Source organism: Ranitomeya imitator, chromosome 5 (genome assembly GCF_032444005.1).
Source record: "Ranitomeya imitator isolate aRanImi1 chromosome 5, aRanImi1.pri, whole genome shotgun sequence".
Taxonomy (NCBI): domain Eukaryota; kingdom Metazoa; phylum Chordata; class Amphibia; order Anura; family Dendrobatidae; genus Ranitomeya; species Ranitomeya imitator.
The window spans coordinates 449,905,332-449,976,677 of NC_091286.1; the positions used below are offsets into that span (position 1 = coordinate 449,905,332).

At 46.3% G+C, this 71,346-nt stretch overlaps 4 protein-coding genes across 4 annotated transcripts; 2 read left to right on the plus strand and 2 right to left on the minus strand.

The window, feature by feature from the left end:
- Positions 1-5,962: 5,962 nt before the first annotated feature.
- LOC138638153 (protein NCBP2AS2-like) lies at positions 5,963-6,397 on the minus strand. The gene has a single exon (XM_069727224.1). The coding sequence runs from the start codon at positions 6,395-6,397 to the stop codon at positions 6,077-6,079; it is 321 nt and encodes a 106-aa protein (XP_069583325.1). The 3' UTR covers positions 5,963-6,076.
- A 30-nt stretch (positions 6,398-6,427) lies between these two features.
- LOC138638152 (nuclear cap-binding protein subunit 2) lies at positions 6,428-29,904 on the plus strand. The gene is made up of 4 exons (XM_069727222.1): positions 6,428-6,760; positions 7,802-7,983; positions 9,363-9,501; positions 29,460-29,904. Exons 1-4 carry the CDS (start codon positions 6,506-6,508, stop codon positions 29,529-29,531), a joined length of 648 nt encoding a protein of 215 aa, XP_069583323.1. The 5' UTR covers positions 6,428-6,505; the 3' UTR covers positions 29,532-29,904.
- Positions 29,905-43,232: 13,328 nt separating this feature from the next.
- On the minus strand, positions 43,233-43,861 carry LOC138638155 (protein NCBP2AS2-like). The gene is made up of 2 exons (XM_069727226.1): positions 43,796-43,861; positions 43,233-43,721 (listed from the first exon to the last, which is right to left on the minus strand). Exon 2 carries the CDS (start codon positions 43,687-43,689, stop codon positions 43,369-43,371), a length of 321 nt encoding a protein of 106 aa, XP_069583327.1. The 5' UTR covers positions 43,690-43,721; positions 43,796-43,861; the 3' UTR covers positions 43,233-43,368.
- LOC138638154 (nuclear cap-binding protein subunit 2-like) lies at positions 43,783-60,194 on the plus strand. The gene is made up of 4 exons (XM_069727225.1): positions 43,783-44,052; positions 46,028-46,209; positions 59,455-59,593; positions 59,930-60,194. The coding sequence occupies exons 1-4, from the start codon at positions 43,798-43,800 to the stop codon at positions 59,999-60,001; spliced, it is 648 nt and encodes a 215-aa protein (XP_069583326.1). The 5' UTR covers positions 43,783-43,797; the 3' UTR covers positions 60,002-60,194.
- The last annotated feature ends 11,152 nt before the right edge of the window (positions 60,195-71,346 follow it).

A 71,346-nucleotide genomic window follows, 5' to 3' on the forward strand; every position in this document is an offset into this window, starting at 1 on the left:
GGATTTTGATTTCCAAATGAAATGCAAAATTTACTTTAACTCTGAAAACACCTTGGACCACTGAGCAACAGTCCAGTTCTTTTGCTCCTTGGCCCAGGTAAGATGCTTCTGGTGTTGTCTGTTACTCATGAGTGGCTTGACACAAGGAATGCGACACTTGTAGCCCATGTCCTGGATACGTCTGTGTGTGGTGGCTCTTGCAGCAATGACTCCAGCAGCAGGCCACTCCTGATGAATCTCCCCCAAATTTTTGAAAGGCCTTTTAACAATCCTTTCAAGTCTGCGGTTCTCCAGGGTGCCTGTGCACCTTTTTCTACCACACTTTTTCCTTCCACTCAACTTTCCATTAATATGCTTGGATACAGCACTAACAGCCGGCTTCTTTAGCAGTTACCTTTTGTGGCTTTCCCTCCATGTGGAGTGTGTCAATCACTGCCTTGTAGACATCTGTCAAGTTAGCAATCTTCCCCATGATTGTGGAGCCTACTTAACCCTTATCCGGCTGAATAGGTACAATTGTAACTATTCCGTTTTAAAATTGCAATAACTTTTTTTTGAAAAGACGTAGAGGGCTGAAATTTCGTGACATCTCTACATTTTTGGTCCAGAATATATTGGCCAAATTTCAATAAAATATCTCCACCCGCTTCCGAGATAAGGGGTCGAGATCTTTTTGCATCCATAACAAGCTGCATAGGTACAAATGTACCTCATATATTTTGAATGAAGATAATGCAAGGGAAAAAGCATAAATTTTTTTTTAATGATAATGCTATTTAACTATTATAAACAAGTAAAAAACTGTTCATTTACATTATAAAAGAAAATGTAAGAAACTTTTTTTTATTGATTTTCTTTGCAAGTAATGCATGTTGGCTTTGCTACAGAGTGTTCATCGCAAATGGGTTTCACACAAACCACACAAGACTTTCTAGTCTTGCGTTGTTTTCGCCTCAGGTCTCTGCAGACATAGCAACTACCAACAACAGGGGAGGGTCCACGACTACCATGAGGTATTTTGGGGCCAGCTGCTGGCTGCGATGCTACCACAATGCATCGTCCAAGCACCATTTCTACTGCACCTCGAAGAAAATGGTTTCTCATTATCATTTTGTTTGTACTACGATCTTCAATTGCAATCATACACAGCTGATTTGCGAGATCTTTCAGGAACTTTCTTCGTTGATCCTTTGCCCTGAAGCTTGGATTGTGTTCTCTGTAGATGATGTAGGATGCTAACCCACTGACATCAATCATATTGTAGAAAAATGCCAAAGTCCAACGTGATGTTCGTCGTTTCACAGTGTACTCTCCCAACATTTTATCCATAACATCAACGCCACCTTTTGTTATGTTGTAGTATTTTATTATCTCTGGCTTGGCTGCTAGTGTCTCTTCAACTTCTCCCGTCATGTGCATAGATGATAGAAGCACGACTGATTTGTTCTTCTTTGGTACATATGAACAGACTGTTGCATCATGATTGTAGGCAAAATTTGTCGAGTATACAGGCCTTTCTTTGGCAGGCTGCATGTTGTTAGGTAGGAACCTTTTGTTTTTTCTCACTGTACCAACTAGTGTCATGTTCCAGGAGTTCAATACCTTAGCTAGTTCCATGGTTGTAAAGAAGTTATCGGTGGTGACATTTCTTCCATAGCCTTTATACGAGCTCACTAGGTCCAATACTGTTCGTTCTCCAATGTTCACTTGTCGAGGACCATCAGTTGGTTTCCCAGTGTAGAGCTGACCTTGTAAAGGGTAGGCATTTGATGAGTCACAAGCCCAGAAAATCTTTATGCCATATTTAGCTGGTTTTGAAGGTATATACTGGGTAAATTTAGTATGACCTCTAAATGGAAATAATTGCTCGTCGACGGTGATACAATGATATGGCTTGTAGGCTCTCTCCAGATTACTGTTCAGCATTGTCCAGATGTCCCGTATTGGTGCAGCTTTATCTGTTTGCACACGTTCTGCACGTGTATTTTCGTTGTCAAACCTGATAAATCTGAGTATCATCTTGAAGCGGTCACGAGACATGGCTGCACGTATAAGAGGCAGAGCAGCAACATTCCACATTTCCTCCAGATTCTCTTTGTTGGCTCTGTGCACACCAGCAGCAATCAGTATGCCCAAAAATGCATGAAGTTCAGTTTCAGTAAATTGCTTGAATGTTTTTTGTGGTGGCCGTTTGGAAGAATCAGGAAAACGTTGTACCAGTTCGTTGTTGTAAGCATCACAAACTCTCTTGGCCTTTCGATTCGTTTCCCGTAATATGATGTCACACATCTCGGGAGTCATGATGGACTTGAATAGCTCTTTTGCTGTATATAGGTTGCTGATTGCTGCAGGGCCACCTCTTTGTCGTAGGACATTACGAGATTTTGTTTGTGCATTTGGCAGTGGATTACTGCACCATTGAGTTTCATCCTTAGCAGTCCAAATGTCGCCTGCACTTTGAGGCACAGAATCATCCTCAACACTTTCGTCTGATTCGTATTCATTTTCATGCTCTATGACCGTTTCTTGTTCAATGTCTGAATCTTCTTCAGTAACATCCACTTGTGGTACATAGTTTTCATCATCAGATGGAACATATGGTTCATCCTCATGCTCAGAATCAGATTCTTCTAGCATTCGCATTATTTCGTCAGACGTAAATCTGTAAATATGAAAAAATGTAAAATAAATAATTTTCCGAAATACTACATTATTGGCTTTTCACAAAATTATACTAACCTGCAAACACGTTTTCTTGGATTATGGCGGAAACTAGATCCAGCATTACTATCACTCATGATGACTTGCTAGATGAATTTTGGCTTCGTATTTTGTGCTGAATATAAATAAAACATCGTAAAACAATATGTAGATACTAATTATTATCCATTTTTCGTATAAAAATTATACCTATAATGATAAGTTTCATACAAAATATATGTAAGCCAAGTCCAGGCTGAAAGACAATTTGACTGTTCTGTCCCCACATAATGAGAATAAAGGTATAACTGGCTGTTAGATGCTGTGAGACTTTCCTACCTTCGTTTCCAAGAAATTGAAGACTTCACAAGCCTAGAAATGTGTGCTCACAGCAATGAGATGAACAGCAAAATGGCTAATGAGAGGAGGGAGGCAGGAAGACAAGTAGAAGCCACTCCCAGTTTGAATTAACTTAATTGACAGCAACATAAGTGACCAGTAACAACACTGAACAATAGATATCAGCATAACATTTGTAGCTGAATGAACTTTAGTTTCTGAAACCAAGTAAAGTCTTCCCACAGTGGAGGTATATGTGAAGGTACAATTGTACCTATGCAGCCTGTTAAGGTTGTAAAATTATGCAGCCTGACAAGGGTTAAACAGACTAAGGGACCTTTTTAAATGCTTAAGAAGCCTTTGCAGGTGTTTTTTGTTAATTATTATAGTTTACTGAGATAATGTCTTTTGGGTTTACATTGGCTGTATACCATAATCATCAACATGAACAGAAATAAACACTTGAAATAGATCACTCTGTTTGTAATGACACTATAAACGAGTTTCACTTTTTGTATATAGATATGTATTAGTATGAGTTTCTTTGCAGTTTGCAACAATTTCCTATACAATTAAACTGGATTTAGACACATACTAACCAAACAAATATAAGGACACCTTCAGAGGTCTTGTGGAGTCCTTGCAACGGATTCATAATTTGCATTTTTTTAAGTCAATATTTTTTTTTAATAAAGATATTTGTTGAGCTGTTTTTGTGCACAATTCTTCAAAATTAAGCACATGGTTTATTAATATTGCACAAAATAAATGGTGCTCTTTATTTTAGTCTTTAATCTGTTTTGAAACTTTTTAAAGTAAAAAGTTGCATGTTCTGCCAAAACATTAGCACTAGAGATGAGCTAATCCGAACTTCTCCCGGAAGTCCGTGTTTATGTTCATAGTACAATGGGAAGTCCAGGAGGAGATCGAAAAATACACACAAAGTTTTCAAGCTCCAAAGTTCGGGTTCTTATTGTTTACGATGACATGCAGGACCAGGTTCAAGTTCAGCTTCAGTTCTGTCATCCAAACTGAACATTGGGAGTAAAATTTGGGTCAGGTACCAGAACTCGAACTTCCATGGGTCTACTCATTCCTAGTAACAACATTTGGACCAAAATTTCAGACTACACTCTGTGGGAGCTGATGGAGTGGGAGATTTGGGACTGGAATACGTTTCACAATTATTGGATTAACTAAAAATGGTTCCAGGACGTTTCTAACATCATCATACGGCCTAGGTCCTGTACAATAAAAGAAGATCTTTGAGGACACTACTCCAATAACCACAGTAAGTGAAGGTAATGACAACCATGGAAAACACTGTGAGGGATCAAGGGACTGTTCACAAGATACAATAATATTTAAAAATAAGCGCTCACGGTATTCTCCATTAGAGAGGTCACAACTTCCCAATCGCTGGGGATCAGAGCACTTGGACTCTCAGTGATCTTGAGAAATAGAAATGCCCTTCTTGAGTGGAGTGGTGGTTGATCATGTGCACTGCCACTACATTCATTCTTATGGGAGTGCTGAAAACCAGCTGAGCGCAGCACTATGAAAGAAATAATACTGATCCCACTTCACTCTCAGGCCAATCTTTTCCAGGTCTCTTGAAGTCTCTGTACTTCCACGTTCCTACAGACAAAGAATTGCAAGCAGTCAGCAAATCCCTGGGGCAGTATTGCTGAGCTTCTCTGTGGCATTTGTTTGGCGCTGCTGATGAGGCATAGTATGCAACACTACGGTATGTGTGCTCGTCTTGCTAGAGAATATTATGTATGCTGCTTGATATTTGATTGGCACTAAGGATAATATGCGCACTGCAGCAGAGTTAGTGATGTCGCCCACATCACCATGAAGAGGTTAGAAATAGTGATGAGCGAATATACTCGTTGCTCCAGATTTCCCGAGCATACTTGGGTGACCTCCGAGTATTTTTTAGTGCTCAGAGATTTCGTTTTCATCGCCGCAGCTGAATGATTTACATCTGTTAGCCAGGCTAAGTACATGTGGGGATTCCCTAGCAACCAGGCAACCCCCACATGTACTTATGCTGGCTAACAGATGTAAATCATTCAGCTGCGGAAAGAAAACCGAAATCTCCGAGCACTAACAAATACTCGGAGGACACCCGGGCGTACTCAGGAAATCTGGAGTAACGAGTATATTTGCTCATCACTAGTTAGAAAGCCTCTACTGGTGGCAGTGAGAACGGTATTTCCAGGCAGCAAATGATTCCAGCATCGTGTCCTCTAATGAGACAAAAAAGTAACTTGATTTACAATACACCCCCCCCAAGCTCCAATGCCTACCATGAAAAACATTCAGTAAATATGTGCTGTAGGATAATTCCCAAATTGCTACATCAAAAGGTAAAGAGAATAGGTGCGGTTCTTCCCAATACATAAGAAAGATTACTTCATTCTACAAAATGACAAAGTATCTCCAGGTAACATTAGGGTGGGCCGAGGCCCCTTAGTCCAACACCAGAGATTCACACGGCGCATTCTGGGCCGATCGTCCTGGAAACCTTCATTATAAACACGTTGTGGTTTTTCCTGGTAGAAAACAGCAGCGAATATATAAAACGGCAGAAAATTTTATTTTATGTACAATTTCAGTAGATTCTCATTCCTGCAGGCTGCGACCCGCTGCTTAGCCACTAGGGGGCACCAGACTGTATGGGGATATTTTGGGGTACCATTAGTGGGGGACACAGCCGGTACCATTAGTGGGGGGGGGGGCACGGCAGGTACCATTAGTGGGGGGGCACGGCCGGTACCATTAGTGGGGGGGGCACGGCAGGTACCATTAGTGGGGGAGGGGCACGGCTGGTACCAATAGCGGGGGGGGGGGCACGGCCGGTACCATTAGTGGGGGGCACGGCCGGTACCATTAGTGGGGGGGGGGGGGCACGGCCGGTACCATTAGTGGGGGGGCACGGCCGGTACCATTAGTGGGGGGGGGGGGGGGCACGGCCGGTACCATTAGTGGGGGGGCACGGCCGGCACAGGCCACCAGTCTCCGCACAGCTTCACTTGCCGCTTGGCTTCTTCATTCGCCCCTTAGCTTCCGCCATGCCAGTCTTCAGCTCTCTCACAAACGTGTCCCGGATCCTCGACATCTTGCGCCCCAATTCCCCCAGGTCCCGGGGAGACGCGGACGCTTCCTGCTTCAGCTGCTGCACCGTGTGGGAGCGGAGCATGCGCTGTGCTGCGTCCTTCCCGGTCAGCTGCGCCTTTGTGACAGCGAACGCGGTGATCTGCGCGGCTCTGCGGATCGGCCGGGACTCGGAGAGTTTCTCTATCAGCTGGGGGTTGTTGAGTAAGGAGAACAGAAGCCTCCTGAGCACCATCTCTGCCGGGACGGCGCCGCCCGCACTGAATCCTGAGGCACAGAGACAGAGCCGGTTACTTCCTCACACAGTGCGCAGCCGCCGTGACAGCACGGTCCGTACTCACCTATGTCCTTGTCAGCACGCGATCAGCTGTGCGCCCTCATCAAATATGGCGGCGGTTCTTCGGCCGAAAACCCGGAAATGCTTCTTTACGGCGTCTTTTCTGATTGGTTCATGAGTGTCGCTAAACCACCAGTGTCGCTTAGCGGCTGCCGGATTGCGGGGCTGTTGGCGGAGGAGGCGCTGGGAGCAGCAATGTTCAGCGCCCTGAAGAGCGACTCGTACGTGGAGCTGAGCCAGTACCGGGACCAGCACTTCAGGGTGATTGTCTCCTGGGGTCTGCAGTGGAGCCTCGGCTCAGGCTGTGTGAGGGGACGGGTGTGTGGTAGCCCGAGTACAGTGAGCCTGGAGGCCTGTGCTGGCCCTTGTGTACTAGTGTAGTGCGCCCCCAGAGAGCTGGCAGGCGGGTGTGCGCCCCCAGAGAGCTGGCAGGTAGATGTGCGCCCCCCGAGAGCCGGAAGGCGGGTGTGCGCCCCCAGAGAGCTGGCAGGTAGGTGTGCGCCCCCAGAGAGCTGGCAGGTAGGTGTGCGCCCCCAGAGAGCTGGCAGGCGGGTGTGCGCCCCCAGAGAGCTAGCAGGCAGGCGGGTGTGCGCCCCCAGAGAGCTGGCAGGCGGGTGTGCGCCCCCAGAGAGCTGGCAGGTAGATGTGCGCCCCCCGAGAGCCGGCAGGCGGGTGTGCGCCCCCAGAGAGCTGGCAGGCAGGCGGGTGTGCGCCCCCAGAGAGCTGGCAGGCAGGCGGGTGTGCGCCCCCAGAGAGCTGGCAGGCAGGCGGGTGTGCGCCCCCAGAGAGCTGGCAGGCAGGCGGGTGTGCGCCCCCAGAGAGCTGGCAGGCAGGCGGGTGTGCGCCCCCAGAGAGCTGGCAGGCAGGCGGGTGTGCGCCCCCAGAGAGCTGGCAGGCAGGCGGGTGTGCGCCCCCAGAGAGCTGGCAGGCAGGCGGGTGTGCGCCCCCAGAGAGCTGGCAGGCAGGCGGGTGTGCGCCCCCAGAGAGCTGGCAGGCAGGCGGGTGTGCGCCCCCAGAGAGCTGGCAGGCAGGCGGGTGTGCGCCCCCAGAGAGCTGGCAGGCAGGCGGGTGTGCGCCCCCAGAGAGCTGGCAGGCAGGCGGGTGTGCGCCCCCAGAGAGCCGACAGCTCTTTTTATGCAGCGTACATGCGCTGCGCCCAACATGCTGCTGATTACTTGCATATGTGCACCTGGCCTTATTTGAGCGAGATCTTGTCACTGAAATCTTCACATCTATCCAGTTACTGAGAAGTGAGAACTTTGTTTTATCTCCATGGTTTTGTGTCCCCTTCTCTCCCCCCAGGGTAACAGAGATGATCAGGAGAGGCTCCTGAAGCAGAGCTGCACTTTATATGTTGGAAATCTGTCATTCTACACCACAGAGGAGCAAATCTACGAATTATTCAGTAAAAGCGGAGATGTGAAGAAAATCGTCATGGGCCTCGATAAGGTTAAGAAGACGGCGTGTGGGTTCTGCTTTGTAGAGTATCCTTTGAATTTGAAGGTTGACGTTTATGGAAGTTCTCAAAGAATCACTCTTCCTCCCATCATATTATACAGCGCTGCAGACAAAATTGACCTCCTGTTTCTACATAGCGCTTAGAAGGCTTCAGCTAGTCAGTTCATAAAGGGAACCTGTCACCCCGAAAATCGCGGGTGAGGTAAGCCCACCGGCATCAGGGGCTTATCTACAGCATTCTGTAATGCTGTAGATAAGCCCCCGATGTTACCTGATAAAGGAGAAAAAGACGTTATATCATACTCATCCAGGGGCGGTCCCGCTGCTGGTAAGGTCGGATGGGCGTCTCCGGTCCGCTGCGGCGCCTCCCATCTTCATTACAAGACGTCCTCTTCTGATCTTCAGCCACGGCTCCGGCGCAGGCGTACTTTGCTCTGCCCTCTTGAGGGCAGAGGATAGTACTGCAGTGCGCAGGCGCCGGAAAGGTCAGAGGGCCTGCGCACTGCAGTACTTTGCCCTCAACAGGGCTGAGCAAAGTACACCTGCGCCGGAGCCGTGGCTGAAGATCAGAAGAGGACGTCTTGTAATGAAGATAGGAGGCGCCGGAGTGGACCAGAGACGCCCATCTGACCTGACCAGCAGCGGGACCGCCCCTCGGTGAGTATAATAGAACGTTTTTTTCTCCTTTTTCAGGTAACATCGGGGGCTTATCTACAGCATTACAGAATGCTGCAGATAAGCCCCTGATGCCGGTGGGCTTACCTCACCCGCGATTTTCGGGGTGACAAGTTCCCTTTAATCACTTGAACCATGCGACTTTAGTGCATTCAGTTGAGGTATTTTCTGTTGCGCAGACTAGCGTCTCCGCGAGAGAAGTTGATATGCTGCAGTCCTGAAAGACGTGCTGCATTTCCGTAACAGCTGGTGATACACAGTTGCACATTTACGCATAGCGGACATGTGCTGTAACAGCTGATACGCAGCATCATAACCACAGCAATTCCTTAATGTGGAAAGGTAGCCTTACATTACTAATAAAGCAGAATGCCCTTGCTTGTTTTTTTTTGTTTGTTTTTTACTTGCTGGGTGTCTTTTTAAAACCACAGCATATCAATTCTTTCAGAAGTTATTGCAGTGTTTTTTAACTAAATGAATGGGGGGTAAAATGCACATAATGTACACAATGATTTTGTTTCCCATCACCATTCTGAGTTTTTGTTGCAGAAAAACATGCTGTGTGTAAACATGTCCTTTGTCTCTTTTAGGCCTTGCTGGATCATCCGACAGCTAAAATAGGTGACTTTAGTAACAATAACAATTTGTATTGCTGTTAACACAAAATCTAGTGTTCAGTCGTGATCATTTCGGGAAATGTAAAAACTTTAAGCCTTAACTCTGTGATCAGATACTACACCAGGGCAGACACTGAGCAAGCCATGAGGTTCATTAATGGTACTCGTCTAGATGACAGAATCATCAGAACAGACTGGGATGCAGGATTTAAAGAAGGTAGACAGTACGGACGTGGGAGATCGGGTGGTCAGGTGAGATTACGGTTTCTTTCAAGTAGTTTTGTTTTTTAAAAATTTGATACTGGTACAGATAAAAATACCCTTTTTCGTACTATTTGCATTAGTTTCTCCTCTAACCTCATGTGGTCAATGTCCTCACTCACTTTCTGGTGTGAGATTCTGTTGATGAGGACCTCATGTGATCGCATGGTAATCTTGGATCGGAGGAGGAACGGTGTCTCGGACCAATAGATTAATTGAAAGTGAAAATTGTCTTTAATTGAAATGTTTAGTTACAGTGGGGAAAAATAAGTATTTGATGCACTGCCGATTTTGCAACTCTTCCCAGGTACAAAGAATGGAGAGGTCTGTAATTTTTGTTGCAGGTATACTGATCTTAAACTAAAAATAAAACCCAGAAAATCACATTGTAAGATTTTTAAATAATAAAATTGCATTTTAATACACAAAATAAGTATTTGATCAACAACCAACCAGCAAGAATTCTTGCTCTCACAGACCGTTAGGTTTTTTTTCTTTAAGAAGCCTTCCTACTCTGCACCCATTACCTGTATTAATTGCACCTGTTTGAACTTGTTACTTGTATAAAAGACACCTGTCCAGACAATCACACTCCAACCTCTACCATGGCCAAGACCAAAGAGCTGTCTTAGGGTATGCGAACACGTTGCAGATTTGGCGGCGGATTTGGCCCTGCGGATCCGCAGCAGTTTTCCATGCGGTGTACAGTACCATTTAGACCTATGGGAAACCAAATCCGCAGTGCATATGCTGCGGAAAATTCAGTGCAGAAACGCAGTGGTTTATTTTTCGCAGCATGTCAATTCTTTGTGCGGATTCCGCATCGTTTTACACCTATTCCTCTATTGGAATCCGCAGGTAAAACGCAGGTTATTTTTCCCTGCGGATTCTGCAGAATCTGCGTGGGAAAAATCTGCAACATATTCACTTACCCTTAAGGACACCGGGAGCAAAATTGTAGACCTGCACAAGGCTGGGATGGGCTATAGAACATTAGGCAAGCAGGTTGGTGAGAAGGCAACAAAAGTTGGCACAATTATTAGAAAATGGAAGAAACACAATCTTCCTCTGTGTGGGGCTCCATGCAGGATCTCGTCTCATGGAGTAAGGATGATTCTGAGAAAGCTCAGGAATCAGCCCAGATCTACATGGGAGGACCTGGTCAATGACCTGAAGCGAGACTACAGTCTCCAACATTACAATTAGGCCGGCGCCACACTTAACGTATTAAAAATCGGTCCGATTCTCACCGGCAGAGAGTTGCACGATTGTTCTCCTTGTGGTCATCCGTGTGTAATCCGTTTGCAATGCGATGATGTGATTTTCTCGCATCTATATAGCTGTATGACATCCGTACACAATCCGATTTTAACATGAGCTTTTCCATACAGCAGTTCTGTCATTTACCCATCGTTTTAAAACAAAATATTCTTCAAAACACACACGCATATATATCCAGCTCTGGCAAAAATTAAAGGGAACCTGTCACCTGAATTTGGCGGGACCAGTTTTGGGTCATATGGGCGGAGTTTTCGGGTGTTTGATTCACCCTTTGCTTACCCGCTGGCTGCATGCTGGCTGCAATATTGGATTGAAGTTCATTCTCTGTCCTCCATAGTACACGCCTGCACAAGGCAAGATTGCTTTGCACAGGCGTGTACTATGGAGGACAGAGAATGAACTTCAATCCAATATTGCAGCCAGCATGCAGCCAGCGGGTAAGCAAAGGGTGAATCAAACACCCGAAAACTCCGCCCATATGACCCAAAACCAGTCCCGCCAAATTCAGGTGACAGAGTCCCTTTAAGAGACCACTGCAAAATTTTCAGTTTGTCTGATTTTTCTCTTTATAGGTATATTTTTGAGTAAAATGTAAATTATTCTTTTATTCTATAAACTACTGACATCATGTCTCCGAAGTTCCAAGCAATACATTTTGTATTTATTTTCTGAAAATGAGAAATGGTAAAAATAACAAAAAAATGCATGGCTTGCAAGACCTTAAATAATGCCAAAAAAAAAAGTTCATAATCATTTAGAAACAACAATACTAGTGTTTTAACTCGGGAAGAGTTCAGAAATCAATATTTTGTGGAATAACCATGATTTTGAATCATAGCTTTGATGCCTCTTAGCATGCTTTCCTCCAGTCTTTCACACTGCTTTTGGGTGACCTTATGCCACTCCTGGTTCAAAAATGTAAGCAGTTCTTTGTTTGATGGCTTGTTTACATTTCAGAGGTTTTCTCTGACACCCATGAGGGCACCACAGAGAGAGGGGGATCCGCCCACCAAGGACAGGAAACCTACAGATAAAAAGGCGGTACCTCTCTCCCACATCAGTTGGTTTCCTGTCCTTGATGAGAGACCTACAGACTTACCGACAGAAGAACGGGAATCCGGGACCAATCAGTACGGCTCAGGCAGCAGGGGTCCCCCTGCCTCGGCTGGTGTGGTGACCCGAGGCGCCACCGCTGGGGCTAGTGGGCCTCTAGGGTGTGCGGGGGAGGTGGCATGGAGTTCGCGGCCACCTCCCCAGGTAAGATGCCTACAGCAGCGACAACATCCAGGGGGGTCCCTCTGGTTGGGGGGGAGTGGCGCGGCTCTCCCTCCTGAGCGTCAGCCTGTTCACTGCAAAAGCCGGGGGTTCCGGCGTGCAGCGTCCCACGCATCATGCGCAGTGCCATTTTGGAACTGGCGGCGGCAGAGCATTACTGCGCAGGTGCAGATTTAAAGGGACACTGTCACCTGAATTTGGAGGGAACAATCTTCAGCCATGGAGGCGGGGTTTTGGGGTTTTTGATTCACCCTTTCCTTACCCGCTGGCTGCATGCTGGCTGCAATATTGGATTGAAGTTCATTCTCTGTCCTCCATAGTACATGCCTGCACAAGGCAAGATTACCTTGTGCAGGCATGTACTACGGAGGTCAGAGAATGAACTTCAATCCAATATTGCAGCCAGCATGCAGCCAGCGGGTAAGGAAAGGGTGAATCAAAAACCCCAAAACCCCGCCTCAATGGCTGAAGATTGTTCCCTCCAAATTCAGGTGACAGTGTCCCTTTAAATACACGGCGGGAATCACCGCCACATAAAGGGGAGAAGTTGCCCAGGTCAGGCGCTTCTGTGGGCTCAACCAGGCAACATGAGCGACCTAGAGGCATCACCCCTATCAAAATCACCACCACCAGCATTACAGCAGCAGCAAAAGCGACGGCCGCTAAAAGGACACCAAGATGTCACTGGTAAAGGACACCAAAGGTCCCTGCATAGCAAGGAGTCCAGTACGGCGTCCAGCACAAGGATGACAGGTGCAGAGCATCTCCAACCGGTATTTATGGGTACGCAAGGCGGTAAGTGATCTCTGTGAAAGTCAGTGACAGTAAGGACATATTTGTCTTTCTTACTTTAGGGGAAGAAAATCTTAGGCAAATCTAAGCATAAAATTTGCACCCTTTGTAGAGAAGACCTTCCGACTACCTGGGAGAAAAGGCTTTGTAGCATGTGTATACAGCAGACAGTATCCGAAGGGCTTCCCGGGTTCGCAGCCAACCTCAAAACCCTGATAAAAAATCAGGTGGAAGACACCTTTAGATCCCTAAAGGGTGGTAAAAAGCAGAGGAAGACTAGACACAGGTCCCCATCTCCTGGGTCTATTCTTATGGATAGTGATGATGTGGACTCGGATACATCTAACTCCTCTTCTTCATCATCCTCTTCTTCCTCTGGGGGTCACAGCTGTTTTCCTTTGGAAAACTCAGATGGCCTCATTAAAGCGGTTAGAAGCACAATGGGGCTAGTGGACCCTCCCCCAAAAAAGATCGGTACAGGATATCATGTTCGGTGGTCTTGAGCAAAAAAAAAAGAGGAGAGCATTTCCCCTTAACGAGACAATATCCGCACTAATCAAAAAAGAGTGGAAAAAACCCATAAGGAAAGCGTTAATAACGCCAAAAAGAAAGTACCTTTTTGAGGATGAATCTTGCTCCTTCTGGGAAAAAGCCCCTAAACTAGATGTCGCCATAGCTAAGGCATCAAAGAAATTTGCCCTCCCATTTGAGGACATTGGGGTCTTGAAAGATCCCATGGACAAAAAGGCGGACGCCTTTCTCAAAAGTTCCTGGGAAGCAGCTGGGGGAGGTCTAACACCGGCGGTTGCCGCCGCATGTACATCCCATTGATTAATGGTATGGTTAGACCAACTGGAAGGCCAGTTAAAAGGGAAATCATCCCAGGACTCCATATTAAACACCTTGCCGGTGATGAGGGGGGCGGCCGCTTTCTTGACAGATGCCTCTGCTGATCCAATCAGGCTGGCTGCTAGTTCAGCAGTTTTCTCTAACACGGCTAGGCGCGCCCTCTGGCTTAAGTGTTGGCCAGGGGACCTACAGACTAAATCCAAATTGTGTACCATCCCCTGTGAGGGCGAATTCTTATTTGGCCCCACCTTAGATGACATGTTAGAAAAGGCGGGGTATAAAAATAAATCTTTCCCCTCCCTGGGTTTCCCTTCCTACAGAAGGCCCTTTCGGAGCAAGAGGTTTTTCCAAAGGAAACGGGGAAAAACCAAGACAAGTGGGAGGATAAGAGAAACAAGAATAAAGGGTTTTTGTTCAATAAGAGCCCCAGTGACCACAAAAAATCTTCCCAATGAATGTTTGCCCCAGGTGGGGGGGGGAGACTGTCCCTCTTTCGGCCTGGGAGAAAATTACCAGCAGTCCATGGATCCTGAGCATAATAAAATCAGAACTAAAACTGACATTTCTCAAACCCCCTTGTCCTTCCTTTATGGTGACATCGCCAACGTCTTCAGGGGAGGAGCAACTGGCAGTAGAAAACGAGGTCATTGGACTAGTGAACAAGGGGGTTCTCCTAGAAGTTCCCCCTCAAGAAAAAGGGCAAGGATATTATTCCCCTCTGTTCCTGAGGAAAAAGCCGGATAGTCATACAGGACTATCATAAACTTGAAAAATCTAAACAAATACCTAGAGGTCCAAGCGTTCAAGATGGAAACAATAAAGACATCTATTAAAATGCTGTTTCGGGGGGCGTGGCCTGACTTCCGATGGTGCAGGTCGCATAGCGTGGGAGCTCCGGTCCCAGGACCCATAAAGCGGCACACAGCAGCACACGGACGGCGCCTTCCCTTCCAAATCTCCCCACACCTGCTCCTTACTGTTCGGTGAGTGCATGGGGAAATCTAGGGCCGGCGCAGGGGACCCCTCCAGGCGCATTGTGGACTTCTTTGCCGCCACCCCTCAGCAGCCCCAGAGATCCAAGATGGCGCCGCTATCCCCAAGATCCTCCAGAGCTGCACGCCGAGGCTCTCAGTCCTCTGCCTCTAGCTCAGCGGCGGCTGATCTCTCAGATGCCCCAGTCACAGCAGCGCTGCTCAGAGACATGCTTGGAGACCTCCGTACCTCCCTGCAGGAGGATATGCGCTCCATGATGGCGGAGCTCAGGGGGGAGGTGGAGGAATTGGGAGGCCGCACAGACCATCTTGAAAATAAAATGTCCGATCTGGTGGCTTCTCACAACGACTTATGGGAGGCTCATGATAACCTGCAGCTGCTTGTTACCAGAACCCATGCTAAAACCCTGGATCTGGAGGACAGATCTAGAAGAAATAATGTAAAACTCAGAGGCATTGCTGAAACAGTTGGTACTGATGATCTCAGAGCCTTTCTGCAAGATTTTGTCATATCTGTCCTCCCACTTTATTCCAAAAATGACATTGTGATTGACCGTATTCATCGGATCCCTAAACACTCAGGCCTTGACCCTGCGGTCCCTAGAGATGTACTAGCTCGCATCCATTTTTTTGTTATGAAAGAGGAATTTCTGCAAGCACTGAGAATGAAGCCGTCACTGCCTGAACGCTTTGCTGCCATTACTGTATTTCCTGATCTGTCTCCGGGAACTCTGGCCCTTCGCAGGGCATTTGCACCATACACCTCAATTCTGAGGGAAAAAGGTATACTTTACCGCTGGGGTTTCCCCACCAAGCTTTGCATCCGCAAAGACTGTTCAATTACCACATGCCTATCTCCGTCCCAAGCAGCCAAGACCCTGTCACAGTGGGGCTTTGACCCTCCTGCACCCTCTACTGCCTCTGCTTCCCCCAAGCCTGGAGGTCCTAACCCACGGAGGCGCCGTATTACCCCAGACTGGAAGGTCGCCTGAAGTGTCGCTCTTTTCCATATCCTGGCTGGAAGAACTTATTTCTTCCTTTTTCCCGCAAAGATTTAGACTTCGTTTTTTTTTTTCTCCTTTCATTTTTGTTCGCTGAATTGTTTTTTTTTTTTTTTTGCTGAGGCTGGTTCCTGGCAAGAATCTCCTCGGCCTATTGCCCCATAGGTGAACTGTTTTCTATTTTCACCTTGGACTCAGGTTTTTCCTGGATGTCCCTTTGTTTGAATGTTTGGATTTTGTATGTTTGTTTTTCCCTTCCCCCTCCTTCCCCTCTCCCCCCTCCCCCACTTCAGATTGTTATTGTTGGGTACTCCACGACATGATGGTGTTCCTCTTTTATTTTTGTGGGCAGTGCATCTGCACATCGTCTTCCACAATTTGTATAACATTTTACAATGAGTGTTTCTTTATATTCTATCAATGTTAACGGTCTTAATTCACCTGGTAAGAGATCGATTGTATGGCGTCACCTCGCTAAATCCAAGCACGATATTATATGCTTACAGGAGACACACTTACTAGAACAGGATAATATAAGAATGTACTCGAATTTGTACCCCTACCAATTTTTTGCGAATGGGAAATCTAAGTAAGCTGGGGTGGCAGTTTTTTTTAGCAAGGCTAACTCTTTCCAGCTTATTAGTTCTACAGCTGACCCTAAGGGTAGATACATTATAATTTTATGTTTAATCAATAATACTCCCTACACCATTGCCTGTGTGTATGGACCGAACTTTGGTCAGGTTAAATTTCTAAACAATTTATTTCAAACCTTAGGTAAATATCAGCATGGTTACAAATTAGTGGCTAGAGACTTTAATATTCCAGTATCCAAGAATCTGGATTGTTCATCGTCCGGCGTGGCCAGGGGTGATGCGGCTCAGCTGATTAGCTCCTGCAACTTGCATGATATCTGGAGATATCTTCACTGTAATGAGAGAGACTACACATTTTGGTCCCCTCGGCATGGTTCCTACAGTAGAATTGATTATATTTTAGTAGATGATGTCGCTCTCCCTCACTGCATATCTGCAAATATAGGTAACATTACTTGGCCTGATCATGCTCCTGTGTCAGTCTCCCTAAAAGACCCCCTTGCAATCAGGCCCCCTTCACACTGGCGCCTTAATGACCACCTTCTATCTGAGCAAGCGAACTCTACACTAATTGAAAATTCTTTGCAGGAATTCTTTGCCTTTAATGACTGGGCGGATGTGCGCGAGGACTCCCTTTTGGTTCGCTCACAAGGCAGTGGCTCGTGGCCTTTTTATTAAGATGGCTGCGACAGCTAAACGCAAGTATAATTTAAACCTTCAATCTGCCTTAGCTGAAGTGGCCCGGTTAGAGTCTCACCACAAAGCCTGCCCCTCCCCTCAATTATTCTCCAGTCTCTCTGATGCACGCCTGCACCTTCGCCAACTCCTCCTCCACAGAGCAGAAAACTCGCTCAGGAAATCGAAAGCCAAATTCTACTCCATGGGTGACAGAGCAGGCGCCTTACTAGCTAAACGCGTTAAAAAAAAAAAAAAGAAGCCCACACTAAAGTGGCTTATCTTCTTAAGTCGGATGGTTCTCAGATTTACAATCCAATCCATATCGCTGAAGAATTTGCCTCATACTATTCTTCATTATATAACCTAGATTCTGACATAAATACTCCTCAACCTTCTCAAGACTCAATAAATGCCTTTTTGGGTAAAGCGAATCTCCCCACAGTTAATCCAGAGCAGTTGTCACTACTTAATGCTCCCATAGAGGCAATTGAAATCTCCCAAATAATCAAAGAGGCCAAAAAACGTTCTGCCCCGGGTCCGGACGGATTCTCCTTTTCATACTACTCTCAATTTCTCACTATTCTCTCCCCTTTCCTCATACGGTTATTTAACTACTGGCGCTCCATAGGCACAATTGAGAAAGAGGGTTTGGAGGCTTGTATATCAACCCTTCCTAAACCTGGGAAGCCTATGACCTCTCCTGGCAATTTTCGTCCCATTGCCCTTCTAAATTGTGATGTAAAGATATATGCTAAAGTCTGGGCTAATAGGTTATTGTCGGTGCTCCCATCCTTGGTTCACTCGGATCAGGTTGGGTTTGTCCCGGGTAGGCAGACTAGAGATGGTACGAGACGCTTGATCGACCTGCTGGATGTGGTGGAGAGGGGGAGCCTCCCCAGTGTGTTCCTGTCTCTTGACGTGGAAAAAGCGTTCGACAGGGTGCACTGGGGGTATATTGCTTCTACTCTACACAAATTTGGTCTTACAGGCCAAATTTTCTCGGCAATTATGGCTCTGTATTCTAATCCTTGTGCTTCTGTTCGCTCAGCCGGCTTCAAATCCCGTATATTTTCTATTTCAAATGGGACCCGGCAGGGTTGCCCCCTCTCCCCCATTATCTTTGCTCTGGTCATGGAGCCCCTGGCGGCTACGGTGAGGCAATGCCCCGACATTAAGGGGGTAATGGTGGGAAGTCACGAACACAAAATTGGCCTCTATGCCGACGATGTGGTGTTGTCTTGCTCTTCTCCCCTACAGTCACTCTCTGCGGTGTCTTCCATTCTCACCCAATTTGCTGAAGCCTCCTATTATAAGCTGAACCTGTCCAAATCCACAATTTTTCCCCTTTTTATCTCATCCTCCCTTCAAATTCAAGCTAAGTACCCTTTCATTTGGTCCCCGCTTGGATTCACTTACCTAGGTATTCAAATTACCCATATTAAAAGCATTGTACGCCTTAACTGTGACTCAACCCTCCGCGAAATTAAAAAAGAAATCGACCAGCTCGCCTGCTCTCAACTATCCTGGATGGCTAGGATACAAACGTCTAAAATGTTAATTCTCCCTAAACTTATATATCTTTTTAGATGCCTCCCCCTTGCTATTCCCTCTAAGTACCTCTCTGCGTTTCAAGCAATTATTGACCGTTTTATTTGGAATGACAAACCACATAGAATAAAACGCTCTCTAATGTCTCTCCCATATGCCAGGGGTGGTCTTGGAGCCCCCCAAATCCATCTATATATTATAAAGCTGCCCTCCTAGAGCCCCTTAAGATTTGGTGGGAGGGGAACTCCTCCCTCCAGTGGTTCCATATTGAGTCACACTTTGCTCCTAGGGGTTCTCTCAAGTTACTGCTGGAACTCTGTTTGCTCCAACTGCCCAGATGGAGCTCGTCGCTTAAAACAATTTTCTCAGCTGCTAAAATTTGGACAAGTCTTTGCCCTACTTACCTCCCCTTCATATTTGATTATGTTTCTATTCAAGCATTGGAGTGTGCAATAGAGCCTCGCCTGGGGGGAGTGCGGGATACACCGGGTGGATGATCTCTATGACGAGTCTGGCCTGAGATCATTTTCGAATCTCACTGCTCGTTATAACTTGCCTCCTAGGGCTTTTTTTCAGTATTTCCAAATTCATAGCTTCCTTAAGCGCTGCATCTCTTTCGGTGTGACTGTGTCCCCCTTGGGTGCGGAGACCCCAATCCACAGATTCTTCAGACCAAATACTTGGATTGCTCACGGCATTTCCATCATTTATAAATCCCTCCTTTCCCATGCTTTTTCTGAGACTCCCATTTTATGTCCACTTAGGAGGAGGCCCTTGCATTCGAGGCCTCCCCGGAGGATTGGAGCATGGCTATGCTGCATCCCTCCTGATTTTCTTCGTGCCTTGGTCACCTCGAACAAAGCAAAAAAATTCAGCTCCTGTGGTATTTCACTCCCGTTAAATTGGCTAAATTTTATCCCTCTTCTTCCCCATTATGCTGGAAAAATTGCAATCTTCCCGGTTCGCTGGCTCATGTATGGTGGAGTTGCCCTCGCGTGCAAACATTCTGGCGTCAGGTTGAAGTGATTCTCTCAGAGGTAATTCACTTTCCCGTCATCCTAACTGGACCTTTAGCAGTGCTGGGTATATCTTTCTTGGACTTCCCTCCTACCCTGCAACCCATTGTCTCTAATATTCTTGTTGCGGCAAGACAATGTATTGCAAAGCATTGGAGATCTTCTATTATTCCCTCCAGACCGGAATTAATATCTAAAATTAATCTGCACTTTAGTTATGAGTCTATCACTGCAGACTTTCTTGCGAAGAAGAATAAGGTCCTTACATGGTGGGATCCTTGGGTTTCCTCACCCTTCATTGCCTCCCCTGACCACCATACCCCTTCATCTTCCAGTTGAACCAAATGTTTGCTATTATAGCTATGTATGCACCTATGTTCTGTAACTTTTAGACTCATTCTTGATTGTGGATGTCTTATATCTATGTCTTTCCTCGGGTCTGGTGTCCAAAATGCAAGATATCCCCTCCATAACCCTCCGCCAAGCCATGTCCCTCTTGGGATCCATGACATCATGCATCCCTGCAGTCCAATGGGCTCAACTACATGTGAGGGACCTTCAATGGCAAATCTTGTCAGAAGTCTCTAAAAGGGAATTTAGAAGGTCGGTTCAGTTTATCTCCGCACACAACTCGGTCAATAAAAAGGTGGACATCGTGAAATAATCTTTCCCGAGGGGTCCCGTGGGTAACTCCGATTTCAAAAGTAGTAACCACGGACGCAAGCCCCAGCGGGTGGGGGGCTCATCTGAATGACCTATTAGCCCAAGGTACTTGGCCTCCGACTCTAACAAAAGCATCTTCCAACATGAAAGAACTACTGGCAGTCAAGTTTGCACTACTGGAGTTCACTCCCACCATGTCAGGATTATGTCAGACAACCTGACCATCATAGCGTACCTGAATCATCAAGGGGGTACTCGCTCTCAAAACTGATGGAAGTAGCTAAATCAACATTCCACATAGCCGAAAGCAACCTTCTATCCCTGTCAGGCCTTCACATAAAAGGGGTGGACAATTACAGAGCGGACTTTGAGTCGTTCCCATCTAAAGCAAAGGGAATGGGAGCTAAATCAGTGTTCACCCAGATTACAGAAAAATAGGGGGTACCGAGCATAGACCTCTTCGCAAACAACCTGAACAAAAAAGTAAACACTTTTTGCTCCATAACCCCATTGGGGAACCCAGTATCGTTAGATGCGTTCCTGATTCTATGGTTCCATCAACTAGCGTATGCATTTCCCCCAATCGCTCTGATTCCGGCAGTGCTGAGGAAGATTCGGGAGGACGGGGCTCATTTGATCTTAATAGCCCCGTTCTGGCCAAAGAGGCCTCGGTTCTCTTGGATGACGAGGCCTTCCAGACCTTCCAAACCTCCTCTCCCAGGGCCCAGTTCATCATCCGCAAGTTGCAAGCTTACACTTGACAGCCTGTCATTTGAGAGGCAGCTACTATAAAGCAGAGGATTCTCTCCGGGGCTGGTATCTACTCTACTACAAAGTAGGAAACCAATCACGACCAAACAATATGGGAAAATATGGAAAAAATTCCTTTCATCCTCGGGCGCTAAAATACATGGAGTCCCTCTTAAATCCATATTAGAGTTCCTACAAAATGGGTTGGAAATCTGTCTAGCCGCAAGTACCCTGAAAGTCCATGTGGCAGCATTGGGAGCCCTATTTAACTATGATTTGGCAGGGAATCGGTGGGTTTCCAGGTTTATCAGGGCAGCAGGTAGATCGAGACCTCTTCCTGTAAGGGTTACCCCTCAATGGGATTTAAATTTGGTCCTTAAGGCCCTGACTAAACCTCTCTTTGAACCCTTAGCGGATATCCCATTGAAAATCATATCCCTCAAAACATCCCTGCTAGTCGCCGTCACCTCTGCACATAGAGTTAGCGACATTCAGGCTCTATCTGCTAACCTACCTTACTCCCAGTTTTTGGAGGATAGGGTTGTTCTTAAAACAGACCCAGCATACCTCCCAAAAGTAGCATCCCGATTCCATAGAACTCAAGAGATCTCTCCCCTCCTTTTGTCCCAACCCTAAAACCAAGGAGGAAGAATCCTTACATACATTAGATGTCAGAGGATGCCTCATGCATTACATAGAAGCCACCTGGGAGAGTAGGGAGGATGCCTCTCTTTTTGTGTTTTCAGGGTCCCTGAAAGGGGAAAAAATCCTCCAAAGCCACTTTGGCGAGATGGATCACGGACGCCATCAGCCTATCATACTCCTCAAATGGGATGCCCTTCCCGGGAGATGTCAAGGCTCACTCAACGAGAGCAGTAGCAACCTCTTGGGCAGAGAAGGCCGGAGCTTCAATTGACCAGATATGTAGAGCTGCTACCTGGTCCTCACCATCTACATTCTATAGGCACTATAGATTGGACTTTATCTCCTCTTCAGACCTTACCTTTGGTAAAAGGGTTCTGGAAGCGGTGGTCCCTCCCTGAATGTACAATCTCTGCAAATCTCTCCGTGGTGCCGTCATGGGCGTCAGAGAAAAATATAGTTCTTACCGATAACAGTATTTCTGTGAGCCCATGACGGCACCCGTACATTCCCTCCCTTCACTTATGGGTGTGCACATTAATATAGTGCCATATGCTAATTACCTGAATAGTCACGCGGTATCTCAATTAAGTTTAAGTAATGCTAAAAGTAAGACTCTGTTTCTTAGTCTCCCATCATTCTCTAGTAAACAACTGATGTGGGAGAGAGGTGCCGCCTTTTTATCTGTAGGTTTCCTGTCCTTGGTGGGCGGATCACCCTCTCTCCGTGGTGCCGTCATGTGCTCAGAGAAATAGTTATTGGTAATAACTATATTTTTCAATGGGGTTCAGGTCTGGAGATTGGGCAGGCCATGACAGGGGATTTGATGTGGTGGTCCTTCATCCACACCTTGATTGACCTAGATGTGTGGCATGGTGCATTGTCCTGCTGGAAAAACAGTCCTCAGAGTTGGGGAACATTGCCTGAGCAGAAGGAATCAACTGCTTTTCCAGGATAACCTTTTCATGCGGCTTGATTCATACGTCCTTTGCAAAGATTAACCTGCCCAATTCCAGCCTTGCTGAAGCATCCCCAGATCAACACCTGGTTGTCTAATGGTTATACGGAGACCTGGAGAGGTGTATAAGCCACAGTGTGTCCTACCTCCACCAAATTTCACAGTGGGTGATCGGTGATGATCTGGGGATGTGTGTGTGTGTGTGTGTGTGTGTGTGTGTGTGTGTGTATATAATATGTACTAGCTATTGAACCCGTTCTACGCCCGGGTGGCTAGCATCTATATTGGTATATGGTCTCCATCCTGGTATGTGCTGCTCCATCCTGCGTCCCCATCCTGTCATGAGCTGCTCCATCCTGCACCCCCATTCTGACATGTGCTGCACCCATCCTGCACCCCCATTCTGACATGTGCTGCTCCCATCCTGCACCCCCATTCTGACATGTGCTGCTCCATCCTGCGTCCCCATCCTGTCATGTGCTGCACCCATCCTGCGCCCCCATTCTGTCATGTGCTGTTCCCATCCTGCGCCCCCGTTCTTTCATGTGCTGCTCCCATTCTGTGCCCCCGTTCTTTCATGTGTTGCTCCCATCCTGCGCCCCTGTTCTGTCATGTGCTGCTCCCATCCTGCTCCCGTTCTGTCATGTGCTGCTCCCATCCTGCTCCCGTTCTGTCATGTGCTGCTCCCATCCTGCGCCCCCGTTCTTTCATGTGCTGCTCCCATCCTGCGCCCGTGTTCTGTCATGTGCTGCTCCCATCCTGCGCCCCCGTTCTTTCATGTGCTGCTCCCATCCTGCGCCCGTGTTCTGTCATGTGCTGCTCCCATCCTGTGCCCCCGTTCTTTCATGTGCTGTTGCCATCCTGCCCCCATTCTGTCATGTGCTGCTCCCATCCTGCGCCCCCGTTCTGTCATGTGCTGCTACCATCCTGCGCCCGTTCTGTCATGTGCTGCTGCCATCCTGCGCCCGTTCTGTCATGTGCTGCTGCCATCCTGCGCCACCATTGTATTATATGCCCCCCATAAGATGCTCCATTATATATGCCCCGTATGCTGCTGCCATATATAAAAATAAAAATACCATACTCGCCTATCGTCGCTGGGCGCCGAGTGCTGGGGGCCTGAGCAGGCGGGGACACCGGCGCGCTGTGGGGGTCAGGTGCCGGAGTCACTGCTAGCTCAGGCCCCCAGCACTTGCTATACTCACCTGTCTGTCCCGTTCCAGCGCTGCGCGCCGCCATCTTCCGGCTCCTCTGGCTTTGACTGTTCAGTCAGAGGGCGGCGCCAGCGCGCATTAAGCGCGTCATCGCGCCCTCTGAACTGGGAACGTCACAGCAGAGGACCCGGGAGACGGAGCCGCACGCAGCGCTGGAACGGGGGACAGGTGAATATACTTACCCTCCTGGCGGTCCCTGACTCTCCGGTGGAGATCGCGGTGTGCGTTGTGTTTACGCATACCGCGATCTCCTGGGAGCGACGCTCTGTGAGGCCCAGACTGCGCTGGCGCAGTCTATAAAGGCTTCGGACAGAGTGACGCTCCCAGCGTTATAAAAAAAACGCCCCCCCCCCCCCCCCCCCGGCTGTTAATAAAATACTCACCTGGCTCCCTCGCAGTGTCCTGTCCTCGCCGCAGCTTCTCCTGTATGAGCGGTCACGTGGTGCCGCCGATTACAGACATGAATATGTGGCTCCACCTCCCATAGGGATCTTTATTTTAAACACGAAAAACAAAAAAAAGGATTTTTCATATCTTCTCACCAGCGAACGCTGCTGGAGAGAAGATATGAATGGCGGCTTCAGCACCAGATGCAGGGGACAGCGCTTATCTCATGTGCAGTGCGCCCGCCGAATCTGCCAGCCGGCAGATTCGTTCCAAAGTGAGTTTTGATCACTGAGATAGGTTATATCTCAGTGATCAAAATAAAAAAAATAGTAAATGACCCCCCCCCCCCCTTTGTCCCCCCTATAGTTAGGGACAATAAAAAAATAAAGAATTTTTTTTTTTTTTTACACTAAGGTTAGAATAGGGTTAGGGTTAGGGTTAGGGTTTCGGTATGTGCACACGTATTCTGTTCCTCTGCGGATTTTTCCGCTGCGGATTTGATAAATCCGCAGTGCTAAACCGCTGTGGATTTATCGCGGATTTACCGCGGTTTTTCTGCGCATTTCACTGCGGTTTTACAACTGCGATTTTCTATTGGAGCAGTTGTAAAACCGCTGCGGAATCCGCAGAAAGAAGTGACATGCTGTGGAATGTAAACCGCTGCGTTTCCGTGCAGTTTTTCCGCAACATGTGCACAGCGATTTTTGTTTCCCATAGGTTTACATTGAACTGTAAACTCATGGGAAACTGCTGCGGATCTGCAGCGTTTTCCGCAGCGTGTGCACATACCTTTAGAATTAGGCTATGTGCACACGGTGCGGATTTTGCTGCGGATCCGCAGCAGTGTTCCATCAGGTTTGCAGTTCCATGTAAACATATGGAAAACCAAATCCGCTGTGCCCATGGTGCGGAAAATACCACGCGGAAATGCTGCGTTGTATTTTCCGCAGCATGTCAATTCTTTGTGCGGATTCCGCAGCATTTTACACCTGTTCCTCAATAGGAATCCACAGGTGAAATCCGCACAAAAAACACTGGAAATCCACGGTAAATCCGCAGGTAAAACGCAGTGCCCTTTACCCGCGGATTTTTCAAAAATGATGCTGAAAAATCTCACACGAATCCGCAACGTGGGCACATAGCCTTAGGGTTAGGGTTGGAATTAGGGTTGTGGTTAGGGGTGTGATTAGGGTTATGGCTACAGTTGGGATTGGGGTGTGTTGGGGTTAGTGTTGGAGTTAGAATTGAGGGGTTTCCACTGTTTAGGCACATCAGGGGTCTCCAAACGCAACATGGCGCCACCATTGATTCCAGCCAATCTCGTATTCAAAAAGTCAAATGGTGCTCCCTCATTTCCGAGCCCCGACGTGTGCCCAAACAGTGGTTTACCCCCACATATGGGGCACCAGCATACTCAGGACAAACTGCGCAACAATTACTGGGGTCCAATTTCTCCTGTTACCCTTGTGAAAATAAAAAAATGCTTGCTAAAACATCATTTTTGAGGAAAGAAAAATGATTTTTTATTTTCACGGCTCTGCGTTGTAAACGTCTGTGAAACACTTGGGAGTTCAAAGTGCTCACCACATATCTAGATAAGTTCCTTGCGGGGTCTAGTTTCTAAAATGGGGTCACTTGTGGGGGGTTTCTACTGTTTAGGCACACCATGGGCTCTGCAAACGCAACGTGACGTCCGCAGACCATTCCATCAAAGTCTGCATTTCAAAAGTCACTACTTCCCTTCTGAGCCCCGACGTGTGCCCAAACAGTGGTTTACCCCCACACATGGGGTATCAGCATACTCAGGAGAAACTGGACAACAACTTTTGTGGTCCAATTTCTCCTGTAACCCTTGGGAAAATAAAAAATTCTGGGCTAAATAATTATTTTTGAGGAAAGAAAACGTATTTATTATTTTCACTGCTCTGTGTTATGAACTTCTGTGAAGCACTTGGGTTTTCAAAGTGCTCACCTCACATCTAGATAAGTTCCTTTCGGGGTCTAGTTTCCAAAATGGGGTCACTTGTGGGGGGTTTCTACTGTTTAGCCACATCAGGGGCTCTGCAAACGCAACGTGACGCCCGCAGAGCATTCCATCAAAGTCTGCATTTCAAAACGTCACTACGTCACCGAGCCCCAGCATGTGACTAAACAGTGGTTTACCCCCACATATGGGGTATCAGCGTACTCAGGAGAAACTGGACAACAATTTTTGGGGTCAAATTTCCCCTGTTACCCTTGGGAAAATAAAAAATAGCGGGCTAAAAAATCATTTTTGAGAAAAGAATTGTTTTTTTTTAATTTTCATGGCTCTGCGTTATAAACTTCTGTGAAGCACTTGAGGGTTCAAAGTGCTCACCACACATCTAGATTAGTTCCTTTGGGGGTCTAGTTTCCAAAATGGGGTCATTTCTGGGGGATCTCCAATGTTTAGGCACACAGGGGCTCTCCAAACGCGACATGGTGTCCGCTAATGATTGGAGCTAATTTTCCATTTAAAAAGCCAAATGGCGTGCCTTCCCTTCTGAGCCCTGCCGTGCGCCCAAACAGTGGTTTACCCCCACATATGGGGTATCTGCGTACTCAGGACAAACTGGACAACAACATTTGTGGTCCAATTTCTCCTATTACCATTGGCAAAATAGGAAATTCCAGGCTAAAAAATCATTTTTGAGAAAAGAAAAATTATTTTTTATTTTCATGGCTCTGCATTATAAACTTCTGTGAAGCACCTGGGGGTTTAAAGTGCTCAGTATGCATCTAGATAAGTTCCTTGGGGGGTCTAGTTTCCAAAATGGGGTCACTTGTGGGGGAGCTCCAATGCATAGGCACACAGGGGCTCTCCAAACGCGACATGGTGTCCGCTAACAATTGGAGCTAATTTTCCATTCAAAAAGTCAAAAGGCGCGCCTTCCCTTCCGAGCCCTGCCGTGTGCCCAAACAGTGGTTTACCCCCACATATGAGGTATCGGCGTACTCGGGAGAAATTGCTCAACAAATTTTAGGATCCATTTTATCCTATTGCCCATGTGAAAATGAAAAAATTGAGGCGAAAATAAATTTTTTGTGAAAAAAAAAAAGTACTTTTTCATTTTTACGGATCAATTTGTGAAGCACCTGGGGGTTTAAAGTGCTCACTAGGCATCTAGATAAGTTCCTTGGGGGGTCCAGTTTCCAAAATGGGGTCACTTGTGGGGGAGCTCCAATGTTTAGGCACACAGGGTCTCTCCAAATGCGACATGGTGTCCGCTAACGATGGATATAATTTTTCATTCAAAAAGTCAAATGGCGCTCCTTCCCTTCCGAGCCTTACCATGTGCCCAAACAGTGGTTTACCTCCACATGTGAGGTATCAATGTACTCAGGAGAAATTGCCCAACAAATTTTAGGATCCATTTTATCCTGTTGTCCATGTGAAAATGAAAACATTGAGGCTAAAAGAATTTTTTTGTGAAAAAAAAGTACTTTTTCATTTTTACGGATCAATTTGTGAAGCACCTGGGGGTTTAAAGGGCTCACTATGCATGTAGATAAGTTCCTTGGGGCGTCTAGTTTCCAAAATGGGGTCACTTGTGGGGGAGCTCCAATTTTTAGGCACACGGGGGCTCTCCAAACGTGACATGGTGTCCGCTAAAGAGTGCAGCCAATTTTTCATTCAAAAAGTCAAATGGCGCTCCTTCCCTTCCAAGCCCTGCCGTGCGCCCAAACAGTGGTTTACCCCCACATATGAGTTATCAGCGTACTCAGGACAAATTGGACAACAACTTTCGTGGTTCAGTTTCTCCTTTTACCATTGGGAAAATAAAAAATTGTTGCTAAAAGATAATTTTTGTGACTAAAAAGTTAAATGTTCATTTTTTCCTTCCATGTTGCTTCTGCTGCTGTGAAGCACCTGAAGGGTTAATAAACTTCTTGAATGTGGTTTTGTGCACCTTGAGGGGTGCAGTTTTTAGAATGGTGTCACTTTTGGGTATTTTCAGCCATATAGACCCCTCAAACTGACTTCAAATGTGAGGTGGTCCCTAAAAAAAATGGTTTAATAAATTTCGTTGTAAAAATGAGAAATCGCTGGTCAAATTTTAACCCTTATAACTTCCTAGCAAAAAAAAATTTTGTTTCCAAAATTGTGCTGATGTAAAGTAGACATGTGGGAAATGTTATTTATTAACTATTTTGTGTCACATAACTCTCTGGTTTAACAGAATAAAAATTCAAAATGTGAAAATTGCGAAATTTTCAAAATTTTCGCCAAATTTCCGTTTTTATCACAAATAAACACAGAATTTATTGACCTAAATTTACCACTAACATGAAGCCCAATATGTCACGAAAAAACAATCTCAGAACCGCTAGGATCCATTGAAGCGTTCCTGAGTTATTACCTCATAAAGGACACTGGTCAGAATTGCAAAAAATGGCAAGGTCTTTAAGGTCAAAATAGGCTGGGTCATGAAGGGGTTAAAAATAAAGTTTATGCGCCCCTCCCGTCTCCCATCCCCGGCTGGCCAGGAAATACTCACCCAGCTCCAAGCTCCAGCGATGTCTCCTCTCAGCGGCTGCAGCCTGTGCTGTGTGAGCGGTCACGTGGTCCCGCTCATTACAGTGAGGAATATGCGCATATTCCTCACTGTAATTAGCGGTCCCACGTGACCGCTCACACAGGACCTGCTGCCAGCGCTGAGAGGAGAGAGGAGACATCGCGGGAGCTAGGTGAGTATTTCTATGCAAGGGGCTGGGCGGCGCACGGGGGATGGGAGGGGGGAGTCACAAGAAAACTTCATTTTTTCTTTTTTTTGTTAAAAATAATCTTTCATCTCTTCTCTCCTGCGGGGGAGAAGAGATGAATGCGGCTTCAGCACCACACAGGGGGGACAGCGCTTAGTGTAGCGCTGTCTCCTGCACGGTCCGTGTGGTCCTCGGGCGGCACACGTGTGCCACACTGATGTGCTACGTGAGCACACGGATAATTCCGGTACCGGAATTATCTGGACGTCTGAAAGAGGCCTGAGGAAGGTTCCTGTTGGGACAGAAACGTCGCTTTCTGGGCTGATTAAATAGCTCCTTTTCACTACAAAACGGTGTGCTGCCTCCAATTTTTGTGGATTTTTATCATTGAGGTTTGGTATTTGCCTGGGGTACTCTGCACCTGGACTTTTTCTTTGTGCTGCTCTAATTTTGTTTCTCTTATATCTATATATATCTAGATCTATATAATCGGCAGTGCATCAAATACTTATTTTCCCCACTGTATGTTTCTTAAATACAGTGTTCTTGTGAACCCAATAAATCATTATTTTTTCCTACCAGGTTAGAGATGAGTATCGCCAGGATTATGATGCAGGAAGAGGTGGTTATGGTAAAGTCGTACAAACATTTTGAAAAACTGAAGATCTTTCCAAGACGTCCAACAGGAGTTTGGTCTTTGTCCAGCTATTTCTATGAGAATGTTTTAAGTTGACCTTTGTTATGTGAAGGAAGTTATGAATGCTTACTTCTGCTGTTTCTCCTTATTTGTTCTTCCGCTCATATTATGGGTCGTATATTACTACTCACACTTTTGAACAAACTGTAAAAAGCTGTTTAACCATTTCGCTTCTGGGTGGGACAATACTTTATTTCACTGCTTGAGTTGGTCCCTGAACATTTACCTAGAAAACATATCCTAGTACTTTGTAAACTTTTTATGATTCTCAGGTCACTAAGTGTTTAAACAAAGAGAAAACAACCTGTATTTTGCCACCCCTCCCCCCCCCCCCCCAAAAAAAAAAAACGGATTTGCATTTGTATGTAATTTGTTTTTTTTTTGTTTTTTTACATCAGCAGTCATTACGGTGTTTTTTCGTTTGTTTGTTTTTGCTTCCTATATGCAGATTTGATCTATGAAAGAATAAATAAAAGATCATTTTTGTGTCATTCATGTGAGCTTAGCCAAAGGGCCCTGCCATTGACTTGCATGGTTAAGTGTGACCTAATGTTGGATGAAATTTGGACATGCCTCCCCTCCCTCCTTTCCTTCGCGCAGACTGTGACAGTTAAAAAAAATAAATAAAAAATTGGACCTGTGCATGCCACCTAGACTAACATTGGTCTTGGTGCAATCCAAAGTTTTGTTACATCGCAGTTGGGCCAATAATACGACCCACTGCACCAGCTCTGTGGTAATAAAATCTTGTGACCAGTGTCAGGAAAATGGTGTTTTAAAAAGGTTGTCTGGGCATATAGTATAAGGCCAGGTTCACACTGCGTTAGCAGCCGCCCGTTCAGCACATACGCTAACGGGCTGCTGTAACGCAAGTGCCGGTGTTTGCATCGCGCTAGCGCAGATAGAGCATCTGCTAGCTCTATCTGTGCTAGCAGTGACGGACCCGGAAACGCAGCCCGCGTCTCGGGGTCCGTCACTCAATGATGGCACATCGCTAGCGATGCGTCCGACATTGCAGTCTATGGCAGCGTTAACGGACTGTTACACCGCGTTATAACGTAGTCCGTTAAACGTACCACCATAACACAATGTGAACCCAGCCTTAACGAGCTGTCCTTAAGATGTCATCAATATTGGATTCGTGGTGTACGGCACCCCTCTTGACCACCTGTAGAGATGTGTGAACCCGAACAGTGAAGTTCGGAAACATCGACTTCACCAGGACGTCCATGTTACTGTCCCCCCCCCCCCATATTGAATACCGGGTATCTGTCGTACTGTCATGTGCATGAGTATGGCATACACTGTGTGTGATCGGCGGTAAAATCATCACCGTCGGTCAGACAGCTGCGATTCCCACGCTGTCAAATGATAGCATAAGGCCGCAGCTATGATTGGAGGTATAAAGTTTACAACCGGTCAATAGTGTGGTGGTCAATAGTGTCGGCTAGTGGGACTACTGCTGTCAATAGTGAGAGCAGGAGCAGCTGATGGGAGTATTTATCAGCTGGTGCCTGTGCTGTAAATCAAATAAATAAAAAACAAATCCTGCTTGGGTTCCCTTATATTTATGATAATCAGAAAGGCAAAACTCACAGCTTGGGGCCGCAACCCTCAGCTGTCAGCTTCAGCAAGGCTGGTTATCAAGAAGAGAATAGAGGGATCCCCACTCTAATTTTAATTAATTAAAATAATTTTAATAAGTGGCTTGGGGTCTCCCACATTTTTGACAACCAGCCTTGCTAAATCAGACAGCAGAGGGCTGATAAGGGGCCATGGATATTGCAGCTGCTAAGAAAAGGCACATCTATTAGATTCGCCAATTCTGGCACTTTGCCCAGATCTTCCCACTTGCCCTGTAGCGGTGGCAAGTGGGGTTCATTTTTGTGGGGTTGATGCCACCTTTGTATGGTCAGTTGTCATCAAGCCCATGGCTTAGTAATGGAGAGGTGTCTATAAGATAACGCCATTACTAATCCTATAGTTTGTATGCAGTGTCTGACTGGAGCACCTGGGGCCCACTATGTAGCTGCATAGAAATAAATACAAGACAACCAATTGTGTGGTACAATGTATCCCCCTCATAGTATATAAATTAGCCCCCTCATATAGTATAATGTAGCCCCTCCCATAGAATATAATGCAGCCCCCATAGGGTATAATGCAACTCCCTCATACGGTATAATGTAGCCCCTCATAGGGTATCATTCAGCTCCCCCCCCCTTCCCCGTACAACCAGGACTTACTGATAGATGTAGATGGAGATATATAAAAGAAAAACCACAATACTCTCCTCTCCTCCTCGCTCCCACGCTGATTCCGGCGGCGGCTCTGCTCCGATGTCAGGAACTGTGCTGCAGTCGGCCTGGCACACAGCAGGTACGCGATAGTGACGTCATCGCGCACCCGCTGTGTGGCAGAGGGGAATCATGGGAGAGGCATTCTAATGGAAGAGAGAGCGTCAATCTGTTTGCCGCTCTGTCATGCACATGACTGGATGTTTGGGACCCCCATTCAAGTGAATGTGGTCCAGGTACTGTTCAAGTTCCTGAACTTTTTGTAACTGTTCGGCTGAACGGCCAGGTGTCCGTCCATCTCTAATCACTAATTAACTTTACTGCTATTCACAGTGGCCGGATCCAGATTCAGAGAGCTTCATGGGAAGCCCTGGACTATGTCAGACCGTGATCGCAACTTTATTTATAATAAATTGGTGAACAAGGGACAGTGTCTTGTTTTATTTAGCTCTTTTGTATGTGTTTTGGGTTTCCCAGGTGTCCATTTGTGAACTACGTCCGACTTGCATGTGTTTTTTTTTTTTTTTAAATTTTACTAAATTGGTGAACTATGGAAACTGTGGGGGGAGCGTTTATTCAAAAAAAATTTAATTACTCTGTTAGCAATTCTGGTGTCTGATAGACACATCTGTTACTAACACCAGGGCTTGATGCCAGCTGCGATTGTTCACAAAGCACAGTTGACATCAATCCCAAGCCCCATTACCCTGATTCCCAACACACAAGAACGATGGGTAAGAACGAATGTGATGCGGCACATCTGGGGCGGCTGCGGGCTGGGAAGGGCCCAATAACCATGGACCTTCCCAGCTTTACCTTTTGCTGGATAACAAAAATGGAGGGGGACCCCATGTTATTTTTTTTTCATATATTAGCTTAATATAACAGTAAACAACCCACGCAAGACACTAACTATATATCTCATGGATAACTATGTACCCCATATCTACAGTCATGGGCAAAAGTGTTGGAATAAGTAAATTATTTCTCCCAGAAAATTACTGCAATTATATTTGTTTTGTTATTCACATTTATTTCCTTTGCGTGTATTACAACAGCACACACAAAAAGAAAAAAAGGCAAGCTGGACCTAATTTCACAGACAACCCTAAAAATGGCCCACACAAAATTCTTGGGTAAACAACTTTGTTTCAAGCATGTGATGCTCGTTTAAAGTCACCTGTGTTGGCAATATGAAAATCACACCTGAAATCAGATAAACAGGGGAGAAGTTGACTGAATATTTGCATTGTGTGATGGTGTGTGCCACATTAAGCATGGTAAATAGCAAAAATTCACCGCACACTGTAATGGAATGATTTGCAACCATCTGTGGAATTTTATTTTAGACAAGATAAGTGCCAAGTTACAAAAATTGGTCCAAAACCCAGTAAAGTAGAGACACCCGATGTTTTGACCCTCCCGGGTCTTAATCATGGGATTTACTAAAAGACAAAGGGTAAGCGAATAAAAAAAAATGTACATATATTCAAGAAAAACAATAAGAACATACAAAAAAAAAAAAACAATATAACAATAAAAAGAAATTATCAGACTGTGCCCCCTGTTGTGAATTCTTGTGCGGATTTTTCCGCACCGTTTTTGAAAAATCCGTAGGTAAAACATACTGCGTTATTTCTGCGGATTTACTGTGGATTTCCTGCGTTTTTTTGTGCAGATTTCACCTGCGGTTTTACACCTGCGGATTCCTATTGAGGAACAGGTGTAAAACGCTGCGGAATCTGCACAAAGAATTGACATGCTGCAGAAAATACAACAGCGTTTCCGCACGGTATTTCCCGCACCATGGGCGCAGCGGATTTGGTTTTCCATAGGTTTACATGGTACTGTAAACCTGATGGAAAACTGCTGCGAATCCGCAGCGTCCAATCCGCTGCGGATCCACAGGCAAATCCGCAACGTGTGCACAGACCCTCAAGGTGCAAATGGCACAAATAGACTTGCAACCAGGCCTAATACATTAGTTATCTAGCTACAAAATATAGAGCCATATCACTAGGAATAAGGTAGAGAATAAGCCATACAGTATGAGCATGCTTGAGTCCTAAATAGGGTAGGGAATAAGTCATACAATATCAACAAGTTTATGAGCATGCTTGAGTCTAAGACCTAGGAGGTTCCAATATTTAAGAGAACCAGGAAGCAAGGACAAGGAAAAAAATCCAAAATAGCATTTGTATGGTAAATACCTTGTGTTCAAAAGGAATGGAGCCAGGGGTAGGGAATAGCCGTATATAAGCTTCCATGCTAGAGAATATGGTAGAGAAACATATTGTAAGAAAAGGGTCACAAATAGACCCTTTTCTATTTGGTTCTATTTGTGACCCTGACGAAGGCAACAAGCCGAAACGTACGTTGGGTCGGCACGCCATCCTGGTGTGAGAGGGACTGCACTATTTCTGTAAGCACTTTTTGACCTAGTTTTACGGACCAATTTTATGCTATTTGTGTCTCTTTTTCTTATCCACTGGATTTGTTTCCAGTATCACTATATTTTATCATAATTTATCCCAGCAATGTGATTTTGTTTTGATTTTTCTGAGGTTTTTCCTCACAATTTATAGCACTTGGGTTTTGTTGTACACACAATTGTTTTTTTGGTTGCACTAATTATATGGCAACAAATACGTGATACACACTTTCCACTTTTTTTTTTCTTCACATATTTCATTTATTATTTTACGGTTTTTTTCTTCCATACAGATTCAGTGTGCCTAATGGATGTGCTGCCTTACATAATAAATATCTTTTTTAAAAATAATTTGTATACAGTACAGAGCAAAAGTTTGGACACACCTCATTTAAAGATTTTTCTGTATTTTCATGACTATGAAAATTGTACATTCACACTGAAATCGTCAAAACTATGAATTAACACATGTGGAATTATATACTTAACAAAAAAGTGTGAAACAACTGAAAATGTCTTATATTCTAGGTTCTTCAAAGTAGCCACCTTTTGCTTTGATGACTGCTTTGCACATTCTTGGCATTCTCTTGATGAGTTTTAAGGGGTAGTCACCAGAAATGGTCTTCCAACAATCTTGAAGGAGTTCTCAGAGATGCTTAGCACTTGTTGGCCCTTTTGCCTTCACTCTGCGGTCCAGCTCACCCCAAACCATCTCGATTGGGTTCAGGTCTGGTGACTGTGGAGGCCAGGTCATCTGGCGTAGCACCCCATCATTCTCCTTCTTGGTCAAATAGCCCTTACACAGCCTGGAGGTGTGTTTGGGGTCATTGTCCTGTTGAAAAATAAATGATGGTCCATCTAAACGCAAACCGGATGGAAAAACATGCCGCTGCAAGATGCTGTGGTAGCCATGCTGGTTCAGTATGCCTTCAATTTTGAATAAATCCCCAACAGTGTCACCAGCAAAGCACCCCCACACCATCACACCTCTTCCTCCATACTTCACGGTGGGAACCAGGCATGTAGAGTCCATCCGTTGACCTTTTCTACGTCGCACAAAGACACGGTGGTTGTAACCAAAGATCTCAAATTTGGACTCCTAAGACCAAAGCACAGATTTCCATTGGTCTAATGTCCATTCCTTGTGTTCTTTAGCCCAAACAAGTCTCTTCTGCTTGTTGCCTGTCCTTAGCAGTGGTTTCCCAGCAGCTATTTTACTATGAAGGCCTGCTGCACAAAGTCTCCCTTTGAGGCTATGTGCACACGTTGCGGATTCTCTGCGGATCCGCAGCGTTTTTGAGGTGCAGAAACGCTGCAGATCCGCAATCGATTTACAGTACAATGTAAATCAATGAGAAAGAAAAAATGTTGTACACACTTTGTGGAAAATCCGCTGCGGAAACGCTACGGTTTAAAAGAAGTAGCATGTCACTTCTTTTTTGTGAATCTGCAGTGTTTTTGTACCCATTCCATTATAGAAAACTGCAGGGGTAAAAAAGCAGCAAATCCGCAAGAAAACCGCTGCAAAAATGCACAAAAAACGCGACAAATCCGCAGGTGCATTTTCTGCCAGGAGAGACCGAATCCGCACCAGAAATTCCTTAAGCTTAATCCACAACGTGTCCACATAGCCTAACAGTTGTTGTAGAGATGTGTCTGCTGCTAGAACTCTGTGTGGCATTGACCTGGTCTCTAATCTGAGCTGCTGTTAACCTGCGATTTCTGAGGCTGGTAACTCGGATAAACTTATCCTCAGAAGCAGAGGTGACTCTTGTTTTTCCTTTCCTGGGGCAGTCCTCATGTGAGCCAGTTTCTTTGTAGCGCTTGATGATTTTTGAAACTGCACTTGGGGACACTTTCAAAGTTTTCCTAATTTTTTTGGACTGACTGACCTTCATTTCTTAAAGTAATGATGGCCACTCAATTTTCTTTGCTTAGAATTTGTATTATGGCAAGAAAAAAGCAGCTAACAGTCTTTTCAGTAGGACTATCAGCTGCGTATACACCAGACTTCTGCACAACACAACTGATGGTCCCAACACCATTTATAGGGCAAGAAATCTCACTTATTAAACCTGACAGGGCACACCTGTGAAGTGAAAACCATTCCCGGTGACTACCTCTTAAAGCTCATCAAGAGAATGCCAAGAGTGTGCAAAGCGGTCATCAAAGCAAAAGGTGGCTACTTTGAAGAACCTAGAATATAAAAATATAATTTCAGTTGGTTCACACTTTTTTAAGTATATAATTCCACATGTGTTAATTCATAGTTTTGATGCCTTCAATGTGAATGTACAATTTTCATAGTCATGAAAATACAGAAAAATCTTTAAATGAGAAGGTGTGTCCAAACTTTTGCTCTGTACTGTATATACAATGTCCTTTTGGCTCTATTTACTGTTTTTTCTTTTTGTTTTCAAAATGTAAGCCAAAATTCTTTTGAGAAAGCAACTGGGAAGATAAGACCAAGATAAGGCTTTTTGGTAAAGTAAATCATTCTACAGTTTACTGAAAATAGAATGAGAACTACAAAGAAATGAACACAGTACCTACAGTCAAATATGGTTGAGGTTCAAAGATGTTTTGGGGTTGTTTTGCTGCCTCTGGCATTGGGTGCTTTGTGTGCAAGGCATCAGGAAATGTGAAGAATTCCAAAAGGATTTTGAGTCGCAATGTAATGCCCAGTGATAAGAGAGCTGGGTTTGCGTTCTAGGTCATGGGTCTTCCAGCAGGACAATGACCCCAAACATACTTCAAAAAGCATCCAGAAATGGATGGAAACAAAGAGCTGGAGAGTTCTGAATATTCATGTCCCAAGTTGGGATTACATTGGACTTTCTTGGATAGATTCTGGAGTCAGCGGTCATGAACCTCTTTATCCATCAGTGGTCTGCCAGGTTCTGATCAAACTCGGAGCTCAGAGCAGACACCTGCACTTTTATAGGTGCTAGGTTTTAGACCTTTTGATAAGCCATCCATTAGGAAGTCTAGTATTTTAGCCATGTCAGGGTCGAAGGGATGCCGAGAAGGTGTTCCATATTTTGGAGTAGATGGCATTAGTAACCCATTTCCTACTTTTTTGCAAAGTGGTTATGATGACCTGTAAGAGGCCTCTGGCTTTCAGGATTGTGGCTTCAGAAGCCAGGCTGCCAAGTATATTCAGTGGGGAGCTAGATGGAAAATGGGACCTTGATATAGAAGGTGATAACTTCCCAATCGCTGGGGATCCTAGCACTGAGATACCCAGTGACCAAAAGAATTGGTAGAGCCCTGAGTGAATAGAGCTGTGGTTGATCATGCGCACTGCCACTACATTCATTCTTATGGGAGTGCTGAAAACCAGCTGAGGCTGATTTCACAGTTGCGGATGAGAGCTTTGCGGAGGGCTGTGTAGTTCCGCCGTTAAGCCCCACCCATTGCCATGCCTCTTGCTTCTGCTCCGCCTACGTCTGCATGCGTCCTACGTACCCAATCTTTAACATTAGGTACGCAGGCCATGCGGATGTACGCGGATGCCTCCGCATGCATCGTTGTGTTGCTGCGCCGACCTGCGTTGAACGCAACTTGTTGCGGTCGGTGGTGCATCAAAACGACGCATGTGGAGGCATCCGCATGGCCTGCGTACCCAATGTTTAAGATAGGATGCATGCCAACATAGGCGGAGCTGAAGTAAGAGGCACAGCAGTGGACGGGGCTTAACGGAGGAACTGCGCAGCCCTCCGCAAAGCCCTCATCCGCAAATGTGGAACTAACCTGAGAGCAGCACAATGAAAATACTGATCGCACTTCACTCTCATCCCAATGTTTTCAAGTCTCTGTTCTTCCACGTTCCAATAGACAAAGAATTGCAAGCAGTCAGCAAATCCCTGGGCCAGTAGCTTCACTGTGGCATTTGTTTGGCGCTACCGATGAGGTATAGTGTGCAACACTATGGTATGTGTGCTCGTCTTTCTAGGGAATATTATGTATGCTGCTTGATATTCTGCAGTGTCGTTATAGCACCATTTGTACGTTGATTCCCAGTGATATTCTTGTCCTCAGTTGCCCACAATTATATTTATATGGTTTATCCATCAGCAATGTACGGTGATGAAAACGTGAGCAGTGTTACGTAATTGCATTGTAGAAATGATCAGCAATGTTATTTTACAGGATATGACCATACAAATTCTTCTGGAAACAATATAAGGATTTACTTGCTATTTACAAATATAAAATTAAAATGCTTGTCAGATATTTAAAGGTTCTCCATATTGGTTCACATGAAGGTGACGTTTCTTTCAGATGACCACCCAAAATTGCTTTAAATAATGGTCTTCTAGGGGTGTCATTTTCTTAAACAAAATATCCAGTATGTAACGGGAACATTTCCATTTTAGTTACATGACTAAATCAGGAGCGTGCTGCTATGCCCTGTGTTAATATGTTACTACACATGTCCCTGGATACATTTCAGAATCGGCATGATAAAGTAAAATGACTTCTAGAAGAGCTGCTCCTTCCAGTCAAGTAAGTGGGTACTGCCTTGGGGTCGTCGCGCAACACAGGTTCACATGGTGGGTTTGACATGAATTAAAGCTAGAATTTTTTTTCCCATTTTTTGGGTACAAGTTTCTACTTTTTGGAGCCCAAATTATGTTAAAAACTGGCATAAACCTGTAGAGTGTAAGTCCGCAAGAACAGGGTCCTCTCCCCTCTGTACCAGTCTGTCATTGGAAATTTGTTTATGTCCGAGTCTCGCTGGTTAAAAGCTCTGGCACCGGCACTCCAGAGCAGAGCGTGCAACCGCATAGCAATACACAGAGCTGCACGCTCCGCTCCGGAGTGCTGGTGCCAGAGCTCGCTTTTAACCAGCGAGACTCGGCCGTATCTCGGTGTGTGTGATCCTGGCCTAACTCCATATGTAACCCCCTTCTCATGTACAGCACCATGGAATTAATGGTGCTATATAAATAATAATTATAATATTTGATTGGCACTGCTCAGGATATGCGCACTGCAGCAGGGTTGTTGATGTCGCCCTCATCACCATGAAAAGGTTAGAAAGCCTCTACTAACGGCAGTGAGAACGGTATTTCCAGGCAGCAAATGATTCCAGCATCGTGTCCTCTAAGGCCTCTTTCACACTTCTGTCTTTTTCCGTCACAATGCGTCATTTTGTTAAAAAAAAACGGATCCAGCAAATGTTTCTGCTGGTTCCGTTTTTTTCTCATAGACTTGTATTAGCGATGAATTGTGACGGATGGCCTTCCGTTTAATCCGTCGTGCACTGGATCAGTCATAAAATTGCTGTCCGTCGGGAGGAGACAACGGACCTAGGAACGTTTTTTGTGTATGTCGGAAAATCGCTCAACGACAGATCCTGTGCTGTCCGTCGTTGGCTATAATGGAAGCCTATGGGCGCAGGGTGCGTCGCTGACTGTGAAAAGCAGGAATCCAGCGTCTCGTCTTTTGAAACTGAGCATGTGTGGGAGAATTTCCAGTCAGGGAAATTCTCTTTTTACTATTGATGCTGCCTATGCAGCATCAATAATAAAAAGATATAATGTTAAAAAAAATGTGATATTCTTACCTTCCGGCGTCCCCCGCAGCCCTCGTGATGCTCCCGGCAGCTCCCGTTCCCAGTGATGCCTTGCAAAATGACCCGATGACATAGGATCACGCAAGACCGCCATGTCATCACAGGTCATTGTCTCGCAAGGAATTACTGGGAACAGGAGCATCGCGAGCATTGGAAGGGCTGCGGGGAACGCCGGAAGGTAAGAATATCACGATTTTTTATTTTTTTTTATTTTTAACATGGGTTGTGTTGTGTATGCATTTTCGCAGCAAAGACGCATACACAACGTGTGCACACAGCCTCGACAGATGAGTCAAGAAAATGGATCCAGTGCATCCGTTTTTTTACAATCTCCACAGGATCCGTCTTTTCAACATTTTGATGAATTGTGACTGACTGGCCTCTTTCACACTTCTGTTTTTTACAGAGACAAAAAATGACTTTATTTACAATACACCCCCTCCCAAGCTCCAATGCCCACCATGAAAAACATTCAGTAAAATATGCGCAGTAAGGCTGTGTGCCCACGTTGCGTTTTTTATGCGTTTCTGCAGCGTTTTTTGCCGCAACAGAAATGCTTAAAAAACATTCCCATGCAATCCTATGGGATTCTGCAGTTGCTGCGGCCAATTCAGGGCTGTGGAGTCGGAGTCAGTTTTGGTTGGAGTCGAAGTCGGTAGAAATGTACCGACTCCAGCTTTAAAAAAAAATGTATTAATATTTCATAATTGAACTTTCATATGAATTTTATAAATGTTACTCAAATATATATATGTTCTATCAAACTATGAACAACAGTGATAAGCAGTTCTGCTGGAGATAGAGACATTTCTTAAGGTACCTTCACACTGGCCAACTTAACGATATCGCTAGCGATCCGTGACGTTGCAGCGTCCTGGCTAGCGATATCGTTGTGTTTGACACGCAGCAGCGATCTGGATTCTGCTGGGAGATCGTTGGTCGGAGCAGAAAGTCCAGAACTTTATTTCGTCGCTGGACCTCCTGCAGACATCGCTGAATCGGCGTGTGTGACGCCGATTCAGCGATGTCTTCACTGGTAACCAGGGTAAACATTGGGTTACTAAGCGCAGGGCCGCGCTTAGTAACCCGATGTTTACCCTGGTTACCAGCGTAAACGTAAAAAAAAAAAACCACTACATACTTACATTCCGGTGTCTGTCCTCCGGCGCTCTGCTTCTCTGCACTAGCGCCGGCCGGCCGTAAAGCAGCGCACAGCGGTGACGTCACCGCTCTGCTTTCCGGCCAGCGCTTACACAGTGCAGAGAAGCAGAGCGCCGGAGGACAGACACCGGAATGTAAGTATGTAGTGTTTTTTTTTTTTTTTACGTTTACGCTGGTAACCAGGGTAAACATCGGGTTACTTTGCATAGTTGGTCGCTGGAGAGCTGTCTGTGTGACAGCTCTCCAGCGACGCTGCAGCGATCGGGATCGTTGTCTAGATCGCTGCAGCGTCTGCGTCGCTAAATGTGACAGTACATTTACTTCTTGTGTGTCATTGTTCTCCACTGCCCTTATCTAATCTTATACTTGGTTAACCTCATGCTGCCCCAACCCCCCTACTTACAATGTATGAAACTGAAAGTGAAAATGTGTTTCAAATTCTTAGTAGTAAAGCTCCTCCTTCAGACTAGATGTTTGGTGTGTGTCTTCCAAGCATCTCACAGCTGCTACTCAGAAGAGGAAGACTGTAAGAAGTATTATCCTTTCAACAAACTTTGCATCAGTTAACTGTGAGTACATGAGGAGTAACAGTATTACTAAGTGGTCTGATTACTTATATGATGGTGAGAAACTGAATAAGCACAATGTTAATATTTTACAACAGTAAATTTATTGTTCCGAATTGGCCATTTATGAAGGAGTCGAGCCGGAGTCGGAACCTGATAAAATCCAGGAGTCGGAGTCGCAACTGTGGCTTAGGCTACGTTCACATTAGCGTCGCGTCGCTGTTGCGTCGGCGACGCAGCGGCGACGCACGGAAAAACGTGCGCAAAAACGCGCGCGTTTTGCGACGCGTGCGTCGTTTTTTGACGAAATCGGACGCAAGAAAAATGCAACTTGTAGCGTTTTCTTGCGTCCGACGCTAGTGTCCACGCGTCCCCTATGTTAAACATAGGGGCGCGTCGCCGCTGCGTCGCCGACGCAACAGCGACGCACATTAGCGTAACGCTAATGTGAACGTAGCCTTACCGACTCCACAGCCCTGGTGGCCATGCTACGGATTTTCCCGCTGAGGAATCGCACAGCGGTAAAATCTGCATGTTCATTATTTCTGCAGAATCGTGGCGATTCTGCCTCCATAGGATTGCATTGAGACGCTCACTTTACGCATGTGGCTATGCCCACCGTGCGCAAAGTGAGCGCTTCATATGTGGCCGATACCCGGGTCTGAAGGAGACCCTCCTCCAGGCCCCAGGTACAATATCTCTGTAAAAAAAAAAAAAAAAAAAAGAATTACATAAAAAATAGGACTATACCTACCTTCTGATGGCCCCCGGAGTCCTCCCACCTCTCAGCAGTGCACGCGGCGGCTTCTGTTCCCAGGGATGCATTGCGCGAATCACCTGAGATGTCGCAGTCACACGACCGTGACGTCACAAAGGTGCTTTGCGCAAAGCATCCCTGGGCGCGGAACGTACCGGGAGCGCCGCTGAGATTGGGGGCCATCGGAAGGTGAGAATAACCATATTTTTTATCTTATTTTTAACATTCTTTTACTATTGATGCTGCGTACTGTAGGCAGCATCAATAGTAAAAAGTTGGTCGCACTTGTCAGGCACTATGAAAAGTGCTTCAAATCACTTGGAAAACACAAGCATTCTGCAAGCTAAAAACGCTTGCACAACCCTTGTGTTTTGCGGGAAAACGCATGCGAATTACGCATGCATTTTACCCGCGGCAGAGAGAAGTGGACATTCTGCAACGTGGGCACATCGCCTAAAATAATTCCCAAATTGCTACATCAAAAGGTAAAGAGAATAGGTGCGGTTCTTCCCAATACATGAGAAAGATTACTTCATTCTACAGGACTTAAATGAAAAAGTATCTCCAGGTAACATTAGGGTGGGCCGAGGCCCCTTAGGCACATTCTGGGCCGATTGTCCTGGAAACCTTCATTTAATCACGTTGTGGATTTTTCCTGGTAGAAAACAGCAGCGAATATATAAAACGGCAGAAAATTTTACTTTATGTACAATTTCAGTAGATTCTCATTCCTGCAGGAGACCCCGGTACAGGAGGCTGCGACCCGCTGCTTAGCCACAAGGGGGCACCAGACTGTATGGGGATATTTGGGGCACCATTAGTGGGGGGCACTGCCTGGTACCATTAGTGGGGGGGCACGGCCGGTACCATTAGCGGGGGGGCACGGCCGGTACCATTAGCGGGGGGGCACGGCCGGTACCATTAGTGGGGGGGGGGGGGGCACGGCCGGTACCATTAGTGGGGGGGCACGGCCGGCACAGGCCACCAGTCTCCGCACAGCTTCACTTGCCGCTTGGCTTCTTCATTCGCCCCTTAGCTTCCGCCATGCCAGTCTTCAGCTCTCTCACAAACGTGTCCCGGATCCTCGACATCTTGCGCCCCAATTCCCCCAGGTCCCGGGGAGACGCGGACGCTTCCTGCTTCAGCTGCTGCACCGTGTGGGAGCGGAGCATGCGCTGTGCTGCGTCCTTCCCGGTCAGCTGCGCCTTTGTGACAGCGAACGCGGTGATCTGCGCGGCTCTGCGGATCGGCCGGGACTCGGAGAGTTTCTCTATCAGCTGGGGGTTGTTGAGTAAGGAGAACAGAAGCCTCCTGAGCACCATCTCTGCCGGGACGGCGCCGCCCGCACTGAATCCTGAGGCACAGAGACAGAGCCGGTTACTTCCTCACACAGTGCGCAGCCGCCGTGACAGCACGGTCCGTACTCACCTATGTCCTTGTCAGCACGCGATCAGCTGTGCGCCCTCATCAAATATGGCGGCGGTTCTTCGGCCGAAAACCCGGAAATGCTTCTTTACGGCGTCTTTTCTGATTGGTTCATGAGTGTCGCTAAACCACCAGTGTCGCTTAGCGGCTGCCGGATTGCGGGGCTGTTGGCGGAGGAGGCGCTGGGAGCAGCAATGTTCAGCGCCCTGAAGAGCGACTCGTACGTGGAGCTGAGCCAGTACCGGGACCAGCACTTCAGGGTGATTGTCTCCTGGGGTCTGCAGTGGAGCCTCGGCTCAGGCTGTGTGAGGGGACGGGTGTGTGGTAGCCCGAGTACAGTGAGCCTGGAGGCCTGTGCTGGCCCTTGTGTACTAGTGTAGTGCGCCCCCAGAGAGCTGGCAGGCGGGTGTGCGCCCCCAGAGAGATAGCAGGCAGGCGGGTGTGCGCCCCCAGAGAGATAGCAGGCAGGCGGGTGTGCGCCCCCAGAGAGCCGGCAGGCGGGTGTGCGCCCCCAGAGAGCCGGCAGGCAGGCGGGTGTGCTCCACCAGAGAGATAGCAGGCAGGCGGGTGTGCTCCACCAGAGAGATAGCAGGCAGGCGGGTGTGCGCCCCCAGAGAGATAGCAGGCAGGCGGGTGTGCGCCCCCAGAGAGATAGCAGGCAGGCGGGTGTGCTCCACCAGAGAGCTGGCAGGCGGGTGTGCTCCACCAGAGAGCTGGCAGGCGGGTGTGCGCCCCCAGAGAGCTGGCAGGCGGGTGTGCGCCCCCAGAGAGCTGGCATGCGGGTGTGCCCCACAGAGAGCTGGCTGGCAGGTAGGTGCGTGCCCCCAGAGAGCTGGCAGGCGGGTGTGCGCCCCCAGAGAGCTGGCTGGCAGGTAGGTGCGCGCCCCCAGAGAGCCGGCAGGCAGGTGTGCGCACCCAGAGAGCCGGCAGGCAGGCAGGTGTGCGCCCCCTGGGCAGTGGGAGGCTGCTCTGCACACAGTGGAATAGGTGGGAGCTGGTGAGGAGGTCCCACGGTCAGTAAACGCTACAGGGTGGACATTACGTACATCCGCAGCATCCAATCCGCAGCGGCCAGATGTTACAGTATAGTGGATGGGTTTTCAAGAAATCCCATCACTGTGCGTGCTGAGACGCCTGCTGATCACCTGTGGAGACTGTCATGGGGCACGTCTCTCCAGACCACAGCATGTCAACCTATCTTGCATAGACGCTCGGTCTCCACAAGATAAATGTCACCCGTACAATGTATTGGACTCGATGATTCTGCACGGTTCAATGAACACATGCGGAATCACCTACGTTCAAAAGCCGACAGCTCTTTTATGCAGCGTACATGCGCTGCGTCCAACATGCTGCTGATTACTTGCATATGTGCACCCGGCCTTAAGGTACCTTCACACATAACGATATTGTTAACGATATCGTTGCTATTTGTGACGTAGCAACGATATCGTTAATGAAATCGTTATGTGTGACAGCGACCAACGATCAGGCCCCTGCTGGGAGATCGTTGGTCGCTGAATAAAGTCCAGAACTTTATTTCGTCGCTGGATCTCCCGTGGACATCGCTGGATCGGCGTGTGTGACACCGATCCAGCGATGTCTTCACTGGTAACCAGGGTAAACATCGGGTAACTAAGCGCAGGGCCGCGCTTAGTAACCCGATGTTTACCCTGGTTACCATGCTAAAAGTAAAAAAAAACAAACAGTACATACTTACCTACCGCTGTCTGTCCTCCAGCGCTGTGCTCTGCTCTCCTCCTGTACTGGCTGTGAGCCGGAAAGCAGAGCGGTGACGTCACCGCTCTGCTTTCCGGCTCCCAGACAGTACAGGAGGAGAGCAGAGAAGCAGAGCGCAGCGCTGGAGGACAGACGGCTGTAGGTAAGTATGTACTGTTTGTTTTTTTTTACTTTTAGCATGGTAACCAGGGTAAACATCGGGTTACTAAGCGCGGCCCTGCGCTTAGTTACCCGATGTTTACCCTGGTTACCGGCATCGTTGGTCGCTGGAGAGCGGTCTGTGTGACAGCTCTCCAGCGACCAAACAGCGACGCTGCAGCGATCCGGATCGTTGTCGGTATCGCTGCAGCGTCGCTAAATGTGAAGGGGCCTTTATTTGAGCGAGATCTTGTCACTGAAATCTTCACATCCAGTTACTGAGAAGTGAGAACTTTGTTTTATCTCCATGGTTTTGTGTCCCCCTCTCCCCCTCCCTCCCCCCCCCCCCCCTCCCAGGGTAACAGAGATGATCAGGAGAGGCTCCTGAAGCAGAGCTGCACTTTATATGTTGGAAATCTGTCATTCTACACTACAGAGGAGCAAATCTACGAATTATTCAGTAAAAGCGGAGATGTGAAGAAAATAGTCATGGGCCTCGATAAGGTTAAGAAGACGGCGTGTGGGTTCTGCTTTGTAGAGTATTCTTTGAATTTGAAGGTTGACATTTATGTAAGTTCTCAAAGAATCACTCTTCCTCCCATCATATTATACAGCGCTGGGTACTTACAAATGCTCATTTTGCCTTTCTACCCAGCTAATTCTTCTTTATGGAGGAACAGGAAGTCTCTTGCCCCTGCATTTATCATTCCCCTATTCAACTCCTGTCTAGGGGGGAGCAAATGGCTTTGGATAACTCCTTGTCCGAATAGCTATAGCGCTTACCGAATAGCTGCATCAGGAACCCGGATTCTTGGAGCGCTCCCGATAATCATCTGCACGTGTCGTGGCTTTATAACAGTCATAACACACAGCCGCGACACATACAGGTGCAGCACCGAACAACTGATTATCGTTAACGCTCCAGATAGCCAGGTTCCCGATGCAGCTATTTGGATAAAGACTTATCTGAAGCTATTTGGTCGTCCCTACTCCTTACCCAGCTGCTCCCCACTGCACAGGACTTTTGCAGTTACTCATGAGTCCTGCAGACAAAATTGACCTCCTGTTTCAACATAGGCCTTAGAAGGCTTGAGCTAGTCAGTTCTTAATCACTTGATGTCATAGATCTAATGGAAAACTGCAGAATTAACTTGGTAGGCAAAGTGAGCAAATTTAAGTACACAGTGCTATATAATATGACTGCAATATATTAAAGGGAACCTGTCACCCCGAAAATCGCGGGTGAGGTAATCCCACCGGCATCAGGGGCTTATCTGCAGCATTCTGTAATGCTGTAGATAAGCCCCCGATGTTACCTGAAAAAGGAGAAAAAGACGTTATATTATACTCACCCAGGGGCGGTCCCGCTGCTGGTCAGGTCAGATGGGCGTCTCCGGTCCGCTCCGGCGCCTCCTATCTTCTTTCCATGACGTCCTCTTCTGATCTTCAGCCACGGCTCCGGCGCAGGCGTACTTTGCTCTGCCCTCTTGAGGGCAGACAAAGTACTGCAGTGCGCAGGCGCCGGGCCTCTGACCTTTCCGGCGCCTGCGCACTGCAGTACTATCCTCTGCCCTCAAGAGGGAAGAGCAAAGTACGCCTGCGCCGGAGCCGTGGCTGAAGATCAGAAGAGGACGTCATGGAATGAAGATAGGAGGCGCCGGAGCGGACCGGAGACGCCCATCCGACCTGACCAGCAGCGGGACCGCCCCTGGGTGAGTATAATCTAACGTCTTTTTCTCCTTTTTCAGGTAACATCGGGGGCTTATCTACAGCATTACAGAATGCTGCAGATAAGCCCCTGATGCCGGTGGGATTACCTCACCCGCGATTTTCGGGGTGACGGGTTCCCTTTAACCATTTCACACCGCAGCCCTTTTTCATTTTGCATTTGTTTTTCGCTCCCCTTCTTCCCAGAGCCATAACTTTTTTTTTTCCTTTGGTCAATATGGCCACGTGAGGGCTTGTTTTTTGCAGGACGAGTTGTACTTTTGAACACCACCATTGGTTTTACCCTGTTGTGTACTTGAAAATGGTATTATTTTATTTATTTTTTTTTTTAAGTGCAACTCCATTAGTGTCTCCCTTTTTTTGTGATCTTAGGGGGTGAGGGCTTTTTTTTTTTTTCTCTTGTAACCCCCCACGACAGCACACCTGGAGGATGTTACCCCTTTCCTAATAGGGACAGGAAATGACAAGAGGTTAAATAACCCCTCCCTCATCCTCCCCTCAGTGTTCTTTCCTGTCCCTACTAGGGATGAAGAGGTCATCCCAGGTGCACTGTGCCGGCAGCGGTCACCGGGGGGGAATATGAGTTTGGCCGGGCAGCGGGGATCAGACTTACGTCCATTCCCTGTCGCTGCTCCCGTCTCCTCCGACTCGGGACTCTTCACCGCCGCCATTCCGCGCCTGCGGGTAAGGACTGGGGCGTTCTTCGGCTGGAGGCCTCTCGGAGCTCTCCAGCCCTTCTCCTCCTGCGCACCGCGCGCGCGTGTGTGGGTACTTCCGGTCTGAAGCCGGCGGCCGGATATGACGTCAGACGCCGGCCGGCTTCTCTGAATCAGGAAGTTCCTCGTGCGTTCCAGCCAGGAACGCTAGGCAGTTAGCATGGAAGACGTCGGCGTTCTCCCCCCACGTACTTCCGGACACCGGAGGAGGAGGTCCTCATCCAGGAGGACAGGTGCTGCGTCCGGTCGCCTATATATTCAGGCCCTGGACAGGAAGACATCGCAGGTAGGACCACTGTGTGGTGAAGACTATGGAGATGTCTGCTTCCTCACGCTCTGCACCTGCAGAACACAGCACCATCCCGGCCCCAGTGAGTAGTCTGGCCCCGGGTGTCCATTCCCTGATGTGGGTTGTAGTCTTATGATTCCTTCTCCCCTTCCTTATTAGGGGGACAAGGAACCCACATCAGGAAGCAAAACAAAAACGACCCGCAAATGCGCAGTTTGTATGAAGAAGCTGTCCTCTTCATACAAGAAATCATTGTGCAAAGAATGCACAGACAAAATTATCAGCGAGGAACAGCCATCCCTGATAGAGGAGATTAAAACCTTAATCCAGCAGGAGATTAAACCATCTCTGGCCACTCTTTCCCAGCCTACACCATCTCCTAGTGCCCCTCCTGAGGCTAAAGGTACCGTCACACTTAGCGACGCTGCAGCGATACCGACAACGATCCGGATCGCTGCAGCGTCGCTGTTTGGTCGCTGGAGAGCTGTCACACAGACAGCTCTCCAGCGACCAACGATCCCGAGGTCCCCGGTAACCAGGGTAAACATCGGGTAACTAAGCGCAGGGCCGCGCTTAGTAACCCGATGTTTACCCTGGTTACCAGCGTAAAAAAACAAACAGTACATACTTACATTCAGCTGTCTGTCCCTTGCCGTCTGGTTCCTGCACTGACTGCTGGCCGTAAAGTGAAAGTGAAAGCACAGCACAGCGGTGAGTCACACAGCGGTGACTCACCGCTGAGGCTGTGCTCTGCTTTCACTTTACGGCCAGCAGTCAGTGCAGGAACCAGACGGCAAGGGACAGACAGCTGAATGTAAGTATGTACTGTTTGTTTTTTTACGCTGGTAACCAGGGTAAACAGCGGGTTACTAAGCGCGGCCCTGCGCTTAGTTACCCGATGTTTACCCTGGTTACCAGTGAAGACATCGCTGAATCGGTGTCACACACGCCGATTCAGCGATGTCTACGGGGAGTCCAGCGACGAAATAAAGTTCTGGACTTTCTTCCCCGACCAGCGATCTCCCAGCAGGGGCCTGATCGCTGCTGCCTGTCACACTGGACGATATCGCTAGCGAGGACGCTGCAACGTCACGGATCGCTAGCGATATCGTCTAGTGTGACAGTACCTTTAGAAAAGAAAACTTAATCCACAGGAGGAAGAGCAGGAGGACTCTCAGGGAGAGACGTCGGACGAACCCCCAGAGGAGGGTGAATTATCCCTGGACTCTGAAACTGTCCAGCAAGAGAGATACTACTTCTCTTCATCTGATATAGAAGAACTCCTTACGGCTGTAAGGAAAGCTATGGAGGTTGAGGAAGAGAAGACGGCCCAGTCAGTGCAAGAAGAGATGTTTGGAGGACTTCGTTCTAGGAAGCGTCAGGTGTTTCCTATTCACCAAAACATCCGAGATTTAGTTCTGGACGAGTGGGAATCCCCAGAAAAGAAGCTGACTACTCCAGCGGAAATTAAAGACAGATTTCCTGTGGATGCCGAGACAGCGTCATGCTGGTCAGAAGTCCCAAAAGTGGACGTCCAGATTGCCAGAGTAGCCAAAAAGACCACGCTACCATTCGAGGATGCCTCCCAACTGAGAGACCCTCTGGAACGTAAGATGGACAGACAACTAAGGAAGTCGTGGGAAACGTCAGCGTCTTTACTGAACATCAATTCAGTATCCACTTACGTGGCTAGATCGATGCATCGCTGGCTGGGGCAGCTAGAGGAGCACTTGTCCTCAGGTACTCCGAGAGAAGATATTCTGGCCTCCTTGCCTATCTTCCAGAAAGCAATAGGCTTTTTAGCAGATGCTTCCGCAGAATCCGTGAGAGTGACGGCGAGATCATCCGCACTGTCAAACTCGGTAAGGCGTGCACTCTGGCTAAGATCCTGGTCTGGGGATATGACTTCCAAGATGAGGCTGTGTTCTATTCCTTTTAAAGGAAAGTATATGTTTGGACCAGCCTTGGATGATCTTTTGGAGAAGGCTTCAGACAAGAAAAAGACCTTACCAGAACCTAGAAACCCTAGGAAAAGACCCTTCCGCGCTCAGCAGGAGCATACTCCTCAATACAGAGGAAAGGGTAAGACAGGTCGCTGGAGCTATCCGAAAGGAGGGAAAGACAGGAATCTTTTTCTTTCACAACCCCAAAACCAGAGAAAGCAATGACGCCGTCATAGTGGGGGGTCGGATTTCGAACTTCCTCCCAGTCTGGCAAGAGATCGGGGTGGATCAGTGGACCTTAAGATTGGTCAAAGAGGGGATGAAAATAGAGTTTACATCATAACCCCAAAAAAGAATGAAAACTACAACGTTATCAACACCGAAGCTACAGTCCACCCTGATAACTGGGATAGAAGATCTCTTAATCAACAATGTGATCTCCACAGTCCCAAAAGACGAAAGAAACAAGGGCCATTATTCCAGCCTATTTCTGATAAGGAAACCAAACGGAACCCATCGGATGATAATCTGAAACCGCTGAATCAATATGTAACCTACAGAAGATTCAGAATGGAGTCCGTCAGATCGACAGTACCCTTAATTGGGCAAGACTTTGTCATGGCAACCATCGACTTACAGGACGCATATTATCACGTCCCAGTCCATCCAACCTATCGGAAATTTCTAAGGTTTGCAGTCACCAGAGGAGAAGTTATAGACCACTTCCAGTTCAATGTCCTCCCATTCGGACTATCATCAGCTCCAAGGATCTTTACAAAGGTCATGTCCGAGGTGATGGCGTACATCAGAAGTCGGCGGATATGCATAATCCCATACCTCGACGACCTCTTGGTAGTGGCTCCCACGGTTCCAATTCTACAGGAACATCTTCAAACAACAGTCCAGATCCTGTCATCCCTGGGTTGGGTGATAAACCCCAAAAAATCGGATATGGTTCCGTCCACAACGAAGATCTTTTTAGGGGTCTTATTAGACTCCCACAGACAAACATCTTTCTTGCCCGAACAAAAACGGTCCCTGCTTACATCAAGGATAAGAACATTGCGGGACAAGAAGAGAGTATCTCTAAGATGGGCCATGTCGGTTCTAGGTACCATGACATCTTGCATCCAGATGGTGGCATGGGCTCAAGCCCACACCAGGATACTTCAGACACATATTCTGTCAAGCTGGGACGGATCCCCAGGTTCTCTAGACAAAAAGATCCGGATACCACCGCATGTAAAGTCCTCATTAACATGGTGGCTACAAAAAGAGAACTTAATGAGAGGAGTTCCCTGGTTGCAGGTCCCAGCAGTGACCATAACAGTAGATGCCAGTGGAAAAGGTTGGGGAGCTACGGTAGACCAGCACATATTCCAGGGATTCTGGTCAGCCGAAATGGCACAACAATCCTCGAATTTCAAAGAGCTAAAAGCAGTAGAAGTTCTCAAAGCGGCGGTAACTCTTGTACAAAATTCCCACTTAATAATATACTCAGACAACATGACAACAGTTGCCCACCTTCGCCACCAGGGAAGTACAAGACACGAAGATCTAAAAAAAATATCCGCAAGAATATTTTCGTGGGCCGAAGAACATGTTCTCTCCATATCCGCCCTACACATAAAAGGGGAGATAAACGTACAAGCCGACTTCCTGAGCAGAACAGAGGTCCATCCAGGAGAATGGAGCCTAAACCCAGAAGTCTTTCAGATACTAGTCAAAAGATGGGGACAGCCAGAAGTGGACTTGTTCGCGAACAGTCAGAACGCAAAGGTAGACCAGTTCTTCTCGCTAGATCCAATGAATCCGGGGTTAGCTGTGGACGCATTGGTCCAGCCATGGACATTCTCGCTAGCATACGCTTTCCCGCCATTGCCGGTCCTACCAAAAGTCCTGCAGAAAAACTCAAGGTGATCCTAGTGGCTCCACTTTGGCCCAAAAGAGGTTGGTTTGGGGCCCTCATCAGTCTAAAGATAGATGGGCCAATAGCACTTCCACCGGTCAAAGACCTTCTCTACCAGGGGCCAATACTGCATCCAGATCCCGAGAGGCTACACCTAAATGCCTGGTTTCTGAATTCTCAATTCTGAGAACTAGAGGACTATCAAAGAGGGTAATTGAAACATTACAAAAAAGTCGCAAAACGGTTACTAATTCTATTTACCAAAAGATCTGGAAGACGTTCATCACATGGTGTGCTCCTGAGCAACCTAACCCAGATAAACCAAACCTAGCCAAGATCCTGGATTTTCTACAAGATGGGCTGGAGAAAGGTCTCAGACCCAGCACCCTCAAGGTACAAGTGGCAGCCTTGAGCTCTTATTTTGACCAGTCTTTAGCCAACCATAGATGGGTAAGAAGATTCATGACGGCGGCATCTCGCATATCTCCAAGACCCATAAATATAGTTCCATCCTGGGACCTGAATATAGTCCTGAAAGGACTTACACTGCCACCATTTGAACCCTTATCTTCCATAACCATGGATAAACTCGCTTGGAAAACCACCTTCCTGGTAGCTATAACAACAGCCAGAAGAGTGGGTGAACTACAAGCCCTGTCAATCAACGAGCCCTACATGAAGATTCTTCAGGACAGGCTTATCCTACGATTAGACCCATCCTTTCTCCCAAAGGTCGTCTCCGATTTCCACAAATCGCAGGAGATAATTCTTCCATCATTCTATCAAGAACCAAAGAATGAGGAAGAGGAACATTTCCATACTTTGGATGTTCGAAGAATGGTACTCTATTATCTTCATGCATCAGAAAAGATTAGAAAAGATCAAAATCTGTTTATTCATCTTCTCGGCCAGAATAAGGGGAAGAAGACTTCCAGATCCACAATTGCAAATTGGATCAAAAGAGCAATCCTGGAGGCTTATCAAATTCAAGGCCTTCCACCACCAGGAAAGCTCACAGCCCATTCTACTAGAGCAACAGCTGTCTCCTGGGCCGAGAAAGCCAGTGCTTCCATCGAGCAAATATGCAGAGCGGCTACATGGTCCTCGGTCCATACGTTCTCCAAACATTACAGGCTTGACCTGATGTCAAAAGAAGACTTGGCCTTCGGAGAAAAAGTCCTTAGTGCTGTAGTCCCTCCCTGAAAATTACTCTTGGGTACTGCTCCAGGTGTGCTGTCGTGGGGGGTTACTAGAGAAAATAGAATTATTCTTACCGTTAATTCGGTTTCTAGTAACCCACCACGACAGCAGGAGTAATCCCTCCCTTTGCTTAATATACGTTCTGAAAAGAATAAATATAATTTGAAGCATTCATTCTCCTGTGGTCCTTTATAATAACACTGAGGGGAGGATGAGGGAGGGGTTATTTAACCTCTTGTCATTTCCTGTCCCTATTAGGAAAGGGGTAACATCCTCCAGGTGTGCTGTCGTGGTGGGTTACTAGAAACCGAATTAACGGTAAGAATAATTCTATTTTTTTGCACGCTCAGCTGATGTTTTTTAATTATACCATTTTGGTGCAGATATGATTTTTTGATCCCCTGTTATTGCATTTTAATGCAATGTTGCGGTGACCAAAAAAAATTAATTCTGGCGTTTTTATTTTTTTTCTCACTACGCCGTTTACCGATCGGATTAATTCTTTTTATAGCTTGATAGATCGGGCAATTCTGAACGTGGTGATACCAAATATATATATATATATATATATATATATATATATATATATATATATATATATATATATATATATATATATATATATATATATATATATATATATATACAGCACAGACCAAAAGTTTGGACACACCTTCTCATTTAAAGATTTTTCTGTATTTTCATGACACTGAAAATTGTACATTCACTCTGAAGGCACTAAAACTATGAATTAACACATGTGGAATTATATACTGAACAAAAAAGTGTGAAACAACTGAAAAAATGTCATATATTCTAGGTTCTTCAAAGTAGCCACCTTTTGCTTTGATGACTGCTTTGCACGCTCTTGGCATTCTCTTGATGAGCTTCAAGAGGTAGTCACCAAGAATGGTCTTCCAACAATCTTGAAGGAGTTCCCAGAGATGATTAGCACTTGTTGGCCCTTTTGCCTTCACTCTGCGGTCCCGCTCACCCCAAACCATCTTGATTGGGTTCAGGTCTGGTGACTGTGGAGGCCAGGTCATCAGGCGTAGCACCCCATCACTCTCCTTCTTGGTCAAATAGCCCTTACACAGCCTGGAGGTGTGTTTGGGGTCATTGTCCTGTTGAAAAATAAATGATGGTGCAACTAAATGCAAACCGGATGGAATAGCATGCCGCTGCAAGATGCTGTGGTAGCCATGCTGGTTCAGTATGCCTTCAATTTTGAATAAATCCCCGACAGTGTCACCAGCAAAGCACCCCCACACCATCACACCTCCTCCATGCTTCACGGTGGGAGCCAGGCATGTAGAGTCCATCCGTTCAATTTTCTGCGTCGTACAAAGACATGGTGGTTGGAACCAAAGATCTAAAATTTGGACTCCTCAGACCAAAGCACCGATTTCCACTGGTCTTGTGTCCATTCCTTGTGTTCTTTAGCCCAAACAAGTCTCTTCTGTTTGTTGCCTGCCCTTAGCAGTGGTTTCCTAGCAGCTATTTTACCATGAAGGCCTGCTGCACAAAGTCTCCTCTTAACAGTTGTTGTAGAGATGTGTCTGCTGCTAGAACTCTGTGTGACATTGACCTGGTCTCTAATCTGAGCTGCTGTTAACCTGTGATTTCTGAGGCTGGTGACTCGGATAAACGTATCCTCAGAAGCAGAGGTGACACTTGGTTTTCCTTTCCTGGGGCGGTCCTCATGTGAGCCAGTTTCTTTGCAGCGCTTGATGGTTTTTGCAACTGCACTTGGGGACACTTTCAAAGTTTTCCCAATTTTTCAGACTGACTGACCTTCATTTCTTTAATGATGGCCACTGGTTTTTCTTTACTTAGCTGCTTTTTTCTTGTCATAATACAAATTCTAACAGTCTATTCAGTAGGACTATCAGCTGTGTATCCACCAGACTTCTGCTCAACACAACTGATGGTCCCAACCCCATTTATAAGGCAAGAAATCTCACTTTTTAAACCTGACAGGGCACACCTGTGAAGTGAAAACCATTTCTGGTGACTACCTCTTGAAGCTCATCAAGAGAATGCCAAGAGTTTGCAAAACAGTCATCAAAGAAAAAGGTGGCTACTTTGAAGAACCTAGAATATAAGACATATTTTCAGTTGTTTCACACGTTTTTGTTAAGTATATAATTCCACATGTGTTAATTCATATTTTGATGCCTTCAGTGTGAATTTACAATTTTCATAGTCATGAAAATACAGAAGAATCTTTAAACGAGAATGTATCCACACTTTTGGTCTGTACTGTATGTGTGGGTGTGTATATATATATATATATATATATATATATATATATACACACATATACACACAATGGTGGCCCGATTCTAACGCATCGGATATGTATATAGCAGCCACATAGTATGTAGCACAGGCCACGTAGTATATAGGAGTACTACGTGGCCTGTGGTATATACCATGTGGCTGCTATATACATACATACATATTGTAGAATACCCGATGCGTTAATATAGGCCACGCAGTAAATAACACTGCCCACGTAGTATATAGCATCCACGCAGTATATAAAACAGCCCACGTAGTATGTAACACTGGCCACGTAATATATAGCACGCAGTATAGAACACTGCAACGTAGTATATAGCAGCCATGTAGTATATAACGCAGCGAGACCCCTAAGTCTTCTGGGTAATTTTGCAATGCATCTTTGGGAACCGAAAGCTGGTGGCAGGCGCAAGCGCATCGTCGGACTACGGAAGGTGAGAAAAGCAGGTTCTTTGTTTTTGTTATTTTTTAACATTAGATCTTTTTACTATTGATGCTGCACAGGCAGCATCAATAGTAAAAACTTGGTCACACAGGGTTAATAGCGGCGGTAACGGAGTGAGTTACCCGCGGCATAACGCGGTCCGTTACCGCTGGCATTAACCCTGTGTGAGCGGTGACTGGAGGGGAGTATGGAGCGGGCATCGGGCACTGACTGCAGGGGAGTAGGGAGGGACTAATCGGACTGTGGCCGTCGCTGATTGGTCACGGCAGCCATGACAAGCAGCTGGCGAGACCAATCAGCGACTTGCATTTCCATGACAGAGGCCGCGACCAATGAATATCCGGGACAGACAGACAGACGGAAGTGACCCTTAGACAATTATATAGTAGATATATATATATTAGCCTAGGGTGGGAAATGCAGCAGCTACCGCTAAATGTCAAAAGTAAAAATAAATACCAATAAAAGTAAAATTAATTGCGACATCAGTAGGTTAAGTGTTTTTGAATATCCATATTGAATCAGGAGCCCCATATAATCCATAAAGTTTATGATGGCCCCATAAGATACTCCATACAGACATTTGCCCCATATAATGCTGCACAAACGTTAATTATGGCCCCATAAGATGCTCCATAAAGATATTTGCCCCATATAGTGCTGCACAATTGTTGATTATGGCCCCATACAGACACTTGCCCCATATAGTGCTGCACAAAAGTTATGGGTCCATAAGATGCTCCATACAGACACTTGCCCCATTTGCTGTTGCTGCGATTAAAAAAAAAATCACATACTCACCTCTCCGTCGCTCAGGCCCCCGGCATTTTCAATATTCACCTTACTTCGTTCCGGCGCCGCTCCATCTTCAGCGTCTTCTGCACTGACGTTCAGGCAGAGGGTGCGCACTAACCACGTCATCGCGCCCTCTGACCTGAGCGTCACTGCAGAAGACGCTGAAGACAGAGCAGCGCCGGAACGAGGAGCAGGTGAATATTGCGCAGCGCTGCGCTCCCCGTTATACTCACCTGCTCCTGGCTTGGTCCCTGCAGTCCCTTCTTCCCCGGCGCTGCTGCTTCTTCCTCTACTGAGCGGTCACCGTTACCGCTCATTACAGTAATGAATATGCGGCTCCACCCCTATGGGATATATATATCTCGTATATACTCGAGTATAAGTCGAGATTTTTCAGCCCATTTTTGGGGGCTGAAAGTCCACCTCTCGGCTTATACTCTAGTCATATCCAGTGGTCGGGAGGGGGAGCGGGGACTGTCTAATTATACTCACCTGCTCCTGGCACGGTCCCTGGCGCCCCAGCTTCTTCCTGTACTGAATGGTCACATGGTACCGCTCATTACAGTAATGAATATGCGGCTCCACCTCCCACAGGGGTGGAGCCACATATTCATTACTGTTATGAGCGGTAACGGTGACCGCTCAGTAGAGGAAGAAGCAGGGACTGCAGGGACCGCGCCAGGAGCAGGTAAGTATAACGGGGAGGGGAGCACAGCACTGCGCAATATTCACCTGCTCCTCGTTCCGGCGCAGGTTGTTTTCTCCTTTTGAATGGGGGTGATTTGAACTTTTATATCTTTATTTTTGTAATATTTTAACAAAAAATTTTTTAATTTTTGCGTGCTTCAATAGTCTCCATGGGAGATTAGAAGCTGCAGTTGTCTGATCGCCTCTGCTACACACAGGTGATGATCAGATCACCCGTGTGTAGCAGAAATGCTCACTTGCTATGAGCGCTGGGCGGTGCTCATAGCAATCTGGCAATGACAACCACATGAGTTTCCTACAACCCCTGTGTTGTCGTGCCAACCCATCGGTGACCCACGGTCATGTGACATGGGCGGAATTAGTGACACGCTTCCAGCGCAATCACATTAAATGCCGCTATGAGATTGACGGCTGCATTTAATAGGTTAACAGCCGCGGGTGGATCAGGATTCCATCCACGGCTGTTAGGAGCACATGTCAGCTGTTCAAAATAGCTGACATGTGCCGGGAAAAATGTGGACTCCGCGCCAGAGCCTACATTAAAGGGAGGGACACGACATGCCCTGTACATGTGCAGGGCATGTCGTGAAAGTGGTTGAGGATAAACATTTTATGGGAGGAGTTCTTCTTTAAAGTTGAACTACTGAAAAAAACTGTGACTGGCTTTTATTATAAAGGGGTTTCCAGGTAAATGACTGTTATGAGCTTTGTTGGACAAATGTAAACACTGAAAGGTGCTGTACTGCTGATCAGGAAAAAATTCTGTACAGTATGTTACAGTACCAACAAAGCAAAATGCAGTGTGTGTGGATTTTTGAGCTGCTGAGCTTTTTAAAACTGCAGCATATCAGTTCTTTCAGATTTTATTGCAGTGTTTTTCAACTAAGTTCATGGGAAAACATGCGCATAATGTACACAGCGGATTTTTTTTTTTTTTAACGATCACCACTCTGAGTTTTGGTGCAGAAAAAAATGCTGCTTGTGAACATGTCCTTAGTCTGTTTTAGGCCATAAAATATGTGACTTTAGTACATAAAATATGTGACTTTAGTAACAATAACTGTTCTGCCTCCGCCATCTAATATTGTTACCCTGATTATCTGTTTGCATAATTGCAGGTTTCTCAGTATGGATAGTCATACCTTTATTTGTTTGTGATGCTTTGGCTCCCTCTAGCGGTCAGAGTTATGTTGGCAGTTCACTCTTGTTTTTGTATTATCCATGTCTGATTCTCCTCCTCCTTTGCAATGCATTATGGTAGCTCAGCCTCATTTCCCTCCATTTTTCCTTTCACTTTCTTCAGTTTGCCTTCAAGGAAAGACGCTTCACTTCATCCCCCTTGCGATTGCATTGCCGTTTCACTGTTCTGTCCTCACTAGCTGAGGCAGGCTCATACGTAGCTATACAGTCAGCTAAACCGCTATACCGGGGTCCAATAAGGAGACTGTGGTTGAGTCTGTGCTTTATTAAACGTAGTGGTATATTGATGCACTGATTCTATGTATATCATTGTTCACAGTTTCACCGCATCAATATACCACTACGTTTAATAAAGCACAGACTCAACCACAGTCTCCTTATTGGACCCCGGTATAGCGGTTTAGCTGACTGTATAGCTACGTATGAGCCGGCCTCAGCTAGTGAGGACAGAACAATAACCATTTGTATTGCTCTTAACACAAAACCTAGTGTTTAGTCATGATCATTTCAAGAGATCGGAAAACTTTAAACTTAACTCTGTGATCAGATACTACACCAGGACAGACACAGAGCAAGCCATGAGGTTCATTAATGGTACTCGTCTAGATGACAGAATCATCAGAACAGACTGGGATGCAGGATTTAAAGAAGGTAGACAGTACGGACGTGGGAGATCGGGTGGTCAGGTGAGATTACTATTCCTTTAAAGTAGTTTTATGTGGGTTTTTTTTTTGGTTTTTTTAAATTATGTTGTTGGCATAGAAAAAATACCCTTTACCATACTATTTGCATTAGTTTCTCTAATCTCCTGTAGTCAACGTCATTGCTCACTTTCTGGTGTGATGTTCTGTCGATAAGGACCTCGTGATCACATAGTAATCTTGGCCTGGTGGAGAAGCGGAGTTTCGGAGCCAATAGATTAATTGTTAGAAAGTGAAAAATGTCTCTAATTGAAATGCATTATGTTTCTAAAATACAGTGTTCTTGTGAACCCAATATATCTTTTTATTTTTTCCTACCAGGTTAGAGATGAGTATCGCCAGGATTATGATGCAGGAAGAGGTGGTTATGGTAAAATCGTACAGACATTTTGAAAAACTGAAGATCTTTCCAAGAAGTCCAACAGGAGTTTGGTCTTTATCCAGCGATTTCTATGAGAATGTTTGTTTGCCTTTGTTATGGAAAGGAAATTATGAATGCTTATTTCTGCTATTTATACTTATTTGATCTGCTCATATTACTACTCACACTTGTGAATAAACTGTAAAAAGCTGTCTAACATTTTTACACATGGGTGAGATCTGACTTTATTTCACTGCTTGAGTTGGTTCCTGAACATTTACCTAGAAAACATATCCTAGTATTTCGTAAACTTTTACTGTTGTCAGATCACTTTAACCCCTTTCTGTCATTGGACGTACTATTCCGTCCATGTGGGGTGGGCCTTAATACCCAAGGACGGAATAGTATGTCCAGCGCGATCAGCCGCGCTCACGGGGGGGGGGGGGGGGCTCGGCCGGGTGTCAGCTGCCTATCGCAGCTGACATCCGGCACTATGTGCCAGGAGCCGTCACAGACCGCCCCCGGCACATTAACCCCCGGCACACCGCGCCCCCATCCCCAAAGCGCTGTTCTGAAAATACTCACCCAGCTCCCTCGTTGGCCGTCGCTGCTTCCTCTCCTGGCCGCACCTTCTACTGTATGAGCGGTCACGTGGGGCCGCTCATTTATAGTAATGAATATGCGGCTGCACCCCTATGGGAGGTGGAGCCGCATATTCATGACTGTAATCGGCAGCCCCACGTGACCACATACAGTAGAAGGTGCGGCCAGGAGAGGAAGCGGCGACAGCCAACGAGGGAGCTGGGTGAGTATTTTCAGAACAACGGGGGAGGGGGGGGGGGGGGCGCACAGGGGGTGGGGACATGAACCTTTATTTTATACACGATAAATTTAAAAAAAAAAAAAAAAGATTCATATCTTCTCTGCAGCAAACGCTGCTGCACAGAAGATATGAATCGCGGTTTCAGTACCATGTGGGGGGGACAGCGCTTACTGGAACGCTGTCTCCTGCACGACACACGGACTGCACACGGACAACGTCCGTGTGCGGTACGTGTTTTACACGGACCCATTGACTTTAATGGGTCCATGTAATACGTGCGCTCCCACGAACACTGACATGTCTCCGTGTTTGGCACACGGAGACACGGTCCGCAAAAAAATCAATGACATCTGCACAGATGCATTGATTTTAATGCGTCTACGTGTGTCAGTGGCTCCGGTACGTGAGGAAACTGTCACCTCATGTACTGGAGCCACTGACGTGTGAAACCGGCCTTAAAAGCAGTGAGCAAGATAAAACTCTCCGGTTAGTTGCTATCCGAAGGTCCCGGGTGGTAGTTGTGGGAAGTAGTGAAGTGGGAAAAAGCACGTGAACACAATCTATGTGAACATAAATGCTCATTTTTGTATGCAAACCGGTACTCAGATAAGACATGAATTAGAGCAGGGGTCCCCAACTCCAGTCCTCAAGGCCCACCAACATGTCATGTTTTCAGGATTTCCTTAGTCTTGCCCAGGTAATAATTGCATCACCTGTGCAATGCAAAGGAAATCCTGAAAACATGACCTGTTGGTGGGCCTTGAGGACTGGAGTTGGGGACCCCTGAATTAGAGGATATAGTGAACCAAGTAAGAGTTTCCACAAATAGATGTGATTTATGTTTTTGTCCATTGGCACTAGAGCATATTGATAAGATGTGGGGAGCGAGGAAGTACAGAAGTAATGTGTGTATGGATGTGATTGAAATATCAGACAAATGCTTCACATGTGTGTACCACATGCTGAGTGAAATGTGTCTATGTTCAGTTCACCAGTATAGGCGCAGAGAGTACTCTTGTTATATAGTAACTCACCCTCATGGATTGTTCAAAAGCTGGGTAGATATATTAGACTCTAAATGGTATACGCCAAGGTGGCAAGATAGTATCATGCACGAATATTATCTTATTGAACCCGGAGTGGATTCAGGAATAGACCTTGCATATTCAGTTTAGTGAGGACTCAGATCCAGATGTGTGAGGAGTATATAGCGCTTGTGGTTGGAACTGCATTGTTCATAGTGATCTACTTTTTAAGGAGAGTGTGCATCAGGACAGAACAAAGGACTGCGGTTTAGCTTATTGCTTTCGAAGCAGGATTGCTTGCTATAGGGCAGCACGGTGGCGCAGTGGATAGCACAGCAGCCTTGCAGCGCTGGAGTCCTGGGTTCAAGCCCCAGGCAAAGAGTTTGTATGTTCTCTCCGTGTTTGCATGGGTTTCCTCCGGGTACTCTGGTTTCCTCCCACATTCCAAAGACATACTGATAGGGAATTTAGATTGTGAGCCCCAACGGGGACAGCAACGATAATGTATGCAAACTGTAAAGCGCTGCGGAATATGTTAGCGCTATATAAAGATTATTATTATAGTAGACCAAGTGGGATCCAGTTTATACATAACAGGGCTGAAAATAGGGGTCACTACCTTTGACAGCTATTATGGGTGCTAGCCCAACCTGGTCAGGACAGATTACGTCTTGACTTGGTGCGTCTTGAGCAGGGAAATAAAGCAGATAAGGATATCGCTGATAATTCTAAAAGGCAGGAATGCCAAGGAATGGATGTTTGGATGCTGAGGGATGGAAGCATTTAAGTAAGATGCATGCTGCATGGATTGATGAATATGACTATGGGGTGCAAGTTACAGCATGGATCAGAACCTCTGAACGACATGGTCTGTTTTTAAATACTGAGAATGAGGAATGTGATGAAGTTAGAATGTGAGAATGTATGCAAGGCGAACTGCAGCATTCCCACAGGCACAAGCAGCCCCCCTTCACCGAGTCAGTCTGTGTGCATCACCCTCCGCCCCTATGGGAGAGGGGTGAGATTGCCTCCCCTTCCAGCAGCAGCCCAGCAAAGAGTGAGGCTGCGTGTGAAAAGGAAGTGTTTGGCGTCCTCTGTGTCTGCAGCCTCGACACCAGTACAATACCCTACTTGCCTGACTTGTATAGCCTCATCTCCACCCCATCACTGTCATCACCAATGGGACTTTCAACACTTGGACTCTGTGTAGACCCGGGTGATATACCAACAGCCAGGGTTCCCATGGGTGCCGATCACGGGAGGGGGAGGACTAATCCCCATGTCTCCACAGATGCAAACTAGTTCACTTGTATATGATGCTTCTCTTCTATACTCATTATCCTGGGTTGCTACAGGGGTCCACAGGGAGTTTCTCCCGTCCGGTAAGGGGTTGCCTCAACAACAAAATTTAATTCCGACGGTGGGGAGAAATGAGGAAACATTTCATTTGCTGAAAACCCTTACCCCTCATAACTATGATTTGAAAAACCCCAGAGAATCCAGATTTCTAAAAAAGTGTTTCTGACAGGACTGAAAGAAGATCTAAGAACAGAAGTGATGAAGGTACAGCCAGAATGTATATACAATCCTTTCCCTTGTTTAGGGGGATAGAGAACCTGACTAAGGTCGGTTTCACACGTCAGTGACTCCGGTACGTGAGGTGACCGTTTCCTCACGTACCGGAGACACTGACTCACATAGACACATTAAAATCAATGTGTCTCTGCACATGTCAGCGTGTTTTCACGGACCGTGTGTCCGTTTGGAAAACACGGAGACATGTCAGTGTTCGTGGGAGCGAACGGATCACACGGACCCATTAAAGTCAATGCGTCCGTGTAAAACACGTACCGCACACGGATGTTGTCCGTGTGCAGTCCGTTTGCCATGCAGGAGACAGCGCTACTGTAAGCGCTGTCCCCCCCACGTGTGGTGCTGAAGCCCCATTCATTTCTTCTCTCCAGCAGCGTTTGCTGGAAAGAAGGAATGAATAATCTTTTTATTTTATTTTTGTTTTTAAAATAAAGTTGCCGGTAATCTGCCCCCTCCCACCCCCTGTGCGCCCCCCGCTGGCATTAAAATACTTACCCAGCTCCCTTGGCGCTTACTGCCTCTCAGCGTCGCTGCTTGTCCTGTATGAGCGGTCACGTGGTGCTGCACATTACAGTGATGAATATACGGCTCCACCTCCCATAGGGGTGGAGCCGCATATTCATTACTGTAATGTGCGGCACCACGTGACCGCTCATACAGGACAAGCAGCACGCTGAGAGGATGTAAGCGCCGAGGGAGCTGGGTAAGTATATTAATGCCAGCGGGGTGGGAGGGGGCAGATTACCGGCAACTTTATTTTAAAAACAAAAATACATTTTAAAAAAATTATTCATTCCTTCTTTCCAGCGAACGCTGCTGGGAAGAAGGGATGAATACCGGCTTCAGCACCGCACGCAGGGGACAGCGCTTACCTCTAGCGCTGTCTCCTGCACGGTCCGTGTGGTCCTCAGTCGGCACACTGGCTGCTGCACGTGTGCCACACTGATGTTCAACGTAAGCACACGGACACGGATAATTCCGGTACCGATTTTTCCGGTACCGGAATTATCTGGACGTGTGAGGCTGGCCTAACAGTAAGAAAGCAAAGAAGCAGCAAAAGCCAACTCCTGTTATGGTGAATATACCTCCGGATTTATTTAATAATACTGTGAAAACTGCGCTGCAGAGGGCAGGTATATAGAACAGGGGGGAGAGAAGAAAAGGAAAGATGGGATAGTTGACCAAGAGAAGTGTAAACAAAAATAGCGGTTCCCCCACGGGATGGCTATCACTTTCACACAATTAAAACTCCCTAATGGGAAACAATTAAAATGCCTGATTGATACGGGGGCGAGTTGTACTATTATAAGAAAAAGGATATGCCACAACGATTCATGACAGGAAAAACTGTCCAGGGTGTAGGAGCAGTCCATCCCTTGCATGAAACAGAACCCATGAATGTATGAATAGCACGTACCACAGACTTGTGTGCCTAATTGTTAGTCTCAGATAAATGTCCTCTAAGCTTGATAGGTGCTGATATCCTGAGTGCAATGAATGCAGTTATTAAGTTTGGAAGAAAAATATTACGGTTACAGGCCGATTGTCTGAAGCAACCCTCTCCACTATGATGTCGCTAATTCAGCTAGATGACAAAAATCTGCAAATTGACAAAGATGAGGACATTCAGCAAAGGCTCAAGCAAAAATCAGCTGCAGTATGGGTAAATGATAAGAGAGACGTTGGTTTGTTAATAATAACACCAGTATCCCTCAGATTGAAGTCAGGAACTGTACCGGTGTGTATTAGACAATAACCCCTGAGTAGAGAGCAAACAGGTATGTCTAATCGAAACAGATTTCTTGCTAAACTTTTTGTACCACGAAGGATGTAAGGTTTCAAGAGATAAACAGCAAAATAAAAAAGAAGGAAATGTTATTTCTTAGGTCACTGCATTTCACCTCAGCTGAAACACATAAGCAATTGTGTCCACGTCCATCAGTACACAGAACATTTCTGGGGCTGATCGGCTACTGTAGAGAATGGATTCCCTCTGCATAGACAAATCATGCAGCCTATCTTTGATGCTTGTCAATGTGTAACAAGGGTCAGCCATACCAACTGAACACAGAAGCAAAAGAGGGGTTCACAGACCGGAAGGAAGCCCTTCTCTCAGCCCCAACACTAGGAATCCCAAATTATGACCTCCCTTTCCTTTTGTACTGTCATGAATCGGGGGGACATGTTTCGGGTGCACTGTTTTTAACACAACTACTTGCCAATGTGCAAGATCCCTAATGCAAATCTAGAGCTTTATGTATATGGGTCACGGTTTTACAAAGATGAAGTACCTCATACAGGTTATGCAATAGTTGATCAACATGAGGGGGTAAAAGGAAGCTTTACCTTCTAGGATGTCTCTTCAGGAAGCTTTATTGAAAACACTCGTTGAGGCATGTATAATGGCAGAGCATTTACCGATAGTGCCACTCATTCGGCATTTTCCATGATTACGGTCCCATATGGAAGAGCAGAAAGTTTATTGGTTCTTCTGGTAAACCAGTTAAAAAATGCAGACTTCAAATTGCTATAGTCAAGGTGCGAACTCACACTAAAGCGCGCACTAGAGAAGCTGAAGGTAATAACCAAGCTGACATAGCAGCAAAAACTGCTGCTTTGCTTCTTCTCACTGCAGAAATATATGCTGTGCAGGTGTCCAGGGGAATGGACCTACAACTACTTCAGAGCCTTCAAGATCAGGCCTCTCCACCAGAAAAGGAAGAATGGCAAAAGCACTCAGGTGCTAAAGAAGAGGATGGACTGAGGAGAGCGGACTGTAGGTACTGCCTGCCTCGGGCACTATTCTTCATTATGTGTGCCCTTTCTCATGGACTGACACATCAGTCTAAGAACGTGATAAGTCAGGTAAAAGCTTATTGGGTAGCCCCAGAATTTCATTGTGCTGCTGCTAGATTCGTATAAGGAGACGTAATCTGTGTATGCCTAAATGTAGAAAAAAGTGCACCGCCTGACCAATGTACCTGTTTCAGCTACCTCAAATTTATTTCATACAGCTTCTAAAGATAGGCATCTATGAATATGTGTTGGTATGCATCGACTAGGTGACATTTTTGATAGTATAACTGATTTTTTTATTTGATGCTCTAAATGTTGAATGAGTCTACATGAAACAGCTTATAGTTATTATTAGTCAGCATTCCATGGTACATAATTATCTCACAGCCTCTCAAGGAGGATTCTGGCAGGTGTTAGGACCTGCCTGTTGCCCCTATATGGATCCTTCCGGACTAATGAGAGTTACTCATGATATAGAACAACTTGAAATGATAAAAGGTAGGGGTGCGAAAAGCTAATTCACTCAATGATTTATCCCTCCCTGAGAGGTTAAATCCCTTGAACCTCTTTAAAGGAATAGGTGGATGGATATCGGGGGTAATTAATTTCCTAATTCAAGCAGTTTTAGTGATATTGATCATTGCAGTGATGATAAAGATATTTGTTGTGCTTTTAAAGAAAATTCTCAGTAATAATTGCAAATGTTTTCCAGGTAAACGTAAAGCTAAAATCGATACCGACTCTGAGATAAGGCAAACTCAAGTGATGACTACCTTGATAATTAAGCAAACCCAAAGGATGACTACTGTTGTGAATTCTGTTGTCAAGCTCCCTCCTGTGGTCATGAATGGTACTTCGGCTGGTTCTGTCCATGGGCTTCCTCTGGTGGTTGTGAGTGGGGCTGCGGCTTCTGAGGTTCCTTCCACAGGTGACGAGGTTAATTCGTTAGCTGGCTGCTCTATTTACTCCACTAGATCATTGCTCCATGCCACCTGTCAATGTTCTAGTATTGGTCTAGTCCGCTCCTGGATCGTTCTGGTGACCTGTATTCTCCAGCAGAAGCTAAGTTCCTGCTTGTTTTTCTCTTGTTTGCTATTTTTTGTCCAGCTTGCTATTTTGATTTTTGTCTTGCTTGCTGGAAGCTCTGGGATGCAGAGGGGCGCCTCCGCACCGTGAATCGGTGTGGAGGGTCTTTTGCGCACTCTGCGTGGTTTTTTGTAGTTTTTGTGCTGACCGCAAAGTTACCTTTCCTATCCTCTGTCTGTTCAGTAAGTCGGGCCTCTCTTTGCTAAAATCTATTTCATCTCTGTGTTTGTGATTTTCATCTTAACTCACAGTCATTATATGTGGGGGGCAGCCTTTTCCTTTGGGGAATTTCTCTGAGGCAAGGTAGGCTTTATTTTTCTATCTTTAGGGCTAGCTAGTTCTTAGCCTGTGACGAGTTGCATAGGAGCAATAGGTGTTAGGAGCAATCCACGGCTATTTCTAGTGTGTGTGATAGGATTAGGGATTGCGGTCAGCAGAGTTCCCACGTCCCAGTGCTTGTCCTGTATTATTGTAACTATCAGGTCTTTCCGTGTGCTCTTAACCACCAGGTCCATTATTGTCCTAACCACCAGGTCATAACAGACTACCTTGATAACTGCACTCCAACGTGAACATATATTCTATAACAAGCAAACTTCAGTAGATTTGGCTGATTGTATGTATTGCAGAAGACCGATGGTCTGATAAAAGACAGAACCCACAGAGAACTTACAAAGACTTGTTGACAATATGGACTCTATGAATTAGACTTAGAAATAAAACCTATATTCTATTTTCTAACACATTTTAATGTATTAATAAAATGCCTATATTATATAATGTCATAAAAATATATCTATATCATCCCCTCATATTAATCCCTTGATAGAAATAGGGTTATTAGGAACAGAAGGTCTGACCCACAAGTATAATCTGAATGGATACACAGCAAGACTGATTTCCCATGATATACATAGGATAAGCCGTGTATTTTGTGAAGTAGCAGGCCTGTGTAACAGGCAGGGATTGGCTAGGGCAAGGTAGACCAGATGATAAAAAGAGGGGAGTTGTGAAATACGTGGTTAATTTCTATTCTGAATAAAATCGAAGAAAATAGTATTATGCAATAATGACCTATGTTTCAGTTATCTGTCTACATGCCGATATCCACATGGCCGGTGGTCAGTTTTAGATTCCCAGAAATTGTCAAGGACATGTTGTTTGTCAAAATTAGCAATAATTGTCTGTAACCACCCAGAAATTGTATTTATTCAGCCAAGTTTTTTTGAGAACTTTAACTTTTTAACCAGAACACATTGACATGCTGGAAGTACCCCCACATTTTCTCATGTAATTTATCTCATATCCCAGGATGTGTTTGACAACCCATTGTAAAACCCATAGGTTTCCTGTCCTTGATGGGCGGATCCCCTCTCTCAGGGGTGCCATCATGGGCTCAGAGAAAAACCGTTATCGGTAAGTAACTATATTTTTCTGCCAGATTATTGTGTAATGCCTCATTTCCCTTTGATCTTGTACTATAAAAGAACACCCTAACCCCCCCCTCCCCCCCATTAAACAGGCACTATTTAGAAAAACAACGAGCAGTCTGTCTCTCTGGATATTGCTTCATCGATTAGGTACCTAAGACAGAGAACACCTGAGTAGGTTAGAAATCCTTTCTCTAACAAAAGTATGATGGTGCTGAGCTTAGAGAGTCTGCCACAGTCCACTGTGAGAAATTTCTTGCCGTGAACTCGCTGCTGCACCATGAGGCTTTTTCTCACCATGCTACCAGGGATCTCACCGAGGTCACCGCAGGTCAGAGGCTTGGCGGTAACCTCGATGATGTCACCGCTGCTCACTGGTGCTACGCCCGCAGCAGCTTTCTCCCAGTGGTTCCCAGCCTGGACTGTCACATCTTGGGTCCAGGTTGAAAAATGTTAATCCCCCAGACATGGATTATGGCATGGAACAGAATGACGGACAGTTGAGGGATATGGTTGTTTTTTATTTTTGTTTTATTACAGTAGACAATGGCTTCAATGGAATGGGCGATGATGTGAGTGGTTTAATTTAGAATTAAATGAGTCTGTGTCATTCTTTCAATTAAAGGACTTTATTATGGCTGTGTGTTTATTTGCAATATAACTATAAGATTAGTATTGGCTTGATGTCACCGAGCAATATAAAGCTGACACCAACCCCTCAAATATGAACCCCACTTGCCACCGCTACAGGGCAAATGGGAAGAGCTGGGCAAAGCACCAGAATTGGCACATCTAATAGATGCACCTTTTCTGGGCAGCTGCGGGCTGCTATTTTTAGTCTGGGGGGAACAATATCTATGGCCCCTCACCAGCCTGAGCATACCAGCCCCCACTGTCTGCTTTAGCAAGGCTGGTTGGTTTTATTTAAATCCCAACTGCCATCTCGGGTGACCAACACAAAATGGTAAATAAAAAATGGATTTTCATCTGTATTTCATTTTTTTTTAAATCAGCAGTTTTTCGTTTCCTTTTATGATTTTTTTTGCTCCCCATGTGCAGATCCGTTAAAAAATATATATATTTTGGTGATGTTCATGTGGTGATAGTTTTTTTTTTTTACACAGACAGCATGTGGCCCAAAAATATGGTCATGTGAACTTAGCCTATGGGCTCGTGCAGATGGCCTTAGATTCTCTCAACTGAGAGACTTTGGATGATTATACAAATGAAACTCTGATTAGAGTGTCAGCATAGTGTGATCCAGCTCCATGAGGATAAGGCCATGTTCACACGTTTAGTATTTGGTCAGTATTTTACAGCAGTATTTGTAAGCCAAAATTAGTAGCGGAACAATCAGAGGAAAAGTATAATAGAAACACATCATCACTTCTGTATTTCTCATCCACTCCTGGTTTTGGCTTACAAATAATAAGGTAAAATACTGAACATGTGAACATGGCCTAAGATGGAGAACAAATTGTCTGCATTGTGTCAGTGTTTGGAAATTGGACTGCAATCAGATATCATCCGAGTGCAGTCTGATGGTTTTGATGCACCCATTTACTTGCATAGCTGACTGTGATCTGAATATCTGATCAAATACTGAGTGTTTCTCCAGTCACCTTCTAGGACAGCAGCATTGGAGGATGTCTCCCCGCCCTAAAGGTACCTTCACACATAACGATATTGTTAACGATATCGTTGCTATTTGTGACGTAGCAACGATATCGTTAATGAAATCGTTCTGTGTGACAGCGACCAACGATCAGGCCCCTGCTGGGAGATCGTTGGTCGCTGAACAAAGTCCAGAACTTTATTTCGTCGCTGGACTCCCTGGAGACATCGCTGGATCGGTGTGTGTGACACCGATCCAGCGATGTCTTCACTGGTAACCAGGGTAAACATCGGGTAACTAAGCGCAGGGCCGCGCTTAGTAACCCGATGTTTACCCTGGTTACCATGCTAAAAGTAAAAAAAAACAAACACTAGATACTTACCTACCGCTGTCTGTCCTCCAGCGCTGTGCTCTGCACTCCTCCTGCACTGGCTGTGAGCCGGAAAGCAGAGCGGTGACGTCACCGCTCTGCTTTCCGGCTCACAGCCAGTACAGGAGGAGAGCAGAGAAGCAGAGCGCAGCGCTGGAGGACAGACAGCGGTAGGTAAGTATCTAGTTTTTTTTTTACTTTTAGGATGGTATCCGGGGTAAACATCGGGTTACTAAGCGCGGCCCTGCGCTTAGTTACCCGATGTTTACCCTGGTTACCGGCATCGTTGGTCGCTGGAGAGCGGTCTGTGTGACAGCTCTCCAGCGACCAAACAGCGACGCTGCAGCGATCCGGATCGTTGTCGGTATCGCTGCAGCGTCGCTTAATGTGAAGGGGCCTTAATGGGGGACAGGAAACACAAAAGAGGTTAAATACCCCTCCCCTACAACGACCACCAGTGTTTTTCCTGTCCCCTATGGGGCATGAAGAGATTCTGATGGTGCTGCTGTGGCCGGCTATCTGGGGCACCCTGCTCTCACCTATTCAATGCTGGGCAGCCGAGGTCGAGGGCTCTGCTTTCCTCCTATTGGGGCTGCTCCAGTCTCCACGATCTCAGTGTGACTCATGACCTTCCCGCCT

What these genes read in the sequence shown, in the direction of transcription:
- LOC138638153 (XM_069727224.1), bottom strand. Translation starts at nt 6,397, where the DNA reads ATGGTGCTCAGGAGGCTTCTGTTCTCCTTACTCAACAACCCCCAGCTG.
- LOC138638155 (XM_069727226.1), bottom strand. Translation starts at nt 43,689, where the DNA reads ATGGTGCTCAGGAGGCTTCTGTTCTCCTTACTCAACAACCCCCAGCTG.
- LOC138638154 (XM_069727225.1), top strand. Translation starts at nt 43,798, where the DNA reads ATGTCCTTGTCAGCACGCGATCAGCTGTGCGCCCTCATCAAATATGGC. An exon ending in ACCGGGACCAGCACTTCAGG is followed by an intron (nt 44,053 to 46,027) that starts GTGATTGTCTCC and finishes CCCCCCTCCCAG; the next exon opens with GGTAACAGAGATGATCAGGA. An exon ending in GTGGGAGATCGGGTGGTCAG is followed by an intron (nt 59,594 to 59,929) that starts GTGAGATTACTA and finishes TTTTCCTACCAG; the next exon opens with GTTAGAGATGAGTATCGCCA.
- LOC138638152 (XM_069727222.1), top strand. Translation starts at nt 6,506, where the DNA reads ATGTCCTTGTCAGCACGCGATCAGCTGTGCGCCCTCATCAAATATGGC. An exon ending in TGTGGGTTCTGCTTTGTAGA is followed by an intron (nt 7,984 to 9,362) that starts GTATCCTTTGAA and finishes CTCTGTGATCAG; the next exon opens with ATACTACACCAGGGCAGACA. An exon ending in GTGGGAGATCGGGTGGTCAG is followed by an intron (nt 9,502 to 29,459) that starts GTGAGATTACGG and finishes TTTTCCTACCAG; the next exon opens with GTTAGAGATGAGTATCGCCA.